Source organism: Ictalurus punctatus, chromosome 17 (genome assembly GCF_001660625.3).
Source record: "Ictalurus punctatus breed USDA103 chromosome 17, Coco_2.0, whole genome shotgun sequence".
Taxonomy (NCBI): Eukaryota; Metazoa; Chordata; class Actinopteri; order Siluriformes; family Ictaluridae; genus Ictalurus; species Ictalurus punctatus.
Window position 1 is genome coordinate 19,187,725 of NC_030432.2, and position 72,089 is coordinate 19,259,813.

Here is a 72,089-nt window from a genome sequence, read left to right on the forward strand (position 1 = left end):
GTCTGATTCTTATATATTTATTCATTTACATTTATTCATTTAACAGAGGCTTTCAAAAGCAACTAACCAATGAGGAGCAAAATGTCTGATTATGTCTGATTTTAATCCTTCAGCTGGTTATGCCTGATACTTATCCCTTTGCCAGTTCTGTCTGATTCTATCCCCTTAGACAGTTCAGTCTGATCCTAACCCCTTTGTTAGTTCTGTCTAATTCTTACTCCTCAGCCAATTATGTCTAATTCTTACCCCTGGTTACGTCTGTTTCGTGCCCCATAGTCAGTTATGTCTGATTCTTCCCTTCAGCAGGTTATGTCTGAGTCTTACCCATCAGCTGATTATGTCTGATTCTTACCTTTCAGCTGATTATGTCTGATTCTTACTGCTTTATCAGTTCTGTTTGATTTTTACCCCATACCTAGTTTGGTCTGATTCGTACACCTCAGCTAGATTATATCTGATTCTTAACTGTCATCCAGTTCGGTTTGATTTTTAATCCTCAGTTGCTTTCTCCAATTCTTTGCCAGCTATGTCTGATTCTTACCAATTATCTGGTTCTGTCTATTTCTTTCACCTTATCTGGTCAAATCAGATTAGTAATTCTGAACGCTTCATTTTATCAAAGTGATATAAAAGGGAGGCAGACTCCAGTGCAAGCTCATAGCTGTTAAAGAGCTGACAGCAATATAAAAAGTGCTGAGCAGAAATGTGCGGGAGCATTGTAGGAAGAACAAACACGGCAAAAGCTAGACACACACTCAGATTCACTCTGCTGGACAGAGAAATGAAATTCCTGCTGTCGCTCAGTGCACACAAGCTACTGTGACAACTGGACCCAACAGAGAGCTCCTGTCAGAAATGATCTCAGGCAGTGAACCTCAAAAAGACCAACATCATGATCTGCCACGGGCTCTTCTTGATACTGGACAAAGACTATGACGGGTTTTTTTTTTCTTTTTAAAGGTTTACTGCCTTCTACAGTAATTTATTCATTCTTTAAGAGATCCAGTGCAATTTGTTTGCCCATTAAACTTCTTCAGGACGTGCCAGTTATCCAGAATGTGTCCGAATGAGAAAGAAAAAATCAGCAATGCTCTATTTAAACGTTTCTCTGACGCGGTTTGTAATGCACAGACTGTCATTTTGATGTCTAGCGCACCTGCTCATTTGATTGCCATGTTTCATTTATCACAGACTCACCAGTTAAAAAAATAACAATGCCATCTGTTTACCGAGCATTCTCCGCTGTGTGAATTCCTCTCTAGTATTAACTTGTCAACGTCTTTGGTTCATTACATTCTTTCATTCAATGTTACGACAGACTTGCTTTTTGTACACATGTATACATGGTCTTGGTCAGCCATTATCTCAGAGGAACAAACAACAAATATGATATATATACTATAATTTTTTTTTTAAAAAGGATCCTCTGCATACAACACTGCTTACAATAGTCACATGTTTTAGATGTCATTATCATTTTGCTGTTTGTGTAAAATGTGTATAATTACGTGTAATTATATAAACATTAGGTTGAATAAACACCGTTTTGCATAAGAGCTGAAACTGCTGAGTGGCATTAGATTTTCCTACTGGTGCTCAGTTTATTACTTCTAAATTCATTGTTAATATGATTCGTTTTTAAACTTGACCTACATGTGTCGATGTAAGGAAATGAGCCAGTTGACATTGTTGGGTTGTTTTTTTTGTTTTGTTTTTTTTACTTCCAGAGTAAAAACACAGCCAAGAATCTCAGGAGTAAAATATCCATCATTTAGCATCGTCGGTTGCTGTTTAGAAGAGCCTTTTGAAATGAATGTTTCAACATGTTTCGTTTGGAACGACCCTGGAATGACTGCAAATGACTGCCACAAGATTTCTCTCTGCAAACTCCCCCGTGTAGGCTTCGGTTATTTGGTTTGGACTGCAGTGTGCATCAGGGAGTTTCAGCATGGCACTGAGTGCACTAAATGAAAAAGCCTGCAGACACTATATGCAATAAAGTGGACAGTTCTACAATATCGATATATAACCATCTCAGTTTGGTGCAAATTATTTGACAGTGTAATCTAACTCACTGTATGGGGTCTGGAGTCACTAGAGCTACACTAGATTGGACAAACAGAAAACAGACCAACAAAAAAACTGCTGTAGAAAACACTGAGGAAGACGCCGAACAACACCGACTGTCCATGTTAAAAGAGGAGAAAGATTGTGTGTGGATGCTTCTTGGTTGGAATGAAAGCCTGCACCCACACCAATCTTACCTTTGCGGATAAGATTGGACACCCCTGATAAAGAGTGTGTTCATTTCCGTTTGATTTCTGGATGCACTTAAAGACAAATTACAACAGATTTCCTGAAAGACTGCCCTTACAATCATACGCTTATCCTGTATGACTTTTTCCCCCCAAATTTGCTGCATTAAAACATTCTTTGGTTGTGAGTTGCATTCTTAGAACAGATAATACGACAGGTTCACTGCTGAGCTGATTAGCGGCATCGCCACCAAAAACACCCAACAACAAAATTCAACAACAAAACTACAGTAAAGCTAGTTTTACATACTGCAGTCTTTTAAGATTATTACTATTACTCGGCCAAATTCTATAACAGGCTTAGATAACATGTTCGTCTTGTCAGATTACATGATGAAGATCCTCTGACGATAGATCTACGATTAATTAATTACTATGTTCTGCTGACATCATCAATCAGCATGACTCATTCAAAGCCAGTGGGGTTGTGTGATAAGATATTTTTTTTGTCCATTAGTATGTGTGGTAGCTTTGCAACTCATGATTCAAGGGGGCAGCCATGTAGGCTGGTAATGTGATATTAATTCATGTGAAGATTTTATATTAATTCATTAAATTTACCCTTCAACACTGCCACTACTGTATTTGTAGCTGTCCCTTGAGTTTGGTTCTGTCATATCACAGCAAACCAGTGACTACATTTCCCATCCTGGACTGCGGCCTACAAATATGGCCACCACGGACCGCAATTCCCAGAACGCTCATTCATTCTAATCACGTACACCTGCATCCAATCTCACACAATCTCACCGCAGTTTAGAAAGGACTTCCGAGACATTCACTCTTTTTGCGAAGTATCGTGTGTTATCACCATACCAAGCGTTTGTACCCTGTTCCTCGTTTTGATTCGTGTTCTTTGATCCTGTTTCTCGTTCTCGATTCTTGCCTTGCCTCGCCTCGTTTGTGCCTGTTTGCAGATCGCCTGACCCATTGCCTGTTTTTGACCACGCTCTTGTCTCATGATATGGATTTGTCTGCCAGCCTCTCTTTATTAAAAGCTCTTATCTGCACTAGCATCTGTCCTAACCTCCATTACGTCCAATATGTGACAGGTGTCATACATCCTACATCGTCCTCCTACTCCTGGTTTTTAGACAAGCGTCAAAGAAGCAGCTACACGGCGTACGTAAAATTTAGCGCACTGCAGGAAATTCGCCGGCTGTCGTCGGCTGTCTTCGGTCATAATCGTGCTAAATTGGCTGCTGATAAGCATGTCACATTATGCGTTCTAAGACAGAAATCTCAAATCGTGAATTTGGTGGAGAAAGCAAAATGGAGGTCTGCCAGGACACTAGTCTAAAAGTAGCAATAGGAGGATGGCATACGCAAAACTCACAAGTAGAAATGATGAATCAAATACATGAATTCATGTGAAATATTCACATTAATTAATATAACATTACCAGCCTACATGCATTGCCCCTTGCAAAAAAATACCCTTATTTCCTGAAGCTCACTTTAAATAACAGGCATTCCATGTTGTCCTCTTTTACCCAGCAACAAATGCCTCCAGATTCCTCTTCTTAACCTTTTTGATGAGCCGAATGCAGTAATCTTTTCAATCACAGGTCTATCATTAGAGGAACTTCATCATATAATCCGACACGGAGAATACAAGTTATGGCACCGTCTGTTATAGACTTTGGATAATATTTTATTGGGATCATCTCCTACAGTGTGTCGTGTAATAATCATAAACTACTGCTGTAATCGCACGGTGTCGACCCAGTTACTGTATAGTCAGTTAACTCTGAGGTTCACTATTCTGTAACAGACATTAACACAGCACTGATTTATACACAGCACTCGGCTCTGCTCATCACACCGAGGCAGAACTCCTGGTGCTCTGAGACTATACGGCAGAGTAGATTAGAGGCTATCAGGTCCTAAATAGAGAAGACAGACTGACAGAGTCCCCTTACTGAGTCCATTTACATGTACAAATTAATCTGATTATGGCTAAATCAGATTCTGGCTGTAATTTGATCTGCAAGAGTGTATGCACTTTTGTAACATGATAATGGGAAAACTCCAGATCTGCAAGAGTCACTCAATAATCGTATTTATAATTTAGTAATGTCGTTATTAAATGAATTACCTTTTCCAGAAGGTAGGCGGTAGCATTGTGAAAATTGCATTTTCAAAGCAAATAGCTTGTAAGCAGTTCAACTATTTTATCGACCAAGAAGAAGCACAGTGTTAATAAGTGCTATGTTGTTTCATTTCCTTAACATACACCATGTGTCTCCAGTGGATAGGACCCAAAGCTCCGCCTCCCCTTATTACTGACACCTGTATCCTGTCAGCATTTAGATTACTGTATGGACTGGTTAACCCTTTATCTGTTTATTGACTTTATCACTACATTTTCTACATGAAATATCTTGTATTAAACACAGCCTAATCTACAGATGTTGTGTTTGTTCTTATTTCATATGTACTGTACTGTCTCTCAAAGTGCAGTGTTGCATGAAGGAGAATGATACTGTGCTGAAATAAAAGCAGATAGATAGATAGACCGATAGATAGATAGACAGACAGATAGATAGACAGACAGAGACATAGATCTAGTCTACACAGATGTTATTTGATATGCAGATATGACCTTTTATATATATATATATATATATATATATATATATATATATATATATATATATATATATATATATATATATATATATTGAAATCTGTAGACAATAAAAAAAGGGCAAGAGCTGATGTCCTGTAATAAACTAAAAAAGAAATCAGATACAACCTATTCAGCAATCCCAGGATTTCTAAAAATATACTTTTTAAAAAAAAAAAAAAAACATGTTACTAAAATGTATTATTATTATTAATACTACCACTACTACTATTACTACTACTACTACTAATAATAATAATAATAATGATAATAATGTTATTTAAGTGTTATTTACATTTATGTATTTTGTATATTAGGTATTTATTAATTACAATATTAAAACATTTTTTTCTGACTATTTAAAAATATTTAGCAATGTATTTATTGACATTTTCATTAATATATTAGAATATACAGAACATTACAGTTTTACTCTCTCATCCCAGTCTACACAAATGTTACTATTTGATGTGAAAGTACTATTCAAAAAACAACTATTCTCAAAAAATATGTACCTTGTGTCTCTTTGTGCATTTTGCATATACCCTTGATCAGCCATAGCATTAAAACCACTGACAGGTGACGTGAATAACATTGATTATGTCATTCGTAAGGAACATGGCATCATGGACTCTGTCAAATATCAACAGATATTAAATGAAAACCTGACTGCCTCTGCCAGAAAGCTTCAAATGGGCCGTGGTTGGATCTTCTAGCAGGACAATGATCCAAAACATACATCAAAATCAACACAAAATGGTTTACTGACAACAAAATCAAGGTCCTGCCATGGCCATCCCAGTCCCCTGACCTGAAACCCATAAAAAACCTGTGGAGTGAACTGAAGAGGAGAGTCACCAGTGTGGACCTCAAAAAGTGAAGGATCTGGAGAGATTCTGTATGGAGGAACGGTCCTAGATCCCTTACCATGTATTCTCCAACCTCATCAGGCATTATAGGAGAAGACTCAGAGCTATTTTTTACGTAATATTGCCTTCTTGAGCACCTTACATGTCTCTCCTGTAGGTGACAAACTGAAGTCTCCTGCATCCACGCGCACTATAAAGCCAGCAGAGATTGTGCACATGCATCATCCTCGCACTGCGTTCTCATTTTGCAGATTCTAGAATTTTTTTCTTCTTCTAGAAAACAGTGGGAAAATAAAATAGCTAGCAAAAATAAAGTGCATTTCATACACTTTTTGGTCAGGTAAATGAACATTTTGACAAGTTTGTTACATCAATCAAAGGTCCAGACCATGGCTGTGAAAACCACTTCAGTTTCTCTCTATTGTGAATAAAAACTGAGAGGTTCTACATGATCCAGTGTAACCAGGCTGTTTTCATCACAATGTGGAACGTTTCTGTATTTTCGAAACCAGATTACTTGCTAACACACACACAACCAGCACAACGTCTGTAAGAGGTCTGTAAATCCGTCTCTTTTTGATGATGCGTGTTTTATTTCTGAGTGATAAATGCTTCCTGAGTTATAAAACAGAGAATAATGAGTGCACAAATGCCTGTAAATTGTGCTTCCCAGGTTCATCGGGGTCTAACTGACAACAGCGAGAGACTCTAATGATGATGCCTTGAACCAAGAGAGGTTTCGTGCGTTCAGAGTCAAGCCTCAAGTCAAATCACTGTGCAAAATCAAGACACAAGACTTAATCCCAGCTTATTCTAACCTGACCTGACTTTGTGAGGAAATCAGCTGCTTTAAATGATATACACACACTCACACATTACCCGACACACACACACTCTGTTGAATAAATACGGTGCGCTCGCTAACTCAGCGATTAAGCTAGAAATGGAATAAAGGTCATGAGTAAAGGTCGAAGAGAGACGTGAATAAAAATGACTCACAGCTAATAACAGTGAGTTTGTTTGGTTCTCCAACAGGGCAGAGAAAACTCTTTATAACAATGCTATCAGAAATCACCACCATGTGTGTGCCACATCACTGCCGATGAGTGAGAACGGAGCCGTCAGAGGAGGAGAGCGTGAGGAGCGTCACAGCATGAGTGTGAGAGACAGACTGACGTTCTGTAATATATGTGGCAGATAGCAGAAACGCATCACATCCAGCAATCCTGAGATTTATTCCAAAATAATCAATAATACAATTTTTTTTAATTATATATTAAAATATATATATGTATTATTATTATTATTATTATTATTGTTGTTGTTGTTGTTGTTGTTGTTATTATTATTATTATTATTATTTTATATTATTATAATATATATTAAATATATATTATTTTTTTTAAATAATGAATTTAAATAATCATTTTAAAAGATATCCTGTAATAAACTTTTCTTTTTTTTTTTTTTTTTTTTTTAAACCGCAACCCAGCAACAGGATCAAAATAAAATCGTTTACCAATTATGATTCAAATGAATTTATTTATTAATCATTGAAAAACATATATTGGATTTTGTATACTGTATTATTCGTTTTTAAGCTCTTGTCCTTAAAGGAACGCTAGTTATCTTTTTAGTCAGAGTTGCTCCAGCTGAAATTAGGTCTGATTGCATTCTGTTGATCTTTAACCAGACTTTGAGAATAAGTGATAATTTGCAGGTTGGAATGACATCATTTTCCACCGTGTCACACTCGACTTGCGAAGTGGAAATAAACATGGGCACCTCCTTGTTCGTCTTTTGTTAACAGCAAGTATGTAGTCAGTGTTAATGATTTAACAGGTGGACATGTCTTTATGTAGGTTGATTGAAAGCAAATACTTAGTCCTAAGCAAGGTCTTAATGGTTAGTGGTTTGCATCGAACCTCCAGGGTTGTGGGTTCAAATCCTACCTCCGCCCTGTGTGTGTGTGCGCGGAGCTTGCATATGCTCCGGGTACTCCGGATTCCTCCCACAGTCCAAAGACATATGTTGTAGCATGATTGGCATTTCCAACTTGTCCATAGTATGTGAATGTGATTGTGCCCTATGATGGGTTGGCACCTTCATCTTCAGCCTTGTGCCCCAAGTCCCCTGGGATAGGCTCCAGGCTCCCCCACGACCCTGTATACGATAAGCAGTATGGAAAATGGATGGATGTATGACGGTTTGTGCAGCCATGCTGATTTAACATCACTCAATAAACTTGTTGGGGAGGGACTTGTTGAGAAGTTGAGAAGACAGCCTCAAGTTCACGAGTTGAAATTTCAAGTTAAGGGGCGTTTTCTTTGCGTTGTATTTATACTGGTTGAAGGTGGGGAATTCCAATCTGCAACCTTGAGTTGGTGTTAGCATTAAAAGCACAGACACTTGTACACCGTAACAGCATGAAGTGATCACAGATCAAAAGCTTCACGTTTCACAAGTGATGATCGGTAACATGACCTGACATCGACATGAAACGCAACATAATCTCAGTTCGGAGCTCTGTGATCTGTATTTCCACTGGAGGAACCGGAAGGGTGAGTATAAGTGTAGAAATCTTCCTGATAAAAAGTGTGCACAAGTACATAAGCTCAGGTTCACCTGGATGTACTGGATGTACAGTAGATCAAACCTATATACAGTCGTTATTTATCTACAAAACAGAATTGAATGTATGTTTCTTGAAAACCCATTACAATATAACCTAAATATTACGGCAGTTCACTATTACTGTTCTTAAAAGTTTGCGTCCCCATCCCCCCCAACATGCTCTACTAAATTTATTAGAATGTGCTGCATTAGAGTGTCTAACAACCTAAAACACACAACAGTTTTACTTTGTTAAGTCATATTTTTTATAGATAATGAGCCATAAACAGTCGAACAGTTGAGAAAAGCATCTATCATAAGACTTTACACAGTGATGGAGAAAAGTATCAAATGATATCAGATTGCTTAGGATTACTATTAACCATCTCGAAGCATTCTGTAAAACCATTACCAACCAAGGAAAGAGGAAAACAGAACCAAAGACACTGAGCGGAATAAATGTAGGGAGGAAGAAGAAATGTATTAAAACAGAATATATAATGTGCTTAAACGGCTAAGTGACATCTGCTATTTGGGTTATTAATATTATTATGATTTGGTTAATGTTCAAAAACATGGCAGATAGCACTGCATCACATGTGGAAAACCTGGGATTAAATATACATACATATATATATATATATTTAATACCAGGTTTTCCGGATGTAATGCAGTGCTATCTGCCATGTTTTTGAACATTAATAAAATAAAATAAAAAGAATTTAGGTTAAAAAATTGAACAAAAATAAGAATTGACGTTACAATGTCACAATATCACATCTACACAATAAATAGATGAATAAGATTATATTTATATTTATCTATTTGTTGTGTGGATGTGATATTGTGACAATTGTAACTTCAATTCTTATTTCTTATTAATTTTCTTCAAGACTCAAGAAGTGCAATAAGTAACTGCGTGAAGAAAAGAAAAACTGCCAGAGAGACCATGTTTACTTTTGATTAGGAAAGACGGTCTTTAAAACATTTTGAGTTTCATCACCCTGTGAAGTAAGACTGTGCAAAACCTTTGCACTTTATTTAAGTGGCACATACATGTCTTCTATCGTAGTATTTCAGTCACTTGATTTCAGGCAGAATTTGTGACTTTGCTGCACAAATGCAGACATAACTAGAGGTGAAGGATAGCTAGAATTACTCCCTGCGCTTCAGAAGAGAATAACTGCTACTGTACTTCGACAAAACGGTTTAAATGGACTGTGATCATTATCTAATTCCCTCTGAACTGGTGATGCTGCTTAAACTGGTAGAGCATTTATCAAATGCATGTTTTTTTGTGAATATGGGTAAAAGATTGTACAGTATTTCATCCAGAGGGAAAAAAAAAACCTTTCCTAACCTAACCTATAAAGAAAAAATCTTTCTTTATAAGGAGGATACAGGAATATCAGCTAACTGACTTTTGCTAATGTTAGCAATGCATGCTGCTAAAATAAGTTTCCCATAATGTAGCTAGCTAGCTAATGAAGCAGCATGACAATGAGGATCCACTACTCTGCCGTTTTTGGATGTATTGTATGACGTGAACTATATTAGCGAGATCAATTATCAATATGAATGAAAAAGAATCTTCATAGGCTGTTTGTTCAGGCCCTCTAGTGGTGCAGACGCCAACGTCTACGGTCTGACTATTGCGCGAAAATAGCTTTTGTATATCTAAATAGCCACGATATTAACTAAAGCTGCATGTCAACATTCAAAGCAATAAACTATATACTGTATTCACATATCAAATTTGAGCTTTTTCTGTTTCATTGTTATGGAGCACTAATAGCTGAACCGACGTGTTGCGTTGCGACTTGTTTACAGCTGACCGAAGTAACATGGCTAAGTATTAGCTAGATCACAATTCAAGTGCTTTTAACATAAATGTTTTAACAAGCCGACAATAAAATACATCAGACGGGTAAAAACAGCAGTTATTATATATCATAGTTTATTTCGTTTAATTAGTAAACCAAAACATTTTAAAAACATGATCTATTTTGTCGGTCGGACAACACCGGCAGTTGAGTCTGAAAAAAAAAGCACGGTTTGCATGAAAACTTGCTGAAAGCTGTGAGTGAATGATGCGAATGAATGAATGAATAATGTGAAAGCTTCCCTGAGGTACCGAACCCGAGACTGTGCTGCGATTCCTGCGAACGTGAACGCAACTCGTACTTGGGTCTGCACTCGTTCAGGATATAAAGTAACCTGCGCGTGTGTTCTAGGTGTTGACGATCATTCGTTTACACAACACGTGTCCCATGAGTAACAGGGGAACGTTGTCGGACACAGAAGTCCTCCACTGCTGTGCAGAATAGCATCAAAATAATACTAATAATAATAATAAAAAAAAACTAAATGTCCCGAGTCGCGTTGTGTTTTCCACGCGCGCTTGTGATGATGTAAGATGAACACAGACGCACAGGGGTTCAAGTGAATCAAGTGAGTTCGAAACCAGACCAGGGCGCGGGGAACAATCGCGCTCGGATTCGGACAGCAGAAAACATGCCCAGTGTGAAAAGCCGCCGAAATTTCAGTTAGTAATAAATAAATAAATAAACAAATAAACAAACAAACAAACAAACAAACAAACAGAAAATCACCATCAATGTTTATCACGCACAAACATAGCACAGTAATATCGATGCAGTTCGGTCCTCAAAATGTCAGCGATTATACAGTCCCACACAGCATGACGTCACCTGACATCACAAGGATAGTGTTTCTGTAGTTCTCACAAAAGGTACAGTCATCTTAAAGCTTCAACTCTGCCGTTAAACTGATCGTCTAATCTGAGACTGAATGAAAGCAGATGATTGCTGTATTAAGAGAGTTCTATTAATCGGCTTAACTAAAACCCTTTTTTCGTCAGAACAATCTGACCATTTTAGCTAATGAGTAACACTCAGGGTGGTAATGAACTAAAGCAGTGTTCACCTAAAAGCACAATCAGTCAATATGTAACATTCAGTGTGCCATTATAGAAGGTCACCCTATTGTTCATTATAGCGCATGAGGCAGAGGAAAGAAAAAAAAACGGATAGGAAAGCAACATATTTCACACAGAATAAGCCCTGATGATTGATGATATAATCCAGCATCGAACGTGTATGAGGGAAGCTGGATAGAGAGAGGAGCACACCCAGAGCTACGGCACAAACCACAACTGCACACAACGGTGTGTCTGATCTCAACACATCAAGCACTACTCCAAACCATTCATCACATTCTGCCAATCTGCATGTACGGCAAGCAAAAATGAAACGTTGCCTCCAATACAATGAACAGCATGAAAATACCGCGCACATTTATCACAGCAACAAAGCACAACAATAAGAGAGTGGTCCGTAGATCATATCTGTGTGGTGTAAAAGCATTTAAACGTGAAAGGACATTTTATTAGGGTGGGAAAAAAAAACACTGACGCAAGCATAAGTGATAGCGGGTCAGTTTTTACTGTTCGCTCCTAAAAACAAAACCGCAAGAGCTTTCTAGCAATGTTCAAACTCGCATTAATGAGAAATCCAGTGTAGACATAGTGGAAAAAGTCCAAGAATGCAAAACAATACAGTCGGGCAGAGTTACAGATAGCTAGCGATCTACAAGGTGACAAGTACGATAGTAGTAATAGCGCTATTAGCATGAAAGTTGAAGCTTTAGAAGCTGATCTGTTTGAGCAGAGTGTACAGATGAGGAGGTAAGAGACCTGGAAAGCCCTGTGACATCACTCTCTTTAGGTAGATATGAACCAAGGACTAATTGCACTGCAGCAATATTAGCAGGCAGTTGAATGGCATTGTGGTAATGTAGGAAACTGTTAAGCAAAGTGAAAATACGTCCATTCAAAATAAATCTTGGATGCCATTGAAGATGGGATGTTCATTCTAAAGCTTCAGGGTGGATTTTGCCATTAAGCAGGCATATGGATAATCCATCCATCAATCTGGTCATTTTCCATAGCGCCTGGAGCCTATCCCGGGGGATACCCTGGACGGGGTGCCAACCCATCACAGGGCATAATGGCACACACGTTCATACACTACTACTACAATTTGGGTAGGGCCAGTCGGCCTAAAGCGCATGTCTTTGGACTGGTGGAGGAAACCGGAGTACCCAGAGGAAACCCCTGAAGCATGGGGAGAACATGAAAACTCCGCACACACAGGGCGGAGACAGGATTCGAACACCTAACCCCGGAGGTGCGAGACAAATGAGACAAACATCCAAAAACGACAATAATATCATAATCCACATCCCGAATCACATCACACCAGAAGTGGCCACAATGCTCTGTTTTTGTTGTGGGTTTTTTGTTTTTTTGTTTGTTTTTTTGCCCTGTCTTGGCGAAGTAACTAGCTCAGCAGAGCTCTGGTGTACCTGCTGCTTCATAAATGATTAATTTCTACTTTTCTGGTCTAAAACTGGGGGAAACTGTAAGTGTAACAATCTGTAAGTGGCCATACATTTTTGACCACACTTTCATCGGAAAGACGAAACGACATATTAACGTAAATAAACAGTTGAAGCAGTGGACAACAATGTATAATTAACACAAAGGTACCTAAAGGCACCAATATATCACCGCATGCCAATATCAATTTATCAACAATGCGAAAGACGTATCATTCAAATCAACAAGACTTAATTGCAGTTTAGTTGAAGATGAACTGCCCTTATGAGTGAGATTAGCTGCTCAAAATGGCATACACACACTCACACATCCCACACACACACACACACACATTCTGTTGAATAAATACGGTGCGCTCGCTAACTCAGAGATTAGGCTAGAAATGGAACAAAGGTCATCAGTAAAGGTCGAAGAGAGACGTGAATAAAAATGACTCACAGCTAATAACAGTGAGTTTGTTTGGTTATCCGACACCTGCCTTCCGGCGGGGCAGAGAAAACGCTTTATAACAATGCTATCAGAAATCACCACCATGCGCATGTCACATCACTGCTGATAAGTGAGAAGGGAGCAGTCAGAGGAGGAGAGTGTGTGAGGAACAGCATGGCATCTGGAATAAACTGAAAAATAAATTTGGCAGATAGCAGAAATGCATCATGTCCAAATCCTGGGATTTGTGTCGATATATATATATATATATATATATATATATATATATATATATATATATATAGTGCCCTCCTCTAATATTGGCACCCTTGGTAAATATGAGCAAAGAAGGCTATGAAAAATTGTCCTTATTGGTAAACTTTTTGATCTTTTGTTTAAAAAAAAAAAAAAAAAAGATTTATATGCATAAATACATGGATAAATAATATATATATGGACTCATATATTTATTTATTTATTTATTTATTTTTCTCATGGGCATGGGTGGATAGTGGCTGGTGGATGATATTTGGTAGGTAACAGACTTTAGGGGGGGAAATGATCATAATTGTTTATTAATCAATTTATTACAGCATTATTTATCACTTTTTCAAATAAATGTATTCATTTTTTTTTTCCTTTAATTTATGTACAGTACTATAAATGTATATAGCGTATGTTGCAGCTACTGGCCTGTAATAATGCTGTATGCTGCCCTGGGATTTCTAAATAAATTATTTTTAAAAAAATATTAAACCATTAGTTTATTAAATGTGTATTGTTATATTTACTAATTATATATCATTATTGCAGGATTATTTTTTATGTCATTTAAAAATATATTTTCTTATTATTTATTAACTTTCTAATAAATTTAGCAATTTTTAAGTTTCTGTTTAAAATGTCATTGAGAGGCAACTGAAGTACATGTGTATAGTCATAAAATTAGATGCAATTATCTGTATTTAATAAATATATCACAAACAAAAATTTAGGCATACAAATATCGCTGTGATTGGTTCATGTGTTGGTCTTTTGGTTTGATTTGGTTCTTTAGTCAGGTGAGAACACAGCAATCATATTCAGGGTGTGGACTGGAACAACCAGTCTAAGGCCGTGGTTTTCAAAGTGGGGGCCGTGGCCCCCTTGGATGCCGCCAGGGGGCGCCCGGGGGGCCTCAACAATTTGGTGTGAAAAATAAATTCTCACTCTCGACAAGCACACACACACACACACACACACACACACACACACACGCACACACACACACAAACACACAATCAATTCCTAATGAAATTTAATGTAAAGATGTAAGATGGAATTATTATTAATAAAAAAAAAGGGGATATATTTAGAAGTCTGTATTTTTAATGTGTTTTAAAGACATCTTGACAAAGGGGGGCCTCAGTCAAATGTTAATGCCATTTGGGGGGCCTTGCCCTGGAAAAGTTTGGGAACCCCTGGTCTAAGGGACGTGATCTCTGTCCGTTTCTAAGTGAACTCTAGCAAGTTCAATGTCAGTGACTCGAATTGAGCATGCCGTGTATTCTGTGTTGCAAGCAGAGTTTTGTTTAGATGTAAGCTGCTAAACTGAGCCACGGGGCACAAATTGAGCCACAACGCAGAGCTGTCACGCCTTTGAGTTTAGTAAACTAGTAATATTTAGTGGTGGCTCTGTGCTCTCCATGCTTGGGTGATTTTTATTTATTTATTTATTTATTTTACTGATTTTTTCTTTTAATTTAATCGATTGAGTGTAAAAGCATACGAAGACAAATAGCAAGCGAACCAAAAGTATACATTTCACTCGAATTCAGACTCGGAAAACAGGCTAAAGCGCCCTACGGAAGTTTACTTCTCAAAAGTGTGGAGCATACTCAGCTCGCGGCAGGTCAGCCCAACCTGGACACACTATAATAAGGGGGCAATCAGGGCTCCTTAAAGAAGGAGGAATTTCAGAGATTACTGGACTGAGATGGGGTGGGATACAGTGTCCAATGCAAGCTTTTCTCATGAAGCACAACATTTCCACTCATAACAGTCTTCTTCTAACACACTGATTGTGTTCTATACTTTTAAACCAGTTCTTATCATCTCCAGCCACTCTTAGAACGAGCGTATGCTCTATTCATTTGAACGTATTCTCCAAAACAAAAAGAAACGTGAAACAAAGAGGCAGGAAGAAGAGGGAGAGGCAGAAATTGAAACAGAATGACAGATAGAGAGAGAGAAGCTGGGTAATCCATTATAATGCATCCCTGATAATGAAACACAGTGATGCATGTTATGAAGGACGAACGTGCGCTGATGTAACGCCACCTCCTTATTATCGCAACTCCTACAACACACTCAATAATAATAACTTATAAAAGGCTTTGGATGGGCTTATGAGCTTCTGCATTCAGCCGTTCAATCATGAACAGCCATTACGCCTCCTGAATTGTTCATTACTACACTGGCAGGCAGGCGGAGAATACCAACATAGGAGGAAGCACAGGAGGCTGGAGGTTTGTGATAACTTTGTTATCACCGGCTAAAATGATGAACATAATGGCGAGTGGTAATTAAGAGCTCAAGTACATGCATGTATTTTCGTTGTTGTTGTTGTTGTTGTTGTGGTTTTGTAATAAGGTAATTAAGAAGAAAACATTTTTTAAAAATTATGGACAAAAAAAATTCCTTATATTTAAATAGTTTTTCTGTTTTTTCTTAACTACATGTACATACTCAGTAGAGTAGAGTATTCACTAGCCTGCTCTGTTTATTTAGCCTTTCTAAAAGAAGTGCCCAGAGTAAATGCTTTGTAACAGTCAGAGCTAAAACTGTAACTTTAAGTTTTTCAACATGGAAACAAAAATGGCTTTAATTCGAAACGTTTTTTTTTTTTTTTTTCTTAAACCCCTCGAATTAAAGTAGAAAGTCTACACTTTATTTCAAATCCACTGTGGTGGTGTACAGATGCAAAATAACAAAAATTGTTACCCACACACTGTATATGTTTACTGTATACATTGCTGTGTTATAGGAGGAATAAAACATGCCAGGACGTGCCGTTATTGGAAAATAATCAATCGCATCACTTTCGGCTCCATCACCAGACCCCCTCGCTGATATAACAGCACTCCAAGTAGCTTGATCCCTTACTAGTGTAAGCTTGAATCACAAATGGCTTCCTATTTACTAAATATTCATCACATAGTGTCACTGTACACCCTATATAGCGCACTATCCACCCAGCAGAACACCCTTTTGGAACTGAGCCAAAGAAAACAGGTGAGAAGCGAAGCCCAAATGCAGTACAAGTTCATGTTCGTCTTTAGGCAGCTGTTAACCAAGCGAGCCAGGTAAATCAGAGAGTTTGTAGAACAACTACATTTACATATATGGTAATCATACATATGGTGCAGTGGATTGAGATTAGATTTTTTAAAATGCTGGCGTAATCCTTTAAAGCATACATATATATATATATATATATATATATATATATATATATATATATATATATATAAAATATATATATATATATATATATATATATATATATATATATATATAGCATACATATATATATATATATATATATATATATATATATATATATATATATATATATATATATATCTTTGTAAAGTTTGTCTACTTCTTTAAAACAAATATACAGCTCAACCGGATAAGGAATTGCTCAGGCTGCATGTCCAGATGTGACACTGTGACAAACTTATAAAGCAGAAATTCTCCCTCTCTGTGCGAAAGCTGTTTGCTTTTATTCTCGTTTATGTTTTTGACAATCGCTTTTGTTTTCGTCCTGTCTCCCACCCCTGTCCTGTCACTGGTTTACTATCTCATTGTGTTCACCTGTTCTGTGTTCAGCCCGTAATTCCTAGTTTGCCAATTTATTTATTCTCTGTTGTTTCTACGTCTTGTTGCGATGTCTTGCCCGTTGTATTGTTCATTTATGAGCACTGTCTCTTGTATGGTTTTCCAGTTTTCCGTCTATCGCCTGTGTTACAGTTTTCCGAGTACAGATCATCCACCCACGATATCGTCCGCAACGTGTATTGATGCTGCATTAAACTATGACTACAACTCTTGCACTGAACAGATGCTCTCGAAAACCTAATTTAGCTGTACATCCCACCTGTAGTGTTTAGTTCTAAATTAGCCAATTCCCGCTTTTGCACAACACATATCGCACCAACCTGTAAGCAGAGTATGTACTAACGCCCCGAGACATGCAGAGAATCACTGCATATTTTAAAGACCCCTCCCCCCACACTGCATCAACAGTAAGACATGAACAAAGCCATATACCTACAATAGAGAAGTGAACTAACTGTATGTTTTATCTTCATGCTTTGTACCAAGGTCCCAGCTGTCCTCCTGATCTATAAACCAATCCTCTCCCTTATCCCACTTAAAAGCTTTCATAGATAAGTGATGTCCATTGACATACCAATGTACAGAATCACATCTTTCCTACAGCTGTAGTCCTAGTTTAGTCAGGGCCAAGAAGAGACGCATAGCTTGAATAGATTTTTCACCGTGTGTTGCGTTTGCATTCCTTTACCCATTTGTGCAATTTATTTGGGTTTTGTTCAGAGATGAGTTTATGGTGAGGAGTTAAGACAGACATTTTCTTTTCATTTTTTTCCCAGTACGACTGTAGGTGACTTGATAAAAGTTACATTTCACAGTCAATAATTAGTAAGCTCCTCGTGTTATATCGTTACAATGTTTCCAATACTGCGTTACAACGTTGTCATAAGTCTTAAGATTTTTTTTTACTCACCCTTCATTACAATTTCATGACCTCGATTTGGTATCTCAACGATCACATTAACTCGTGTGCACAGTTTACTAGCTGTGTGATATATGAAATCGAATCATTTTTTCATGGCCTCTCCAGTGACAGCTGCGACTCTGGCCCGACGGTGTTTTTGTACAACAATGTTCTACACTTCTGCCATTGTTGTTGCGAATTAATCGACCACAAAAAGATATTGCTACTTAATTAATAGGCTGTCAGCCCGTTAATGTGTGTGAAAATCATATTATGAAATGAACATAAATGTGCAATGGTTGCAAATTAGCATGATGATCTTAGCTATGTCGATTCACGCAGCCTGATCATCTTAGTGATTTAGTACATAAGTATTTTGAAATGTACTTCATGCAACATAATTTTGACAGCAAAGGAACATAGCTGAGTCTGAATACAGAAAATGTGAATTCCCCTGCATATTGCTGTATCTTTTGAACTAAATGAGCTGCCATGCTGTAAGTCACCAACAGCTCATTGTGAAATCGTAATAGTAAGGGTGTAACACAACGATCCCATCCATATCTGTGTCTGTTTAATGCTCCAAATATCCGTATCTGCATCAGTGTCCGAATTTAAACCCAACGTGTGTGTGAGCTAAAGCAGAATGTTGAACTGCTGTTCATCCCAGGTGTTTCTTCCCCACGTCACGATGTCGTGATTTTCCGGGAAAACTCGCAGATCTCACCTACAGCCACTTCGTATAACTTTGCTGTAACCTTGGGCAATCAACTCTCCTTTTCCTCTGACATTGCTAACATGACACGCTCGTGCCGATTTCCTATTCACAACATCAAAAGGATCCGTCCGTGTCTATACACGCAGTCCACTCAGGCGCTTGTTCAGTCCCTTGTCATTTTGAGACTGGACTACAGCAACTCGCCCCTCTCAGGTCTCCCTCTGCGCACCATTCGACCTCTGCAACTTGTTTTCAACCTCCTCAAGTTCTCTCACGCCACCCCATTGCTACGCTCCCGCCACTGGAGTCCTGTAGCTGCACACATCAGATTTAAAACACTGATGCTCGCCTACAAAGCCTACAAAATGCACCAGCACCCACTTACCTCAAAGCACTTATCACACTGTGCACTGCAGCACACTCCCTCTGATCCTCTAGCACTGCTTGACTGGTGCCATCATCTCTCAGGGTACAAGGAAGGCATGCATCAAGAGTCTTCTCTGTTCTAGCACGTAGGCAGTGGAATGAACTTCCTCTAGCCTAAATATCCGATCAGCTGAGTCACTAGCAGTCTTCAAACAACGACTAAAGAACAAACTCTTCCTGAAGTGCTTAATTAAGTACTTTAATTTAATTTTTTTTTTAAATAAACAAAAAAAAACTGTATTGTCTGTGTGCTTTTCTTACTACACCTCCTAACAGAGTTTTTTAGACTGATCGTATTCTTAATCTGTGACCTAGTGAACCATGATGCATTTTTTGATAGAGACTTCAAAGCACTTCTGTAAGCCGCTCTGGATAAGGCTGTCTGCCAAATGTCATCAATGTAAATGTAAATGGAAGGACCCGCATCCTAGCTCACAAGTTCACATCCTATCTTCATATGTGACTGCTCACCCACACAACAGTAAAAACTTCCCCACTTTTTTGTTACATGCTGCAGGAATCTAGACCCAATGCACACCTCTAGTCTGAACTCTGAACCTGTGATCCTTTCTGGCAAGCTTTATTTTTAAAAAAAAAGAAAGAAAGAAATAATAGAAAAATTTGTATTTGTTTTATTTGTTTACGGCACATTATCTGTTCATTCAAGTAAAGTATTTGCATTTGGTTACTATATATCCCTACCCAGTAATAGTCTGTATACTTTCTGTCACGTACCAGAACTTAAGGGAGTTGAGGACGGATGCAAGTGCAGTAAAAGACTATATTAGAGAGATAGGCAGACCAATCCAAAACAGTAATCCAAAGCGTGGCCAAATAACATGCGAAAGGTCAGGCGATCAGCAAACAGGCATAAACAGGGCTAGGCTGGAATCAAAACGAGAAGCAAGGTCAATAACATGAAGCCAGGAACGAGTAACAAGGTCAATAGCATGAAACGAGAAACAACCGCTTAGTAAAGAGGTAAACTCAATACTGCACAAACTGCACAGAGACACGAGGGGTTTAAATGACAAATGTAATCATGGGTAAATACGGACAGCTGAAAACAATATTGACACACCTTCGGAAAACAACCAATGACTAAATTTGGGCGGAGACAGAACATAATCATAACAAAAGCATGTGTCCAAAGTAAACACAGTCACTGTCATTGAAAACCGAAAACCTGGCTCGTGCACACGCATGCACCTCGGTTTTCCGAGCTCACTGAGATACTGCAGCGCTGTCACAATGGGAAACCGTGACACTTTCTTTCAAGTCTGTACACTGTATACTTCATCCATCTGCTCTTATGTGAATGTTGAAGTTATACACCAGGTTCCTCAGTGGACTAATGGCTAGCATGCAGTGTTCTCATCGCCGTGGTCTGGGTTTGATTCCCGGTCAGGGACTCGACGCCAGCCGCTGGAGGGTTGCACAAGCAAGTGCACTCTCAGTACTGAAACTAATCCTGGAAAATGGGGAAGGTTGAGTCAGGAAGGGAATGAAACTTGTGTCAGAATCAAAATATGTGGAGCCGCTGTGGCGATCCTTAACGGGAGCAGCCAAATTAAGATCATAAAAAAGTTGGATTTGTACACCAGAGTTAAAACCTGAATGGCAAAAAAATCACTACATATCTCCAAAATGGGTCAATGACAAAAACAGCTTTCTTTTGTTATGTCATATAAACATTATGTACAAGAGAAAAAAAAACATTGGGATTCTGACTGTCGTTTTAGAAAAGGCACAACAACTGTTCTTCAAGATTTGAGAGAACAGATCTACTTGAAATGGAAAAGAATTTCCCAACAGGGACATGCTGAGGAAAAAAAAAATCCCTAGAGCATTTTCTTTGAAGAGTGAACTCTGCCTCTGAGCTAAACTCAGTGGCTAGAGAGGTGAAACTCATCAAAACTACAAATGAAGGGCCCATTCCAGCTCTGAACACGGTTACTGATGGACTGGGTGACTTTAATCTGAGCCCAGGTCTTTCTGGCGCTGTCTAATCTTTATTTTAGCCTCAGCTTAAAGGCCAGGCTGCACAGTCACTGCCACCGACTGATGGATATAAGAGATGAAAGTCTTCAGCTAAGAGTTTGGTGGGCTTCCTGACTGAATGGGGCCAACACACACACACACACACACACACACACACACACACAAAAGTACACAAGCACACACTGAGATGGATTAGATGAGCAGCAACAGAGAATTGAATAAATTCAATGAAAGCATGTGAGGAAAGCTTAGTGCTTTTTCAGGACTGAAAATATGAGAAAGCGATAGAGAGCGAGGAAGAGGGAGAAAGACAGCATCTGCAGGAATAATAGAGAGGAAAAGATGAAAAGAGCAAGCATGTGAGAGCATGTTTTGTGCGAGATGCGTGTTGTGCTTGTGCGTGCACGTGTGCCCAGCTGTGATCAGTATTCAAGGTGAGCGTGTGCGAGTCCATAAATATTTCAGCATACTGGAACCTTCACCCACAGAGGGGGAGGGAAGATAGCAACATTCATTCCAATACTGCATCGCATCAGAGAGAGAGAGAGCGAGAGAGAGTGAGAGTGAGAGAGAGAGAGAGAGAGAGAGATGAGTAATGTCTCAGACAAAACACTGCCTCCAGAAACATACAACGTAGGAAGCCTTGAATCTGCAGAGACACACATAGACACAAGGGTGAAAAGAACAAATGCGAGAGGAGACAGACGAACAAGATCCATGACATCTGCCGAGCCTGGAACAGGAGTTGTAATTCAGCAACACGGGCAGAGAGAGAAGAAGTCAAGGGGAGAGAAGCATGAGAAAGATGCATGGAAGTGCAGTAGGACACAAATACAGCTCACTGCACACAACTGTGTTCCATGAAAATGATGAAGCTATAAATACACAACAGGAAAATAGAAACAAGCTGCATTTGTATCACTTAAACCATGCATCCCTTGAATCATTTAAGGCATATATGTGAGGGCCTGGGTAAACCCTTCATATGGTCACATTTGGACTATATATATGGTCTTCATATGGTCACATCTACTAGTTCTGAAAACTACAGGCTTTTATGAACTGAATATGTTTCTCTTTTGCACACACAGTATCTCAGCCACAAGTACAGTTCCCGTATTTTAATATCTGATTACTCCCAAAAGTGAAAACCGAGAACATTTCAATTTAAAGATTGCATTCCATTTCCTCCATCCCTCAATCCCTCTATCCATCCCTCCCTCCATCCATCCCTGCATCCATCCATTCCTCCACCCATCCCTCCATCCATCCCTCCATCCATCCCTCCATCCATCCCTCCCTCCATCCATCCCTCCCTCCATCCATTCTTCCATCCATCCCTCCATCCCTCCATCCATCCCTCCATTCCTCCATCCATTCCTCCATCCATCCCTCCATCCATCCCTCCATCCATCCCTCCCTCCATCCATCCCTCCCTCCATCCATCCCTCCCTCCATCCATTCCTCCATCCATCCCTCCATCCCTCCATCCATCCCTCCATTCCTCCATCCATCCCTCCATCCATCCCTCCATCCATCCCTCCATCCATCCCTCCCTCCATCCATTCCTCCACCCATCCCTCCCTCCATCCATCCATCCCTCCATTCCTCCATCCATCCCTCCATCCATCCCTCCATCCATCCATTCCTCCATCCATCCCTCCATCCCTCCATCCATCCCTCCCTCCATCCATCCCTCCCTCCATCCATCCATCCTTCCATCCATCCCTCCATTCCTCCATCCATTCCTCCATCCATCCCTCCATCCATCCCTTCCTCCATCCATTTCTCCATCCATCCCTCCCTCCATCCCTCCCTCCATCCATCCCTCCATCCATCCATTCCTCCATACATCCCTCCATCTATCCATTCCTCCATCCATTCCTCCATTCATCCCTCCATCCATCCATTCCTCCATTCATCCCTCCATCCATCCATTCCTCCATCCATCCCTTCATCCATCCCTCCAACCATTTCTCCATCCATCCATCCATTCCTCCATCCAACCCTCCATCCATCCATACTGCTTATCCTACACAGGGTCCCGGGGAGCCATCTTGGATGGGGTGCTTACCCATCGCAGGGCACAATCGTACACACACTCACTCACTACAGACAATTTGGAAATGCCAGTCAGCCTACAGCGCATGTCTTTGGCATAGGGAAAGAAACCGGAGTACCGGAGGAAACCCCTAAAGCACAGGGAGAACATGCAAACGCCACACTAACAGGGTGGAGGCGGGACTCTATACCCCAACCCTAGAGCTGAGAGGCAAACCTGCTAACAACTAAGCCACCATACCCCCATTCCCTGCCACATTTTCTCTAAATATCTCCATGGGTTTCTTCTGGGTTCTCTGGTTTTCTCCTATATTTTTTTATGTATTGATGACTCCAAATTGTGTGTGTGTCTTTGTGGTGTCCTCAATGGACCAGTGCCCAGAGTATATTTCTATCCTGATTGTATTCCTAGTTTCTGCCCAGTATTCCCTGAATAGCTCAGTAGTTTGCTCTCTAAATAAACAACAATTTTCTCCCTGCAAAATCTTGTCACTTTGTAGTGTCACTTTTTTTAAATATAGCTTGTGTTTTGTGGTTTGGGCTCTTTCTATGTTTCTCTTTGCAGATTGCCCATTGCTCATTGTTTGCTTGTGATATCTGCTACCAACCACAGAACAAATCTTAGACAATACTCTAGAATTGCTTTGGACCCCAATGCTTCTATCACATTACAGAAGACTTCACCACATATTGTGGATCCAGAAGAACTGCAAGGTAGAACTCTTCACACATAACAATTAAGTTACTTTCAAAATCAGTCAAATGAGGCTCATTTGTGACATATATTTGAAATCATAATTGAAATATTGGCACCTGGATTACTAAAGAAAAAGAAAAAGAAAAATAGGCGACCTCCAGTTTCATCCTAGTATACTTTATTAAGAATGATATCAAACCAAACAGAAAGACAGATAGACTAAGTGATCATTTTATTAATTTATAAGATTCTATAAGAAATGTGCATAAATCTGTCCCTCTTTGCAATCAAATAATCCATAAATAACTTGATGTCACCATGGCAACTATATCATTTTCCAACAGCACGGAAAAAGACAGAGAAGGCCAGGAAGAAAAAAAGCACAACTGAAAATAGTAAAGAATGATACAGTACTAACAGTAATAATAAATGTGTGGTAGATAGAAGATGGTGTAAAGTTCAAGAAAATAAATACAGTCAGGAAGTATTTTTGGAAAAGAGACAGCTGTGTTATCTCTGGACAACATCTGGAGATGGAAAACAGGCCTGTATTACTAACACTGATGGGAAAAGTATATATAAATTTATATAAAGGAGAAATGACCCTCAGCTTATGTTTTCAATATGCCACAATATAGATAACACTTCAATCTGTAAAAGTGCTTCAGCGGGCCTAGCCGGCAACTGAAAGTCTCTATTTTTGACTAACACACAGAAGAAGGGTGAAATGTAGATGAGGGAAAATGAAAAATTTGCAAGCTGCTATGAAATATAATATCTTGCCAAATTCACAAAGAGATCTAGTGAAGATACAAATATTGAAGTGAGAGGTAAAAACAAAGATAACTGGGATGGTTCTGCAGACGAGTCCAAAAATGAGTCAATCATCAATGCTATTCCCATCAGTGCTGATCAGCCATCCATATCAAGTGCTTCAATATTAAGACAGAGACAGCTAGCTGGTAAAGCCTGAAGCCTGAGTGAATCACAATAATGGAAGTTTGATGAACGGTGCATAAATATGGTTACACATTTTCCCCTCTCTTTCAAGGGAAAAAATATATATAAAAATAAGGCTCAATGTTTGCCATCCACACTGTCTTCTTTGCTGTTAGCAAATGCTTGAAGTGATTTATATATATATATATATATATATATATATATATATATATATATATATATATATATATATATATATATATATATATTGTGGAGCCAAGGAATATATCAATATGATCAGGCAAAACAGAACATGCATTTTATTTGGGTGAATCCAAGAATTATAGCCCATGGCATGGGTCCAAAACCAGAATGACCCACAATCATAAGCTGTGGAAAACGAGCGAGAATCACAACCAGGAGCTAATACACATAGATTTAGAAGGCAAGGCTAGGAATTAATGCTAGAAAAGCATGATAATACTTACGATAGGATTTAAATAGACAAACTAATCAGTGCCAAGACATAGAACAGGTGAACACAATCAGGTAACATGCGAGTGATAAGGATGGAGACAAGACTAGAGCATAAACAAAAGCTTGTGGCAATGTAAACAAAAGCAAATGATGTGAAGCCAAAATGAAATGACATAAAAGCAGCACTCCATGTGCATGGAGAGGGGATGGGGATGGGGGTGGGGGTGGGGGGGCTGACACTGTAGAACAATACAACTATAATGGATGAAACTAATAACTAATTTTAATTAGTACAATTGATTTCATGTCCCATTGGGGCTATCTGATTTAAGTCCACATCACTGACACATCCTTAACACCTCATCGGCAGTGACCGAAAAGGCGCATGTGAAACACAATAGTGAATGAATAAACATGAAAGAGATGGATTACTTTTTCAAAGCATTGATTGTTTTTCTAAATGCATTTAGAGGAGAAATTAGAAGTAAATAGACTGCGCACACATCATCCTATCAAAGTACAAATTACCCAAAGGGACAAATGGCAGAACCATTTGAGAGAACCAATTTTTTGTGTGGTTTGAATAAAAGAACTGGATAACGGCAAGCGCGTGGCATGATTACAGACCTGAAATACTTGCCTGATTGAAAAATTAGGACACATGAATGGTGTTGCTTGTCTTTCTGCGAATGGAATGTGTCCATGTGTGTAAGTGAACCAGTTGTATGCCTATGATGAGTCCCTGTGCTATAAAGCACAACCTTGATGCTTTCATACTGTAACAGTAATAGCAAAATACAGGCAGATATATCATTTAATATGTCTCTGTTCATCATAAATGACAAATTATGTTCATAGTGTTACTTGTTCCTAGGCAATTGCAGGTGACAATTTGAAACTGAATCTGAGATTAATACGAATTTTACACATACAGTGACCAACACTGAAAATAATCCAAAATTCCCTTCATGATGAGTCTCTATAACCAAAAACGTATCATAACCCAGGGGTTTCCAAACTTTCCAAACTTTTCCATGGCAAGGCCCCCCAAATGGCATTAAAATCTGACCGAGGCCCCCCTTTTGCAAGATGTCTTTAAAACACATTAAAAATACAGACTTTTCAATATATACCCTTTCTTAAATTAATAATTACCTCTTTCATCTTTACATTAAATTACATTAGGAATTGATTGTGTGTGTGGTTGTCTGAGAGTGAGAATCATGTGTTTATTTATTTTTCACACCAAATTGTTGAGGCCCCCTGGGCGCCCCCCCGGCGGCCACCAAGGGGGCCGCGGCCCCCACTTTGAAAACCACTGTCATAACCAATTGTCAAATCTTGACTGCTTTATTTGAGGTGGCATATTTGATTACAAAAGGCTCATAGGATTTCTGAGACTTTCATTCCTGCAACACTGGGCTATTAGTTGAACTATGCCTTAAGATCTATGCACAGTTTGCCAGCGATACTGTGTAAATTCCACAGTACAGTATAACAACACTATCAGCTATCATATTGCTGAAAAGGCAAACAATGTTAAATGTCAACTAATAGCGAGAATTAGGGGTGCGAAAACATTTTCATTCTCAAATGCCTCCCGACTATTTGCATTTACTCACAACTGCCACGATGAAAAATTGCTTGAGGGTTTGTTGTTTTGCTGTGGAAAGTGCACAGGGCGAGATATTTTTCATAAACTTCAAAGCAAACTGGGTTAAAGCGGTCCATGGGACAGTTGGGTTTATGTTAGTAGTTTGAATGTAGTTTTATATGTTTACTTTACCCATTATAAACACGTACATGTTTAAGAAGACGCATAATCTAAAGATCTATCGATGATCTGAGGCAAACCTCTCCCAACAGAGTTGAGCATTGCACTACAGACAGCAACAACTCCAGTTAATCTCATAAGGACTCATCCAGTAAAATCACGACTGCCTGCTCTGTTGTGCAATAAATAGGCTCAGAATATCAACTATTAATCATGCACACAGATGTGAGATGGTTTTACAGATGAAATAGTTCATTGAATGATGAATTACAGTTTTTTGTCTTTGATTATACAGCTTCCTGTTTGGAACACGTCGCACATAGTTCAAAGTGACGCACATATCTTGTATACCCATCTGACAGACGTAATAACCTTACTTTATCATGTCTGTGATGAAATTCAATTATGCTCACGGCGCGCCTCGTTTATGAGTGGATTTATGAGTAGATTGTTCTATGAGCGTTTGGTATTCATGAAAATCCTGTAAATTTGGAAAATTGTTCATATCCTACTCAGGAGTGAGTTGTATTTTGTATGCATTTGTGTGTATATATATATATATATATATATATATATATATATATATATATATATATAGATATATATATATATAGATAGATAGATAGATAGATATACAGTAGATTATACACTGACATCACGCCTCACACCTCCAGGGTTGGAGGTTCGATTCGCACCGTAAAAGTAAGTCTTGTGTATTATGCAAATTAGCTGAAAAGTGGGTGGGGCTAAATTGTTATTGAGGCTGATTTGTATGGGAGAACCTAAGGAATCAGTGGAAAATTTATTTTGTTTACAGGACTGTTTGTAGGGGTTTGCCTCACACCTCCAGGGTCGGGAGTTGGATTCTCACCGTGGCCCTGTGTGTGTGGAGCTTGCATGTTCTCCCCGTGCTGCGGGGGTTTCCTCCGGGTACTCTGGTTTCCTCCCCCAGTCCAAAGACATACATGGTAGGCTGATTGGCATGTCTAAAGTGTCCGTAGTGTACGAATGGGTGTGTGAACGTGAATGTGTATGTGATTGTGCTCTGCGATGGATTAGCACCCTGTCCAGGGTGTAATCCGCCTTGTGCCTCATACTCCCTGGGATAGGCTCCAGGGACCCTGTAGGATAAGCGGTATAGAAAATGGATGGATGGATGGATGGATGATGTGGATATACCGTCTGTGCAAAAGTTTGAGGCACCCTATTTTTTTAGTACAAACTTTGTTACAGATTTTTCTTTTATGACTTCTATATTATCAAGCCAGTACAAAAACATTTTAGATTCCCAAACATTAGTTTTCCAGCACCAAATCAAATGTTACCCAAAAATGTTTATGTCAGTAAAGAAAGCAGCATATTACACAAGAGACCACTTTTCAGACAAAAAACACAATGAAGTCTGCTGGGTTTTGCTGCAAAAATAAGAAGCAAGTGCGACAGTCAAAGTCTCCAGAAGAACCGTGTCTGGTTCTGCAAGATGCTCAATAAAACTTACAGCTCACTTCCTTATAAAACTGCACAAACTCTACCTGAGACTACTGTTTATTTTTTTTTGTCAGACCAAATACTGACTTTGTTTCATTTAGTACCATTTACTGCTCTTTAAGGTATTTTTAAATGTTAAAGTCATCTTTGCTCTACAGCATTTCTTTGCATATGCCTAAAGCTTTTGCACAGTACTGTATGTCAAGTTCAAATTGCTTAATTGTTTCAAATACACACACACGCAAATAATAATTTAAAAAATGACCCATCGTTTCATACTGTAAATGCCTAAATGGCATTAATGAAATATTACATATTCTGTACATAACTCAACCCAGCAAGTTGTTCAATTCAGATGAAATGCCTGCATATAAAAGGAGGATGGGCTGTTCTGTGGACATGGTAAGCTGTAAGCTGAGGCAGAATTTATATTACTGAAAGAGTTAGCACACGATTCCCTTAGGAAGAAACAGATAGGAGGATGAAAGCTTGCTTATAAGTTGGTTCTATTTGCCACAGCATCTGGTCAATTTAAAAAAGCTTTGTCATGGTTTGGCCTCCCTGGTAGCAGAGAAATTCTGGCAATTAGCAGTGGGGGGTTTTTTCACTCAGTTTTTGTGTCGATATAATTTTCTTTTTTCATAATTCTCCTACGTATTTTCTCTCAATACCTTGGCCTTTTCAGGGGCTGTGACTCTGCTGGAAATGCTGCCAAATAATATTTTTTTATTCTCATAGACACGAGTCAAAAGTACTTCAGCGTCAATTACCACAGAGAAATTCGTTTTTAGTAGCCATTTTGTGCTTTCTGCTCTGTGAACTTGGGCTTTTTATGGAGTTTTGTGAGCATCACCAAACGCAAATCAGTTGTGCTGGGCACATGGCTGGAGATTCACGGATGATTGCTATCAATCAAGGTACACACAGAAATATGAAGAAGAACAGTGTTTCTGAAACTTGTGAAAATGCGGCGTAAGCATAAACATTACACATACATTTACACACAACTTTACTCGAAGACTGGTGAATGAGGCCCACTGTCTGACAAATTCAAGGAGTTCATGAGAAAATTGGGAAAAGAGCAGCGAGCAGGTTGGGAAAACTGGACATGGGGGAATGTGGACATGTTCCTGAGGAATGTCTAACTGAAAATGATGTTTCTGCTCCATCTCCAAGCCTTTGCTGAATTCAGAATCTCTTTCCCTGAGCAGCAGATTTGGGACTAGCATGACTTTGATAATCATTTGCAGTCAGACCAACCGCATGCTCTTCTGGAACTTTAACTCATTGAAAGACATTTTTGACTGAAACCCAAAGTCAAGAGTTTTAAACGTGAACTGAGGAAGAACATCTTGAATCATCAAGATATGCAAACTGACCTTACATTGTTCCTTTCGCTGTGACTTTACTCCTCCATCAAAAGCATTGCGCTTATAGATAGTGGAGGAAGGTGTATGACATACTGTGCCTGGTATTGAGCCAAATTTATTTGATGTGTTCACAAAAACAAATGTAACATTAAGTAGTACCATGCATTAAGAGGTAGGGTACTTGGTGGTAGAGCGGGTTGTCCACTCATCGTAGGGTTGGCAGTTCGATTCCCAGGCCACATGACTCCACATGACTCCACATGACTCCACATGACTCCACATGACTCCACATGACTCCACATGACTCCACATGACTCCACATGACTCCACATGACTCCACATGACTCCACATGACTCCACATGACTCCACATGACTCCACATGACTCCACATGACTCCACATGACTCCACATGACTCCACATGACTCCACATGACTCCACATGACTCCACATGACTCCACATGACTCCACATGACTCCACATGACTCCACATGACTCCACATGACTCCACATGACTCCACATGACTCCACATGACTCCACATGACTCCACATGACTCCACATGACTCCGTGTCCTTGGGCAAGACACTGAACCCCAAGTTGCTCCTAATAGCAAGTTAGCGCCTTGCATGGCAGCTCTGCTACCATTGGTGTGTGAATGAGACATAGTGTAAAGTGTTATATAAGTGCACCATTTATTTATTTTTATTTATTTAACTTCTGAGATTACATGTATAATGCATTTCCAGGGAACAGTGCAGCTTGGTTTGACAAATTAAGGATCCCTATGTTGTTTCTGTTTCCACCACCAAGCAAGCCACACTTTATTTAAATAGGCATGCTGAAACGGTTATCCTTCTTGCCCAGGGAGCATGTGAGCCTATCTGGGACACCTTGGTGGAGATATTAGTGTAAGACAGTGCCAAAGTTTTACATTCTTTTCAAAAGTCATTTTTTCTACTGGGTTTAAGAAGCCAGCGCTTTAAATTCCTTAAGAAGTTGTAAACAGCATTTTAATGTTTCATATTCAATTAATTTATTTGCCCACAGTAATATTTTCTGATTGCTATTTACAATATAAAGCCATTATGCCCATATGTCTCGAGACATTTTCTCTCTTTTTTGTACTGACTTGGACTTGTCTAAGACTTACTGGCAATTTGTACTTGGACTTTGGTTTCACTAAATAAGTCCCGACAGAAAGCATGTTAAAATAATGTTTTTGTTTTCTTTTCAAATGCAGAAAGTTTGGCAAGAAGTGTTTTCTTCTTCTTCTAGCAAACAGCCTAGACATTGGTGCTAGTCAACTAGTTGAAGTAAACCCTTGGCCTCTACAAGGATTTTCATTTGGAGTCGAACTTGACTGGGCTTTTGACCGTTTAAAGACTTGGTCTGTCACTTTCATTTGAACTCAATATGCATTTGGATTTGATCTGGACTTGGCCTCTACCCCATTAAACACTTGGTCTCGACTCAGTCTCGCTTTCATTTGAACTCGATATGCATTTGGATTTGATCTGGACTTGGCCTCTACCCCATTAAACACTTGGTCTCGACTCAGTCTCGCTTTCATTTGAACTCAATATTCATTTGGATTTGATCTGGACTTGGCCTCATCCCCCTGAAGACTCAACTCAGTTTCACTATCAATTTGAACTTGATCTTGACTTGGTCTTGACCCACTTAAGACTTTGTCTTGAATTGATCTTGCTTTCATTTGGAGTCAGTCCGGACTTGGCCTCAACCCCCTGAAGACCAGACGTCAACTCAGTCTCACTTTCAATTGTACTTGATCTTGATTTAGCCTTAACCCACTTGAGACTCATTCTTGACTCAATCTAGGCTAGTCCTGGTCTTGGACTTGACAGTGGTGGTCTTGACTATAGCCCTCACTATTCAGCTTGATCTCACATTTCTCCCTTGTAATCCCCCAGCTTTCAGTCAGGGAAAATCGCTCCTTATTCACTCTGTTTGCATCCTACATAAGACCTTCAAATAAGAGTACGCCCTAGCTAGTATCCTCAGGAATAGTGGAGAAAGAATTTGCGTAACTGTGTGTGTGTGTGTGTGTGTGTGTGTTAATGTCATTCGCAGTCAAACTAGTCTGTATTTTCACTAAAGTACTGTCACATTTGGTGTTAGCTGTCATTAGGCAAAAGTTTGCTCCTTTTTATTTTCACTAAACATTAAAGTATTGTCAGACTTGTGTTTTGACACATACGCATGAAAAATGGCGTAAGGATCTGTTGTTCTACCGTGCTCTCTCTTCTCAGTCGTTTGTTGCCGAGCCATGGCGAGACACACTGTTCTGTAGAGAATTGTTAATAGTTTAACAATACAGCACATGAAATTATCCCGATGCATAACCCGGTTGAAACCTTTAAATCACAGCCTTAGTCTCTTTCTCCACACTGATTCAGGTTAGCTGAAATAGAAATGGAGGTTCAGACACTCACTGTGGAATGCTAACTATATTCAAACTCTGGCCTTGCAGCAAGAAGTCTCCTAAGTTACCATTTTTTTTCCACTTTCGGAAACCAACCGAAACTCACTGTGTCCAGACCTGCAAAGAGTTTCTCTGAGTTGTATATAGGTTTCCACTGGATTAAATGCTTTGATGATACCTAAGGATTGTTAATACTTCCTGACAGATGGATCATTCCTCAGATCATACTTTAAAGCTTTGCTCCTACAGTATGTGTTATATTTGACTATTTCTCTACTCTTCCCAGTGAGATTTATGATTCCTGTTGTTTATAAATGACTTTGTAAGTGTGAATAGATGTAGTCTTTGCTTAAGTGAATCTGACTAGACCAAAGAATTCAGGCGTGCTTGTTTGACCTTTGTGCCCAAAAACCGTCTTTAAATTCTAACCAGTCCATGCATCACTTGTTCACTTTAACAGAAATCTTTTCTAAATCAATAAAGTTAAAATGCAGTTAATGACAATGGGCTGTATTGAGAGTCAGCAACTTAACTTCAACAGTTCTGTTAGCATTAACATTCGGAAAACTCGTGTGTATTCAGAGTTAGGTTATGCGGCTTGTCATGTATCAAGGAAGGAACTCTGGACTTCATTTCCCAGCAGCCACTGCACCGTACTACATCAATGTCACATGACCACCTGAACCTGTATCACGTTTCTGTTTAACGAGCACTCCTATATATAGCCACTGTTTGCACTGCTTTCTTGTCTTACGTTAGTCGTTATATGCCTTGTCTCTATAGCTGTGTTTTTGTTCCGTTGTTTATGTTTAATCCTTGCCACAGTGTTTTGCCTCATCTTATAGTGTCTTTGTATTTTGTTTGTTTGTTTGTTTATTAAATCCTTAAAATTCTGCACCTGCATCAACTTCGATTCGTGACACGGATGCTTAAGTTGATTTAATCTAAGTGCCCCAATCAGATTATTGAAATGACCTTTAATTTTCCTTTAAAGTTCATTTTATTTGCCTAAAAAGTAGTGTCCAAATCAATAAAATCTGAGTAGAGCGTACGTCTATGAATGTCTGAATACCAATGCACATAATTCCTCAGTTATACCTGGATAATTGATTCAGATCATATTTTTTTTTCATGTTATTTTTCCATATATCAATAGTCTGTATTGAGTGATTAAATCTCTTTCCACATTTTCTACCTGTTTTGTTTGGAAAGTAATTTCCCGAAACACATTTGTACATGTAACATTAAACTTACAAACTATTTACTCCATGGATTTTGTGCTCTCGCGGTAGTGGAGGCATCATTAACAACTGTATGGAAGTTTTCTGCTTGCTATGGCTTCGATCTTGTCTTGCTTGAAACGTTAAAAACTTCCCGCAGCAAGCTGAGACAATCGAGGCAGAACAACAGCAGGGACTGTGGAAAGCAGGAGGCTAACAGAAGGCTTTCATGACATGGCTGTTTCCTTCACTTCAAAGGTGACAACTAGAAGTCTACAGGAGGACTGGGATGAAAAGTTGCGTCTCTTGCTGAGTCTGGCCATAAACTCATCCATTTCTGCCATCTTATTTCTCAGCACGGCAACAATTTATCTAAGTGGAGACCGTGGGATTCACTGCTTGTTACTGTCGACACAATTATCCGTAAAAGCGATAGGTATTTGAGGCCGTCGAGGAGATTTGCTGTGAGCGTTTGCACATCTTAAGATAAAACCCATCAGCTTTAAATGGGTTCCTGTGTTCTAAGTGCAGATAGAAGCCTCCATGTGCTTCACTACTGTTAATTGGTGCCATAGTTTAACTACTTCTGTTGTGGGTTTCATATCCAGGTACAATAAGTGAGTATAGCATGAGAGTGATAATTTAACCTCATACCTTGTCAGCTTGATTCAAATGCTAAGATGTACAACGTCTCATTACTGTGTTACTCATTTGAATGAATTCACATGAATTTTGATTGGTTTGAAACAGTGGCAGTAAGCTCCATGTGCTTGTGTTCGTTTTGGTTTCTGTATGTCTCCGCCCCGTTAGCATGTTCGCCTCACACCTCCAGGGTCCGGGGTTCGAGTCCCGCCGGGGCCACGTGTGTGCGGAGTTTGCATGTTCTTCCCGTGCTTCGGGGGTTTCCTCAGGGTACTCTTGTTTCCTCCCCCAGTCCAAAGACACGCATGGTAGGCTGATTGGGGTGTCTAAAGTGTCAGTAGTGCATGAATGGGTGTGTGAGTGTGTGTGATTGTGCCCTGCGATGGATTGGCACCCTGTCCAGGGTGTACCCCGCCTTGTGCCTGATGCTCCCTGGGATATACTCCAGGTTCCCCGTGACCCTGAAAAGGATAAAGCGATAGAAGATGGATGGATGGATGGATGTCTCCACCCCTGTCTCCACCCCTGTGTGTGAGTGCCTTGTTTCCCTGATTATGTTCACCTGTCTCTTGTTTTAACCTAACTAATTTCTCTCTTTAAACAATGCTATTCCTTGTTTGTCTTATCATGGCTGTTTTGTTATATCCCAGCCTTGTTTCCCAGTGTCTTCTTATATGCTGTGCAGTTGTGTCAACTCTACACAATTAACCGTTAGCATAGATTTCAGAGTCTATGCATGCATCTTCTGAATGCTCAATTGTGAGAAAGCATGGGCGTGACCTGTGTCACAAACACCTGTAACATCTGTATCTTAATTCAAAGGTGTCTTAGACTGCTTAGAGTGGTGAAATGTTCTATCACTGAGATAGAAAAGACAGTAATCATGGTTATTATGGCTACATTCGATGGCTATAAGCTCTGTACTGTATCGTCAATCAATCACAATATATCGTTATGAGTGCAGAAATTAGTGGGTGCATGTTTTTTCAATCTTAGTGCTACCACTTTTTTCACACTCGACCATCTGCTCTGCAACAACCCTTGCTGTGTTTCCACTGTTTATTACATCAGCACTGAAATGCATAATTGTTCTGCGGGGCTTCTCCACATGTGCATAATGGACGCTGAGTGATCTGTTATAACTTCATAATATTTTCCAAGCTTCCCTGAAAGATCTGCCACGCAGAATAATGTACAGTGCGTTTATCTTTTGATTTATTAGCGATAATGTACCACTCACGGATGATATGCGTAAACGTGCACTTTGTACAAGTTGAGTAACTTAAACCAAAAATGTTATGATTATTCAGAATGTTCCAGAAGATGTTGCTGGGCACAGTGACTCGGAGAGAAAGGTGTGAGACACCGCATGCTAATGACAGGAAGAGGCAGTATAAGAGAACCATGTCTCTTGCTGCTGCAAGTCTCCTCACCATCAACAAAACACCGCACGGAGACCTCACACCTCTGAATTAAACTCTGCTAAGCCACCGCCTTTTCTCTCAATACTGCAATTTGAGGCAATTAATTTCATGTGAGATCCGGTTTAGCGAAGGCAGTGGGGCTTAATACAGGAACGTATTTTCTTTAAACTTCTGCACACAGGAGGATTGACATGAAGCCATCACAACATTGAGAAACAGAAGGTGTTAATGGGATCACTACTCCATAACCACTTGTCACTGACACACTGGCTTCACTATGTAAATCATGGAAAATATAGACACATTCAGAAAACGGAAAATGCTGATAATAACTGAAAAAAAAAAAAAAAAAAACGAAAGAGGAACGAAAATACCCCTTAGGCATTCTTACTACTCAACTTTATTCATACAGGACCGGTTTTATCTTAATAACATCGCACAACAGCTTCACATAATTTAAAAAAAGCAAATAATAAGGTTATGAATAATGCAATTCATAACAGCCAAGATAGAAAAGAAGGTCAAATGAAATAAATCAAGTGTCTATAAAGCACCGTTCTGTAAAATCATTTTAATTACTTTAGCCTGGATGTTTCAAATTGATTCGAAAATATTCAGGCAGTCTTTCTCTAACACAATTTATGTCTTGAATTTTTGCAATTTGTTTTTTTCCAAGTGTGATTGCTGTACAGAAGCGGCAATGCAGAGGTAAACAATCCACAAACTGTCCCCAGACTCCCTTTTTCTTTTGCCCTTGCTTGGTGTGAGCTGAACCAAAGCATCTAAAGCTTTGCAGAATCTCTGCTAATACCACATTCTGCCGCATGCTCTCTCTCTCTCTCACACACACACATACTCTGCTCGCTGTGGATGTTAGTGGATGTTACTGTGACGTTTACATGACTTTAGTTATAGGGTTATGGTGCACACACAGTCTCTCTCTCTGCCGGACACTTTGAACACGCCAATCAGCCTACCATACGTCTTTGGACTGGGGGAGGAAACCAGAGTACCCACAGGAAACCACACAGCATGAGGAGAACATTCAAACTCCGCACACACAGGGCCATGGTGGGAATCGAACCCCCGACCCTGGAAGCGTGAGGCGAACCCCTACAAACAGTCCTGCAAACCAAATAAATTTTCCACTGATTCCTTAAGTTCTCCCATACAAAAAACGCCTCAAGAACAATATAGCTCCACCCACTTTGAAGGTAATATGCATAATACACGAGACTTACTTTTATTTAGTCCTAGGATTTTTGTCTTATTGTCACAGAATTGGTCTCAAACTACTCAGCTGAGTGTGAATCTTAAGAATTATCAGGAACACGCTGAGATGTAAACAGTATGCCTACCACATGCTAAACAATTCTTCCAAGACTGAGCCTAATTTGCAGCTCTGTCTTGGAAGAAATGCTGTAACAGCTGTAAGTTATGATCGGTGGCATAGATGTGCATAAACCTTAAAATCCATATTCAGGACAAGGTCCTGAAGGTGTCTGCAAAGGTTGGGGTGTTGTCATTGATAAGGGGCAGAGTTCAGTTCAAATAGCTGCTTCTCAGGAACTAGAAGTCCAATCGAGCTCAAATCTGGTGCTAACCTGTACGTGGATGTCTAATGATCACTGGGATACTTCCGAAACATGGCCACTGTCAGCCAATCAATTTTCAGCAGACATTTCACATGGTTAGCACTGAGTTACAATTACAAAACCTGATAAGTATCTTCAACTATGAATGAATTATTGTTCTGTGCAAGAACTGGCCAGTGGGGGCACTATTTGTAAAGGGTGCTTGGACCCCGCAGATTGCAGCTTACGGATATATTTATTACTTAGCCTGTTCTCTGAAACTAACTGTTCTCAGATTTTATTACTATTATTATTATTATTATTATTAGTAGTAGTAGTAGTAGTAGTAGTAGTAGTAATTGTAGTAGTAGTAGTCTCAATTAGATTTCTAAAAGTTCAGTTTTGGCAGCTGTCAGTCCACATCTGGACAGTCTTTCTTCTATAGCACACATTCCTGCTGGCTAGTGCTCTCTCTCTCTCTCTCTCTCTCTCACACACACACACACACACACACACACACACACACACACTGGGTCTCCTGTTTTATTTATAGCCAAAAGGTTCCACCTTGAATGTAATTAATCATCACAGGGCAAATGTAAGATTTTAGTAGCTAAGCTTTAATTACTGCTATTAGGTGTGTGTGTGTGTGTGTGTGTGTGTGTGTGTGTGTGTGTGTGTGTGTGTGTGTGTGTGTGTGTGTGAGTATATGCTATAACGGGAATAAATATTGTATTTTCCTGCATGTCGACTGGACTGGGATGAAGAGTTGTGTTCCTAGCTGAGTCTGGCTATAAGCTCATCCATTTCCACCATCTTATTTCTCAGCATGCCAACAATTGATCTTAGCAGAGACGGTGGGATTCGCTGCTTGTTACTGTCGACACAATTACGCGTAAAAGCTATGGGTATACGGGAGAGGCTGTAGAAGAGATTTGCTGCGAGCATTTGCACAGCGTAGGATGAAAGCCATCAAATTTAAATGGGTTCTGCATTCTAAGATCAGGTTGAAGTCTCTACTGCTGTTAAGTAAAGTGAGACAGCTCAGCCAGCTCACTGGCTCTCATATCCAGGTGATGTCTTTATGTAAGACAATGATGCCATGACCGTAACGTAATAACAAGTTGACTGAGTTAAAGTTAGCATGACAGCAAAATGCACTCATACACGAATGCTTGATGCAACAGGCAAGATGTACAAAGAGACCTTCAAAACAAAGCTACAGGCTCATGACTGCAAATTTCAACCTTCTCTATGTTATGTGCCTGAAGAGATCACATTAGGTAAATAAAGAGCCAGTTGCAAACAGCTAGCTTAAAGGTTTATTAATTGCCAGCTTGCTAGTTAAGTATGATTATTCTCATGCAGTGCATGTCATGATTTGGTCAAGTCCTTATCTGACTTAGCGAAAGAGATGGATATTTAACAGATTGAATAAATGGTCTAAACACCAGCTGTGAAATGATCTGTGATGCATACAGTACACATAATCAATTCGAGTGTAGAGACGGAGGCAGACACATTTGTAATGTAATGTTTGGACAATTTTGTATACGTTTAAATGCTAATAAGGGGAGAAAAAGAAGACATTTATTCAAATTAAGAAACTTCACTGAATTCATCAGCATTATTTTATTACAGATGTGTTTTTCAAATGCTGTGACTGATAAGTAATAAGACTAGAGATACTGGAGCTTTTATATGTTTTACATGTGCGTGTGTTTTGACTTTAGTCCTGTCTCCGTCCCTGTTCTGCCATTGGTTGTTTGCTATATTGTGTTCAACTCAGGATTTCGCAGAGGGGTTTTTATTGTGATTTTTACGGCCAAAAATGCTTGATTTTGCTGCTGCTTTTTTTTTTTTTTTTTTTTAAATGCGATGCAATCTGCTGAGTTTTTTTTTTTCTGCTTTTTCGAGGAAAACTAGTTGAAGTGGTGAAATTGCAATTACAGGAAATTGTTTTCCACTGTCTCTTGCAGTTTGTTGGTAAATGAGACCTTTTAGCTGTACTCGTGTTCGACGCATGTGAATCAAAGAGGGCTTTGACTGAATGCACGTTGGGATGACGTCACATGACGCGTCTTGGCCAAAATGTGTGGAAAATCGGCGGTAACTTTGAAAAAACTGTTCCGGAGTTTGCTAGAGTTTACGTTCATTTCTGTGACCGCAAAATCACTAAATCCTGGAGGGACTGGATTGTCTGTTCTGTGTTACGTCCTTGTTTATTTATTTCATGTTGTGCTTTAGTATATATGCAAAGTCTTGTGCAGCGCATGAGCCTAATTTCCTGTTCCGCATTTATTCCGGTTTTACAACTCGTTCCCGTGTTATCGTTTTTGATTGTGGTTTCCCGTTGTTTGATGTTGCTAACATGTGTATTTACCTCCGCTCTGGAAAAGAATATGATCTTTGGATTTCCCCCAAATGAGTATACACACTTGCGTCCTGCTTCTTTTGCCAGCATGTTACAGTGTTGATGTCTTTTGAATGGAATCTTTAATTACGACCCCCCCCCCCCCTTCCTTTTTGGGAGTATTTTATATATATATATATATATATATATATATATATATATATATATATATATATATATATATATACTAAACCTTTATTTGAGTTTGAGGTACATGCAAAAGAAAGACATATTTCACATATTTCATGCAACATTCAGAATGTCAAATTTTCCCTGTGTGAAGGGTTTCCACAGAATATATTTATTTTAAAAAATTAAGCAAAGTTCCTTGCACACTTGTTAAATTCCCATTCATTTCTTGTGATATTTTGGTCGAACGAAGACGACAGACGTGATACTGAATTATTTGTTAACTTCCACCTAGAACGACTGGGATGAATATATCACAACAACAAACAAACAAAAAAACAAAAACCACAGAAGGTGTGAATGAGATCACAGCTCCAGAAACAGTTCTCCCTGACACATGGTCTTCTTCACTGTATGAATTATTCAAAACATACTGTAGAAACACTCTGACAGGCAAAAATTCACAAATGCTTAAATGATGAAAATGGAATAACACTGAGATGTGTGAAAAACAATGAGGAAAGGAAGGGCGAAAAGAAGAACTAAAGAAATGATTGAGGAACACACGTCTGCGTCTGAGATATTGTCTTATCTCTGCTGGAAATTTGTTCCATCTCTCTCACTCTCTTCACTGTTTCTCTTCACTTCTCTACCTCTCTCGCCCACTGTCTTCTGTTTTATTTATAGCTGAAAGAGTTCACCTCCAGATTAATGAATCATCAGAGGGGCAAATGTAAGGGCTTAGTAGCTAAGCTTTAATTACCGACAGTAAGTGTGTGTGTGTGTGTGAGAGAGAGAGAGAGAGAGAGAGAGAGAGAGAGAGAGAGAGAGAGTGAGAGAGAGAGAGAGAGAGAGAGAGAATTAAAATAAACATGTTGGATTACAGTGTAAATACATCCGCTCATAGAAAACCAGTTCTCATTGTTTTAAATGAAGGTCTGTGAAATCTGATTTGTGACTATTGCTGGAATTTCAATGTAAGATTATTAAATTAACGATTAATCCACTCCATTTGCAAAACCTTTATTTTCATTCCATATTCATTATTAAACAATCTGAAAAATGAGGGAGAAAAAAATACACTGAAACAGTTTAATTTGTAGGGGGTTTTTTTGTTTGCCCCCACCCCCGCCCCCACCCCCAGATTTTCTCCCTAATTTACTCATGGCTAATTCCCACCTGGAGGGCATGGGGGGTTAATGGTTAGCACATATACCTCACACCACTGGGTATGGGGGTTCGAATCACGGCCTGTGTGCATAGAGTTTGCCTGTTGTCCCCGTTTGGAGTTTGGGGGTTTCCTCCAGTTTCCTCCCACAGTCCAAAGACCTGTGTTGTAGGCTGATTGGCACTTCCAAAATGTCCGTAGTGTGTGAATGTGTGTATGATTGTCCCTTGATTGTCCTTGTCCTTGTTCCCTAGGATGGGCTCCAGCCTGCCCCGTGACCCTATGTAGGATAAGTAGTTTGGAAAATGGATGGAATTCGCACCTTCCAGTGAGGGCAAAAGCTATCACAAGCTTCCACACATGAATCCAGCCAAACACACCTTTACAATCTGCTCCTCTTGCAACATCATGGGGCAGTGTAACACACTCGGAGAAAAGCTCTAGAGAGTATGCAAGCCCTTACTCACTGAAAGCACAATCGATTTTGCTCTCTAGGACTCCCATGGATGGAAAAACACTGGAAACTATTCCCCTGTATATTTACAGTAAGTTACTGGCAGCACAGTTGCTGTGTTTTAATTTACAGTAATTGCACTGTAATGCAGTTTACCGTATACAGAACAATACAGTATAACCGTAAAACCGTATTTTACCGTAGTTTGTAATTCGGTCTGTATTTTATTGTACTATATTGTACTGTAATACCTGTAGTGCTAAATTACTGCTAATTATTACTATTTACAGTACTTACTGATTAAGATATGACATAAGTTTATAATATATATGTAGTATAGTATATAAAGTTAGCAATATTGTAATACTGCTTCAGAACAGCATTACAAATCAAAAAGCAATCGAAACACTTATTTTCAAAAATATCTGTATTCAATAGATTCATTTAAACGATTGGAAACATTTAAAAACTTTAGTACTGTGTTTGTTACCCAGAGTGCAGCAATTTACAGTCCAATCAGGCACAAAAACCTTTTAGTTCTGCAAGAATATAGCCGAAACAAAAACATGCAAGAGAGTGGGCATTTTTGTTTTAAACACGGCCGTTTATCGATCTCCTCAAACCCATCGTCAATTGACAAATTTAGTATTTTTACCTCGGAGACCATCATAAAACACTCTTCTGTCAAACTGGCTATAACTTTGCAGTCTCATTCTACGCTACACATGATGTAGTGGTACACAATAGTGTAAAATCAGAAAAAAAAAATCATGAATAATCTGAAAAAAATCAAGAACACCACACCACTGTTGAAATGTTGTATTGTACTGTAGGATTTTACAGTACTGTGAGGCTAAATCCACAGTGACATCTAACAGTATATGTCTATATGTGTGGTATATACATGAACATGTATATACATGATCAAACTCACAATCTCCAGACTATAGGGTAAAAAAAAGTTCAAGTTCAAGTGGTTTTATTGTCATTTCAGCCATATACCGTTGGTAGAGTACATAGTGAAACGAAACAGCGTTCCTCTAGGACCATGGTGCTACACAAAACAGCACACTAACCACATGAGACGACAACAGAACTAAATAAGATCTACGAACATTCTACATAAAGTGCACGTGCAGACGTGTGCTAACAACGCAGGACAGTACAATGCTACTAAAACAGGACAATAGTACAGCACAGTAAGTGACAGTGTAGCGCCGAACAGTACACAGTTTTAGTGTGGAAGTGTCTGACATAGCAGGTAGTGCAAAAGATAGTTGCCAAGGAGTAACAATATAATTTAAAAATGGTATAAAAGTAAACATAACATGCTAGGACTTAGTATTCAGCAGATTAGCTTATGCCAAATATGGACATAGCAGTTATTGTGGTAGCAGCCAGGTATTCTATTGCGCCGCTCACGAGCTGCACGGTTTCATTTGTAAGAATATTTACCGTATATTAAGCCTTCTTGTATATACAGTATGTGTGTGTACTGTATAAGGAAAGAAAAAAAAAGCAAATGCAGACAACATAGGTTGAGTAGTGGAGTAGTGACATCTTTCGTTCGAGGATGTCGCATGTTTCCACAGCTGTGGTAAATCAAATTTCCTACAGTCAATCTCACTGTGAAATTACACCAGATTCACACGCCCCCTTAACAATGGATAAGTATACACATGTATGTGTGTGTGTGTGTGTGTGTGTGTGTGTGTGTGTGTGTGTGTGTGTTTGGAGAAGTGTAATCCAGAATCCACACACTGCAGAACTGAGCAGGTTTGAAGTGTGTATGGCTGGTGGGTTTGTAATGATTAGTGATCACAGAAAGCTCCTGAGGGAGCAGCAAGGTCAAGCTAATAGTGCTGATCTGCGATAGACTTATACATACACACTCTACATCAGGCCCACGCACAGACATTTTACATGGCAGGGGCTGAGGAGACCTTTTTTTTTTTTCTTCATTTTTTAATTTCACCATTAAAGACTGGAATAGTGATCAAATGTACTTTAGTGTATTCATAGTTCTTGGGTCTTTTATCATCAACCTTTATACAACCTTTCATTTTGTGAAGTAATGTTAATAAAATTTATGTCAGTTCATTAGTGACTGTGCTATATAACATTCCTGGAGAGAAAATGGCTGACTATAATGTATACCACATAACTACATGCTTCAGCGATTGCTTACAGATGTACATTTGCCTGTTTTGCTGTATGTTGTAATGCTAACCAACCTATTGTTAATTGTAATAATAGCTTTTGAATTCTTAAATCTGATTGGTCAAACTGTGCTGCAATCAATTCATAGGCTGTAATCTTGCAGTGGTTGGCTGGATACATGTGAGCAAAGTCAGTAGTGCAAATCCAGAACAATCATAACCATAATGTCTGCAGTAGGAGTCAAAACAAAACACGGGCAGACAACATCAAACAAGGATATGTCAAAACATGAAAAGGTCAAAACCTGGAAATTCAACAAAATAGATTTAATGATACAAAAAAAAAAATGCTAAGAATCTGTGACAATCCACTAACACGACAACAGGGAACTGTACATAGACAAAGTATTCAAGGATTTAACATAGAACCGGTGAACACAGTTGGGTAATAATCCAATGACAAGACATGGGCAGAGACAGGACTAAGACACAAACTAAAGCAAGCACGAGGACCTGGCAATCGATGCCATGAGAATGATGATGTGAAAGGGAAACTATAACATTAACTATAATGCTTGTTCTAAAATAAACAGAGGCTTTATGTGAGGACACATTTATTTATCATTTTGAAAGGAGTCTCCAATGTCAGCATTTTATAACCGTCAGATACAAGAACGTCTCCAGGACGGCTTTACATTTCCATGGTAATAAGACAAGCTGCATTTTTTTTTGTTGAGAGAGTGTAGAGCAAATGTTTCTAGTTCTTATAATGTGAGTAAAACTTCTTACCTGACCGTTCACAACATTAAACATAACGATAAATGGATAAAAAGTATGACGTGATTCTTTAATGAATAAAGATCTGTTAGTCGTAAGGCCACATGCAGAGACCAAGTCATCCCACCATCAGAATACTGACTCCAGTCTGACCCAAGACGTTACTAACTTTGTCAAGTCCTGCTCTGTTTGTGCACAGACCCCCAGAGAACTCCCCGCTGGTCTCCTTGAACCACTCCCCATTCCGCAGAGACCCTGGTCCCATCTATCTGTGGATTTTGTCACAGAACTCCCAAGCTCGAATAGGTTCACCACCATCTTGGTGATCATCGACCGATTCTCCAAGTCATGTCATTTGGTTCACCTTACGGGTCTGTACACAGCCATGGAAACCACCAAAGCCTCGATTCCAAATCTGCAGAATCCCAGAGGACATTGTGTCTGACCGAGATCCCCAGTTCACTTCCCAAGTATGGCAGGCATTTTGCAAACAGCTAGATATCAACGTCAGCCTCACCTCAGACTATCACCCACAAGCCAATGGACAAGTTGAAAGACTCAATCAGGAGATCGGGCGCTACCTGAGGTCTACCTATTGTGTTTTATTCCTTACATAGCTACATATACAGCATAGTTTGCTTATGAGTAGGACTATTGACTAGCTGTGTCCTTTAAATATGGAAATCTATGCACAAACTGATGATAAATGTAGTTATTTCATCATGAAAGTCTCAGTGATGTACAGTTATCTAATGAACACTCTGGTGCTGGTGGTGCTAGTGAAATATTCATAAGCGGCTGGTACTGACTACAAGTTTCCCTCAAGAGTGATGAAGCACTTGAAATCCAGCGAGTCTGAGCCAATTGCACATTGCCATTGCAACTGTGGAGCAACCAGGGGCAAGACCCCATTCAGCGCGTTCAAAACTGTAATTCAGGTATGCCCATTTTCTCTGCAAATCCTCCAGATGTCTTAATATATAATCATGGTACATACTGAGCGAGAGAGCACTTGAGAGCACAGTCAGAGGGCAAAAGGGTAGGAGTCGAAGTCCAGTCTGCAGTGCATGTGCCTGCTTGAAGATGGAATGGCAGAATAGCAGGATTTTTTTTAAGCCAACATGGAAACCTTTTGATGTTACTGATTTGGCTCTTGCCTGATTCAGATCCTATATGTTTGCCACGGGCAAACACAGAGCTGTGATTGCTGCTCCTGCTCAAGGTGTTCTCCAGGGATCTGTCCTTGGCCCTCTCCTATCCATTATTTACGTGCTACCCTTGAGTCATATTATATGATACCATAATTCTCAGTATTCACTGCTATACTGACAATACCAAGATTTATGTTAATACTACCTCCTCACCAGCACTTCCCTTTAGCATGTATTTGTAATATAAAGCTACAGATGGACAATTTCTAAACTTATCACTGCTAAAAGCATATGGTTTCGTTATTGGCCGCAGGTCCTCAGCTGGAAGATTTCCAGACCTTTCCATTAACATTGATGAGGTGATAATTAAACCCTCCACTCTAGTACAGAAAGTTATTATTATTGCACAAGACCTGGTTCAGAGTTAAGTACTAGGATCTAAAAAAAGAAATACATTTACTGCATTCCTACATACAAGTAAAGATATGTGAAATAGGTGAGTATGTGAGAATAGAGCGGAAGTGAGTGAGTGAGTGCGTGAGTTAGAAGAGATGGATAGAGAGGGTGAGTGGGTGAATGAGTGAGTGAGTACATAAGTAAGAAGAGAGGGATGGGGCAATGAATGATTGGGTGAGTGATAAGAGAAGGTGGAGGAATGAATGGGTGAGTGAGTGAGTGAGTGAGTGAGTGAGTGAGAAGAAAGGAAGTGAATGAGTGAGAAGAGAGAGGGTAGGATGATTGAACGATTGAGGGAGAAGAGAATATGTAAGTAGTGAGTAGAAAGGAAGTGAGTGAGTGGGTGAGTGAGTGAGAAGAAAGGAAGTGAGTGAGTGAGTGAGTGAAAAGAAAGGAAGTGAGTGAGTGAGTGAGTGAGTGAGAAGAAAGTAAGTGAGTGAGTGAGAAGAAAGGAAGTGAGTGAGTGAGAAGAAAGGAAGTGAGTGAGTGAGAAGAAAGGAAGTGAGTGAGTGAGTGAGTGAGTGAGTGAGTGGGTGAGTGAGTGAGAAGAAAGGAAGTGAGTGAGTGAGTGAGTGAAAAGAAAGGAAGTGAGTGAGTGAGTGAGTGAGTGAGAAGAAAGTAAGTGAGTGAGTGAGAAGAAAGGAAGTGAGTGAGTGAGTGAGTGAGAAGAAAGGAAGTGAGTGAGTGAGTGAGTGAGTGAGTGAGTGAGTGAGAAGAAAGGAAGTGAGTGAGTGAGTGAGTGAGAAGAAAGGAAGTGAGTGAGTGAGTGAGTGAGTGAGTGAGAAGAAAGGAAGTGAGTGAGTGAGTGAGTGAGAAGAAAGGAAGTGAGTGAGTGAGTGAGTGAGAAGAAAGGAAGTGAGTGAGTGAGTGAGAAGAAAGGAAGTGAGTGAGTGAGTGAGTGAGTGAGTGAGTGAGTGAGTGAGTGAGTGAGTGAGAAGAAAGGAAGTGAGTGAGTGAGTGAGTGAGTGAGTGAGTGAGTGAGTGAGTGAGAAGAAAGGAAGTGAGTGAGTGAGTGAGTGAGAAGAAAGGAAGTGAGTGAGTGAGTGAGAAGAAAGGAAGTGAGTGAGTGAGTGAGTGAGTGAGTGAGAAGAAAGGAAGTGAGTGAGTGAGTGAGTGAGTGAGAAGAAAGGAAGTGAGTGAGTGAGTGAGAAGAAAGGAAGTGAGTGAGTGAGTGAGTGAGTGAGTGAGAAGAAAGGAAGTGAGTGAGTGAGTGAGTGAGAAGAAAGGAAGTGAGTGAGTGAGAAGAAAATGAGTGAGTGAAAAGAGAGTATGTAAATAGTGAGTGAGTGAGTGTATGAATGTGTGAGTAGAGCGCAGGATGAGTGAGGTGAGTGAGAAGAGAGTGAGTGAGAAGAAAATGAGTGCGTGAATGAGAAGAGAGAGAAGAATGGGTGTATGAAAGAGTAAGAAGAGAGTATTTAAATAAAGAGAGGGTAGGATGAGTAAGTGAGTGACTGAGTGAACAGAGAGGTGAGGATAAGTGAGTGACTGGGTGAATAGAGAGGTGAGGATAAGTGAGTGAGTGACTGAGTGAACAGAGAGGTGAGGATAAGTGACTGAGTGAATAGAGAGGTGAGGATAAGTGACTGAGTGAACAGAGAGGTGAGGATAAGTGAGTGAGTGACTGAGTGAACAGAGAGGTGAGGATAAGTGAGTGACTGAGTGAACAGAGAGGTGAGGATAAGTGAGTGACTGGGTGAATAGAGAGGTGAGGATAAGTGAGTGAGTGACTGAGTGAACAGAGAGGTGAGGATAAGTGACTGAGTGAACAGAGAGGTGAGGATAAGTGAGTGAGTGACTGAGTGAACAGAGAGGTGAGGATAAGTGACTGAGTGAATAGAGAGGTGAGGATAAGTGACTGAGTGAACAGAGAGGTGAGGATAAGTGAGTGAGTGACTGAGTGAACAGAGAGGTGAGGATAAGTGACTGAGTGAACAGAGAGGTGAGGATAAGTGACTGAGTGAACAGAGAGGTGAGGATAAGTGAGTGAGTGACTGAGTGAACAGAGAGGTGAGGATAAGTGAGTGAGTGAACAGAGAGGTGAGGATAAGTGAGTGAGTGACTGAGTGAATAAGAAGAGATGTACGGAGAAGTAAAGAAGAGAAAAGTAGGACTGAGTTATAAGTAATGTTCACAAGGGGTCTGCATATCTAAAAATAAGACACCACATTAATGGTGGTGGAAATGTGAATGTCATTTAGAATAACAAGCCCATAATTTACAGATACACTCTCTAGCTCTCTCACTCTCCCACTGTCAGTGATATATGGAGGCTTTAAAGCAGCCAAATAGCTCATTATATGTCATCACTACAGGAATATACTGTCATCTGCTCAAAGTACCTTTGATACTGATAGTCTCTTACTGCCTCTGAGGAAAGGGAAACAAGGTGCTTTGAGCACGCACACTGAAACACACCGCAAAACATGCTAAAAAGCTTTCAAACGCTCCATGGCATTTAATACAGTTTCAACTAAACCTATTCTATAGTGCCGCACTATTCTCTGGATTTATTCACAATCCGAATTGTGGCTTGTTCGCCCAATTAAACGTAACAGACTGTGACACTGGTGAGCTTAGTTAAAGTCTTTATAAAACCTTTATACATTAGTTTTAACACATCAGATTTAACTGTCTGATGAAACAGCGCACGCAACAATATATCGCATTGTACTTCCTGATGCTTAGACTATAGGCAGTCAAGAATGCATCCTTTGGCCGCTTATATATTTATGTATTTTAGTTATTTGATGTATACTTCTTTGACTAATTGCCTCTTTACCCGGTTCTGACTTTTGGTGGACGACTTCCTCTAGGCAGAATTGTGGTTCTTTCTATTTTTAAGAATGGATTTAATGATGCGCTGTGGGATGTTCAGAGTTGAGTTTGAGATTTTCTTTTTTATGACCAAACCCTGATTTTCAGAAGATTGTTCTGGAAACTCTTACGCCTGCCAGAAACAGACGTATTTACATGGAGATAATGTGAAACTAATCATAAGTCCATCCCAGGAACACTAGGCTTGAAGCGGGAATACACCCTGGATGCGATACCAGTAAATTGCACGCATAAACACAGAGACGTTCACACACTCATTCAGGGCAATTTGGAGTCCAAGCCATGTTTTGGGGATTTGGTAGGAAACCAGAGAACACTGAGACGGGGAGAACAAGTGAAACTCCACACAGTCAGTAACCCAAGCTGTAAGGCAAATCACAAATCCCTGTTCTCGGCGCACAGTGTGGTTCCATATGCAACAGGTGCTGTTCTTATGTGGTTTTGTTTTTGGTTTATATCATGTGCTTTTTACATCGCCATGTGCTTTTATTACCATAGCTTGTCTCCGCCCTTGTCCTGTCATTGCTCGATTACCCTAACGTGTTCACCTGTTCTATGTCCCCTACTATAGCCTTTTTGGATTCACTCATATAAAACAGACATTGGGCCTCATTTATCAAGCTGGATATGGATTTAGTCTTAAATCATTTGTACAAGCGTGTACACAAGAAACGTTCGTAACCTACTCGTGCTTCATTTTTGCATAAGAAGACTGACTAATTTCTACTAAACCTCAACTTGATCAACTTCAGATCATATCAGTTTCATGGATTACTGCACTTTTATATCTGGAATATACTGTCAAGATTCAGTTGCTTATTTTGTATTACGTTTTACAGCATTTAGCAGACACGCTTATCCAGAGCGACTTACACAAGTGCTTTGGAGTCTTTATCAAACACACATCCTCATGCTAGGTCAGAAGGTCTGGAACTGATTGAGAACATTTTGTGAAAATTGTTCATTTTAGATTAATTAAAGAATACAAAAAAATAAAGAAGCTAAGCCAACACAAACCCATAAATTAAGATAGAATGTATCATTCAATTATATGACAAAAGAATGATGAGTACGGGCGTAGCCGCAAGTCGCAAACAAATGACTTCGCTGATGGAGGATTTAGGATGAATTATCTTTATTTAATAATGAAATGATTAAAATAATACCAATTCTGTTTTTCAGGCTTTAACCTGATCATTCATTTTGAGTCTTCCACTTCTAGTATTTGTTTTGTTTTTTAAGGTTTTACCCACACAAATTTCCAATCACCTTTACAAAAAGATTGATAACTGAGGCCCATTGAGTCTTTGTACTTGTCTCCTTCATCATCTTCCCACATGTTACAGCTACAGTACCTGCTGTACCTGCCCATGCTGTTTTCCATTTGATCAGGTACAACAAAACTAATTGGCTGATACACAACTTGAATTTTACTAATGAGCAAATAAATCATTAGCTATCACTTTCAGGCAGTCCTAATTTCCTATGATATGTACACGATACTGTAGTTTACTTTGCCTTTGTGGTTTATTATTAGAGTGTAATACCCGATCAGGAGGTTTTCTGGATTGTATAGAGATATGAGGTTTGCTCACTGATCGATGAAAGAGGTTTCAGACAGTGATGGTTCTTTTAATGAGCTCTTAAGCCTAGTTCACTCTGCATCGACAGACGCCCACAGTCACCAACCTTTAAAAGTTGTCCACTGGAGTTTGAATGTTGGGAAACACAAATGTCATGTTCACCCCAACCCCCCCAGACCCCCCCCACCAGACATCAACAAACATTTTTACAGGCATTCAGATTGGTTTAAAAATGGATCATTTCTTTTACCACAATCAAAATGTTGCTATTAGTGTCTTTAAGAGTCGTTCTTCATGTGAAAAGACTAAGAGTGAAAGGAAAGAGGCTGTGGGTGAAGTGACGTGAGAGACAGGGCGCTTACTTAAATTTATGTAGAGAACTGCAGACAGAGGATGTGCAAAGCTTTCATTTTCCTCGGGTTTGCCCCCAAGCAGTTTCAACAACTCGGAGAAAGATATCTTTTAAGGCACGCTACGTAGTAAGCTAAGACCATTATTAGATCAAACATTTTGAACACTATTTTTACACAAATGTAAGTTATAAACACTTCATGAAACAGAAATGGCGTACGGTTAGAAGGAAAATCCCAATTAAAACCAAAACACAAGAGTAGACGATCCTTATCAGGGGTCAAAATAAACAATTTTATTTAAATAAGACATTGAGTAGATTATTTATCGTCTTCTTTCTGATTCGTCCTGAAATCTGCCATTTTACCCACAGCAACGATTTAGCGCACCTAGCACACAGGCCTTTGTTTATATAGAGCTTTCAGGAACACTTGCCTGATCGTCATGGCAACAGATCGTACCAACGATTTTCCAACCAGTTTGGTGGAAAAATCATACCACACTGCTCAGACATTCCACGCCCGACAAACGCCGACCGAACATGTTTTGTCAGTGTAAACACACGCTGACCAACTCGACAAGTGCCAACAGGGTTAACACACTGATCTGACAAAACCCGACAAACGTGTGTGTTGGTGCTGGTCCGTGTCTGTCGGTTCAGACTGAACCAGGCTTATTACTGAGGCTGGATGCAGGTTGCAGTAGTGTTTAACAGGCTTAGCTGTAGAGAGGTGAGGACCTGACAGGAGTACACCACTGAAAATCATTCATTCAACCAGTCAATACCTTACAGTCACCATTACTGTTTCAGCTTTCAACTGGATTCTGCTTCAGTACATCTGGTGCTCTACATGCGGAAAAAGATTACATGTCGTGTGAAAATTCTTTTCAATATATACATAAAATGAAAACGCTGAAGTACACCCACATTCAAAATAAAAGTAATAAGGCCTTACTTTACACACACACACACACACACACACACACACACACACACACACACACACACTGATGTTCTTATCTTTGAAGTACACTCAAGGCCAAATATTTGGAAGCATCCAAGTGATTTTTACATGTATGTTTGTCAGCACATCATGCATGTCACATCTATTATATCCAAAGGTGTTTTTTTTTCCTTTTCTGCAGAAATGTTCCACTTTTGATTGGCACCCTGTCCAGGGTGTACACCACCTCGTGCCCGATGCTTCCTGGGATAGGCTAGAGGTTCCCTGTGACCCTGAAAAGGATTAAGCGGTAGAAGATGGATGGATGGATGGATGGATGGATGGATGGATGGATGGATGGATGTTCCACTTTTGTATAATAATACATAATTGAAAGTAAATGTTGCCATCAAACATGTCATCCATCTTTGTGCTGTAAAATGAATGGATGTCTATGCAAAATACGTAAGCATAGTATAACCAATGCAACAGAAATGCAGAGGTGTGAGATGTTGTCTTCCCTTGAATCCATGTGTTGTTTTCTCAAGGCTTTCATTTTTGTTGTGTAATAATAAACAAAAGTGGATAAAACAAAGCAATTAAGTGCAAAATAAGAAAATCTGAGTCTTATTAGACTATTTAAGAACGTACCGATTCCAGAAATGTACGTGAGTGGACGACATGGCTTAGCTGTACTAGTAGGTTATGAAATTGAAAGCGCGCAGCATGGAAGTTCATGCCCATGATCAGAAACCCTCCTTATAACTCATGGGCCAGCCTTGCTTGGATGGAGATTGTGAGGTCCACAGCAGCCTCGTGGAGGTTTTCACATCATGTCAGTAGCATCTGGAAAACAGAGGCTTTATGAGCCCCTTTGAGCTGTTGCAACTGTGAGAAGCAAAGTTACAGTTGCGGGAAAATAACTAGCAAGAATGATACAAGATTCAAAAGTCGTAACTGAGTGATATTAACTCGTGATATTAACATGCTAGGAAAAGCATGTTAATCACTAAGCCACTGTGTAACCCCCCCCCCCCCCCCCCCCCCATTACATGCTTAAAAAAAAAACATTCTATGACAAAAGTCCTAATGGGCAGTTTATCTGAAAGATTCCCTAAACGTTCCTGCTTTGTGCTGCATTATTAATTATACAAGCTAATTGTCTTTTGAGTGAATGTTTAATCAGGTGTGTGTCTTTCCTCTCCTGTGAGGTTGAGGACACACCTTGACAAACTTGGCAACATGATTCAGAACAGCATCATTATTAGGATCTTCTTTCTGCTGAAACTGTCATGGTAAGCATGTGTGTGTGTGTGTGTGTGTGTGTGTGTGTGTGTGTGTGTGTGTGTGTGTGTGTGTGTGTACGCCTGCGACAGTACAAAGTGAAGATGAAAGGAGACTGCACAGAACTGCAGAACTGTGGCTTGAATTTCAATCACAGACATGAACAGAGGCATCAGAGAACTCCCATTTACCCCCCATCTGCCCTCTCTTCCTACACACACACACACACACACACACACACACACACACACATGCATACACACGCGCAGTGCTCTTGCAAGCTTTCCTATTAAGCATAGCCCCATACCCTGATAGGAATAAACTGATAGGAGATAGAGGAGGATGCTAGCCCTCATTTCCTGTCTATGCTAATGGAACCGTTTACTGCACACTAACACATTAGTGCAGCGCAATTACTGTGGGCAAAACACACTCTTAAATGAAAATCGATGCACTTGGATCCCATTGGGGTTCTTCCTATTACAGAAAATGCCACAACACTGCTCGACAGTACTATTCCACCAGCCATTTTACATTTTAAATAGCCTGCAGGAGGCTGTCAATCTCCCCGACTCACTATTGTTTCCGGTGACGTCTACTCCCTACATCTAAGTGCACTGCATAGAGTATAATATAATGGTTTGTGCACTCTGGCCCTTATCAAATGATCATTTCTGTTATAACACACACACACACACAAAAGTGCAAGCTGGTTCACTAACATTATTATTCACTATACATATACTATTGGTGTTGGGTCAGTTAATTCAAAAAAGTAATAATTACTGATAACATTGTCAACTTTGTATTTACATTACTGACTAATTACTCTGTCTGAAAAGTCACTGCATTCCTCATTACTAATTACTTCTTAAAATCCGGATCAACCTTGGTCAGATGCTTCTTGTCTACATGTGTCAAAAAAATTAAGCAATGGGAATATTTCCATTTATCAAAACAGCCACTCGTTTCTGCTGACATCCTTGAACTTGATCGACTCCACAGCCAGTTAAATCAGAAAACAAATTTAGACGGTACACTTAGATTTTAAATTCAGTAATGTTTTCCGCAGACTCGTTGAAAGTCTACACGTTTCGTAATGCAAGTACATCCTAAGTAAGTGTAATTAAATTACCTAAAAATGAAGAGCAATCCCTTATTTGACTTTTTTTCAGTGGAAAACAAATTTAATTCGAGTGATGTTACTTAGTAACGAGTTACACCCAACATTGTACACTATACTGCATCATTAACTTACAATTAAAAGCTTGTCTTTCACCATCTTCACTCTTAATCCAGATAGAACCTTAGAATACTAAAGGTCATGATGTTGAGGATTCTGTTTTAATTAATATGAGCAAAATAATGTCTTGCCGGTTGGCCTTAATGAATATGCAATTTGCTGTGTTTTTTAATCAAGGTGCAGTAATGAATAATAAATACATAAACAATGTTCGTGTGTACAAATGATGCTGAATTCGACTTAGGGCGTTTGCAGACCTGTAGATCTGTGCTTTGTTCTGAAACGGGGACTTAAATTGTTACAATGTTGTATTTTCTTGGTGCGACTCGGTCCGCTTTCACAAGGCAAACACTTCAGAATGCACCAGAATGTGTTTATGCAAATGACATGTGAGTAAACTGTCCTCTCATTGGTCAGAGCGCACCTGTTTATGTTCTGGGGTTCTGCCCATAGCGGTCATCCATGCAGATGGATATACAGCAGCTCCGTGAGCTTATTGTGGCTTTCTTTTTAGCTGTAGTTATTATAATTGATCTAATTTATATGTTCCACGGAGCAATTAAATTCCATCTCCTTGAGACGCTCACTAAATACTTTATAAACCTCAGTGTTTTTATGTGTTTTTGAAAGAAATATTTTCGCCAGACCAAATTTCAGTGAGACATTTTACCTTGTCTTTGGTCCAAGTTAAACCGTGATTCATGTTGCGAGAAATTAGCAAAACAAACACGCGTTTTACGTAACGCGGTTCCCATCATGCATTGCTGTACAGGTTTGTTCTGAAACAAACGTTCCAATCGAGCCAGGTGTGAAAACGCCTTTAGAGTGGGAAGTCGGTGCTCGGAATTACAACATTTTCTACTTTTGTGCTTTCAAGCTACAAAGTGGGGGGAAAACATGGATGCTTCTATGTTTGTTTTTTGTTAGTGAACTGTGATGAGTAATGTATCATTTCTTCCTCAAAACAGTAAACTCTAAGGTCAGCGTTCTAACAAGATAATATGTCTGTGTTGATTGATCTAAAGCAAATACTTGTAAATACATAGCACAACTCGTTTAAAGGTCAGAAGTGCTGCTTTGTTTATTGTTGATGCTGTGAGCAGCCATGTTGATTTCACGTCACTTGCTGAACTCAGAGTTGAGGAGACCGTCCTGAGTTCCTGAGTAGAAATTCCGAGTTTATGGGGTGTATTCTTTCTAGTCGAAGGTCGGGAAATTACAAGAAAGTTACGCCCTTTATTCGAATGCAGCACTAACACCACCAAAAGGTATTTTATTTGTCGAAACATCTTCCAGCCTGGTGAAGACAAGTTTACACCATTCACCAAGTCTTCATTTTAATAAAGGTTATCTGATTCATGCTTTAGTACCTAACTCCAAAAAAAGAGAATATAAATGTAGTGCAGGAAATAGTGATTTGCTATACATTGGGCAACGGTCAAGGCTCTGGGTCACTGATCAGAAGGTTGGATGTTCAAGCACCTTAGCACCGCCAAGCTTCCAGTGTGGTGCCCTGGAGCAAGGCCCTATGTGTTCCAGGAGCGCCGCATCTTGTCTGACCCTGCTCTCTGACCCTATGCGAAATTTTTATCTGAATTTCCCACACAGGGGATCAATAAAGATACATCTTATCTTATCATCTTCTGTGGCAATAGCATTTAAACAGATCCCGTGAAATACTTTTCATTTAAATTAACCCCATGAAGAGTACACACCCTCATGACTATATTCTATATATTATTGAACAACTTTTCAATGTGTCTCGTTACTTCTATGCAGCATTATACAGTGGCATGGCATGCAGTTATACACATGTGTGGCAGTGTTACTGATCCTTCTCTCTACCTACTGATCTGAACTCACTGCAGCTATTAAGGATAGTCAGAGCACACAGAAGTGTCACTTACGTACTGGTCCCTCTCCGTACTTTGCAAATTACCCCCAACAACACTAACCACAAACGTAATTTTATCCAATTTCACACTTATGAAGCTTAGTAAACCAGAACCCATAATTAGTACCACAAATTGCAACCAGACAATTTTCCAGCAAAATAATTGTTCTCTACCAAGCAATAAAAAATTGTCCTGACACAAAACCGTCATCTAATTACTACTGTGAGAAATAGATTCCTTCAATCTTCTTCATTATCATCAAGCTAGCATTAAGTATAAAATACACACATGAGTGCAAACAAATTTAATGCAAAAAAAACAAAACAAAAAAACAGGTGTAAACAATTTATATCCACCAGTGTTGCCAGATCTGTTGTGTTCCTGCAGAATTGGATTACCTTGCATTGGCATTTAGCATGCATCATATTTATTTATACTCATATTTCATATTAGTTAGTATTCTATGGTACACATTCACTCTTAAACCAGACAGAACCTTATAATACTGAGGTCATGATACCGTATATTAAAATGCTCTAACAGAGAGACGAGATATAGAATATAGGATATGTTGTGCATTATTAAAATTAGTTCATAATTCTCACAGCTATTATTTACTCAGGACAATATTTGTGTGTCAGCCTAAGAAACTCTGCCACATGATGACATTTCAACATGTTGTACTATACAGTATCTAGTTCTGAAAGCTATAGAATGTCCTGAACTGAGATCACTATATGGCCAAAAGTTTGTGGACACCTGCTCATCACACCTTTTTCATCCTTTTCCAGATTTATTCTCTCTTTGAGGTTATAATAACCTCCAGCCTTCTGGGAAGGCTTTCCACTAGATTTTGTGGGGATTTGTGCTCATTTAGCTAGAAGTGCATTAGTGAGGCTAGGCAGCGGTGCTGCATGTGGAGGTCTGTTGTGCAGTCAGGGTTCCAGTTCATCCCAAAGGTGTTCAGTGGGGTTGAGGTCAGGGCTCTGTGCAGGACACAGAGCCAAGCTCTTCCACTAATTTGTGCACAGTGGCATTATCATGCTGGAACAGGTTTGGGCCTCTTAGTTCCAGTGAAGGGAAATTGTAAATCTACAGTGCACAAAAACATCTTTACTACTTCAAATGTTGTGACAACAGTTTGGGGAAGACCCAGTTTGGGGGGGGTGGGATGGTCAGGTGTCCACAAAATTTTGGCCGTATAGTGTATGTTTCTCTTTTTCACATATCTCAACCACAATGAAGTCCCTTTGCATGTTAACGTCAGTTTATCTCCAAAAGAGAAAACAGAAGAAAAAAAACTGCATTTAAAGATTTAATAATGACTGCAGTAAAAGAGCATCATGGGCATTTTGACAGCCGTGATCTGATTACAATCTGAATTGATTAAGCTTCACTATTGAGAATATCTGTCAAACAACTTGATCACTTTTTAGCGTGGTTTTTAACCACTGTGCTTGTTAACCCTTCCCCCACAAGATCTTTGCAGGAAGATAGCCAAGACAAAATGAAAAAGTAAATAAAACATTCGTACAACATTTTGGTGAAATATATTTAAAGTTTCTTAACTTTAAACCGTCTCTCCAGGATTTTGCGATAACAGATATGAATTCAAAATCAAGGTAACTCTACAGGGCACACGGTAGCCTAGTGGTTAGCATGTTCGCCTCACACATCCGGGGTTCGGGTCCCGCCGAGGTCATTTCCTCCGCCAGTACAAAGACATGCATGGTAGGCTGATTGGCATGTCTAAAGTATGAATGGGGGTGTGAGTGTGTGTGTGATTGTGCCCTGTGATGGGCTGGTACCCTGTCCAGGGTGTATCCCGCCTTGTGCCTGATGTTCCCTGGGATAGGCTCCAGGTTCCCCGTGACCCTGAAGAAGGAGTAAGCGGTAGAAGATGGATGGATGGATAACTCTACAATATTCGAAGGAGCTTGCAGTTTTTCAAAATGAACACCGATTTTCTGCAGATTTGGGTCAAGATGCGTCATGTGGCATCATGTGACGTCATCACAATGTGCATTCCGCCACATCCCCCTTTGATTCATGTGCGTTGAACATGAGTACAGCTAAAAGGTCTCATTTACCAACAAACATCACTGAGAAAGACAATTTCAGAACAATTTTATGCAATTCTAGTAGATTTCTGCAAAAAAAAAAAAAAAGCACAAAAAACTTCCACAAATTGCATGGCACATTTTGAAAAAAGCCGCAGCGAAATCAAGCATTTTTGGCCGCAACCATCGCAAAAAAAATTGCAAATACTGTATGGACTGTTTAAGGTGTCAAAGTATGTTATATGAGAGAAAAAATTTTTTTTTCAGACTTTCAAGCCTCCCAGAATTCAGGCACAGCAACATGTTAGACGTTTTCCCAGACTGCAGAACATACATATATATATATATGTATATATATATATATATATAATATAAAATCTGTTTTAATAGAATCCGTTATTGTGAAATAAATATTCTAAAGAAAAGCTTTTATACCATTTTGTTACAATTCCGCGTATTTAAACATTGCATTATGTTGCATTTAAAAGTGTATCGGATTTGGGAGTGGATATTATCTTTTTTCTTCTTTTTTTTTGCACTGGTTTCCTACAGACCTGGCAATTTAACTTACTCTTTAAATTAGTGCAAGTTAAATCCAAAGGGCAGGCGTGTAAATGTGTTTACATCCAGCAGCTTCGCGTCATGAAATAATATTAACAGTGGTAAAACAAACGAGCTTTAAAAGGAACACGACGCTCACTTTCCCATTTGTAAGACACCCTTTAAAGAGACCCTTTAAAGGTCGTTTTGAAAAGCAATTCTACAATTTATTATCTTTTTTTCTCATGATGATATCACATAATACTCACTTTGAGAGCACTTGAGTACTTGAGAATGTTTATCTCAATGCAGCATGACATTTTTTTTATTATTTATTTTTTTACAAGTATTTCCAACATTATAGTACTTCATTTTAGGTTAATTAATCTTATTGTTTGCCAATAAGCTACTATTCTAAAAGGGGAAGAAAAAAAAAACCTTGGGTAAGTAGGATCTGTCCAGTATTTTATTTTATCCCCACAGCAACCAATTAAATTCCATTTTAATCAACCTCCTATTGTAGCTTCAACCTTCAGTTTGACGGACTAATCACTAGAAAGCTGAGACTATATCTTAGTCGGTGCTGATAAAGAATTAGCTTAGCTGTGTGTCCACTTCAGGTTTTTAGTAAGATAATATGGTAAAACCAAACTACCAAACTTAATAGATTAGTCCAGATTAGCCTTTCATTTCAGCTGCCTTCATCATTCGCTTATTTATGGTAATTTAAGTCTGTTTGTAGAGGTATGCTCACTGCTTGAGGAGACTAACATGAGATTTCAACTCTGTCCCAAATGCCCAAATCCATGTATAATTTGAATTATAATGAAAATGCTAGATATAAAAGAAAAAAAAGAAAAAAAAATCATAAAGCTTTATAATTGGTGGCTGATTGGACTGTGCGCTACTGAAAAATTCATCAAAATGTAACAGTTATACGATTGTGTGATGAAATTAGCTGTATTATTTTAAATATTGCAGGATGTTACACTGCTTTTGCATCGCTGTTGTCTCAGAGAGGTGTAACTGAATTTGACAGTTTTGCTTTATGTAAAGGGCAACTTCATAATTAGGCTGCTAATGAGTCAATTGGTTAGGGAGCAAGTGAGTCAATTAGCTAGCTTTTTCTACTGAGACAATATCTATCTGTGCTATTCCGAAGCACGTCCCTTTAACGTTTGCTGACAATAACATCTGGAAAATACTTGCAGAAAAATGAATGATACGGACAACAATGGCAAACCCATGGGAACGTTTCACCATGGGAATACACACATAAAGTATGCTCATACTTTCAGTGGTATTTTTTTTCGTTTTTAAATCCCGAAAAAGATTTACCAGTGTAAAATAGCTAATAACTGGGGCTGATGATTAGCTAGCTAGCAATGTAGCCTGTGAGTAATTTGAAAACAAAAGACAGAATGAAAATGGAAACTGTAAAACAAATGTCCTGAATGTTTGTAAAGGACAATGAAAACACCGTATACGACTACAACACATTGTAATTACACTTAGCGTGGACCACAAGCTGAACTTCCATGGGTTCCATTATTTTGAAAAACATCAAAATAATCAGAAATCTGATCTGAATTGATCTGACATTTGATCTGAAGAGATTTGAATGTTATATGGAATGGCGAACATGACCCCTTTTGAATGTAACATTTGATATTTCAGATATCAAATGAATATTAGCAGATTAATAGAAGCCAAATGGTAGAACATCGCCGAACTGAAGGTTGTTCCGGATGAACGTAAATGGAATCCTAATCAGGATGTAAAGTCAGTCTTAAACCATACTAGAGGGTGACAGTAAATAATTTAAAACTAGCGCAGTGTGGAATTTTGGTTGTACTACAGAGAGGTAAGGTATCAGGTGTCATAAATAGTAGTGTTTAAAGTGATCATACAGCAAAATCATTCATATTTCACCATTACCAGTCGATCAGAAACACAATCTGACATAAACAGGATATACTATATCCATGACTGAGATACTGGGAAGTGGAACATTTACATCAAGCAAGCTCTGTCTCTTAATTTAAGTACGTACACCCCTACATTTATCACACCTTCAAATCCATATAATTAGAATCAGGTGTTGAAGATTGGGTGCCAGTGATTAGAACCTGCTCAGGGAGTGCAGGTGGAACCGGTCTTATTTATACCCCTCTCATATCTAGTGTCCGGTGTTCCCTTTGCTATTGAGGTGTGTGGGGTCATCATGCCAAGATCTAAAGAGTTCAGTAAGGCCTTCAAAAAAAAGGTCCTGGATGCGTATGAGTCTGGCAAGGGATTTAAAAAGATATATATTATTCCACTGTAAGGAAAATCATCTACAGGTGGTGCAGATTTCAAAGAACCAGGACTGGCCGTCCCAGCAAATTCAGCCCAAGAGCAGACCATCTGAAAAAGAATTCTTCAAGAACCCCAAAATTTCATCACAGGATCTGCTTGTAAGTCTTGAAACTGTTGGTGTCAACGTGTATACTTCTACAATCAGAAAATGATTGCACAAAGGAAAAAGCTTTTGGTGTCTAAAAAGAACATTAGAGCAAGACAACATTTACAAATGAGCATATAGGCAAAGACGAGGCCTTTTGGAATAATGTCCTCTGGAATGACGAATCAAATATAGAGTTGTTTGATCACAGTAACAGCAGACATGTTTGGCGCAGACCAAAGACAGCTTTTCAGGAGAATCACCTTATACCAACTGTGAAGCGCAGTGCTGGAAATGTTGTGGTTCGGGGTTGTTTCGCTGCCTCAGGGACTGGACAGCTTGCATTCATTGATTCAATTATGAATTCTGCATCATATCACAGAGTGTTTGAAGATAATGTGGAGGCCATCTGTCTGAAAGTTGAAAACCGTTAAACTGAAAGTGGGCCTTTCAACAGGATAATGATCCTAAGCACACTAGCAAATCCACCAAGGAATGGCTCAAAAAGAAGAAAGCGTATGGCCTATTCAGAGCCCGGATTTGAATCCCATTGAAATTCAATTAAATTTTATTTGTAAAAAGCGTTTTTTCAACAGTCATTGTATCAAAGCAGCTTTACAGAAATATATAAACACAGGATACAGATTTTAAATGTGTGGATTAATCCCAATTGAGCGAGCCGGTGGCGACGGTGGCAAAGAAAAACTCCCTAAGATGTTATGTCCTCATTAATAGGCAGTTTCACAGATGATCAAATGTCAAAAAAGCCAACCGTTTCCATGGGGTGTACTTATTTTTTCACGAGCATATATTTATCACATTTACTTTATCTACTATATTTATCCGCCATTAGAAAAAGTGCATTTCAGTGAGCTTGCCATGTCTGGTGATCAGAGAAATAAAAATATGAAATATTATGTTTGCCAGTCATTTGGTAAGCATTCACTTTTTATACTCTTGTTTATGGAGTAGTTTTGTTTATGGCAGGAGTTTCCCCTATGGCAGGGTTGGATGTACATTTTAATTTATTACTTAAGGCTACATTAAAACAATTCCACTTAGTCCAACATTTAAACTTTTAGTAGTCCTTAAATGAAAATGTAGTGGTGATTTACATTCAAACAAGGCCATAACAGAGTTCTATTTGTGTAATTACTTTAGAAACCATTGGGGAAAATAAGAAGAATGTCTTTAATGTCACGTAAGTTAGGGTCAGAACACAGGGTCTGTTAGGATACCGCACCCCAGGAACAGAAAGGGTTTAGGGCATTGTCTTATAGAGGCGTCTTGACAGTACTGAGGCTTCAACTCACAACCTTCTGCTCAGTATCCCATAGCCTTAACCACTACTGCCACATCAATGTGGAGAGATCATAGAACATAGAAATACTGCAGTAATAAAGGTACTAGGAGATTGATGCTCATGAGTGTGGTTAATCCTAATTAAAAATAGATTCTCATTCATATCGACTCTCTGAGCAGTGCTGACAGCAGTCATAACCACTTTCAAATTCAAATTCATTACTTAATAAGGTGTACAGTTCACAGACGAGGGAAGAGAAAGAAGGTCAGATTCTGTTTTCAGTCAAGTATGACCACAATAAGTCGATAGACAAGGCTCATCTTTCAAAAACCACTGTCCCATCCAACTAGGTAACGGATTGCATGTGCTAGCTTGCATGTGTAAATAATGGTTCACGTTTCTGAGTTAATGAACACGACTGGTGAGAAATGCCATGCTATGGTACATGCATGGTCACCCCAAGTACACGTCTTTAAAGGTTAGGCATTATGTTATACATCACTTCGCATTTAGCTAATATCTCTATATAAACGATAGCTATAACTACCGCCTTGCATGAAATATTTCGCTTCACGTATAATGACCGAGGGTTCTGGCAGCAGATCTGCCACAAATTATATCACCATTACCACCTGAATTAACTGATTGCTAAGTTCCAGAGTATTCACATTTTCCTGCAGGCATGGCAGTATGCCTGCATTTCAGTGCCAAATTATTCTTCCTCTCACACAAGGACTGCGAACGGGTGAAATGGATTTCACTCATTAGCTCAGACTGCATAATTTAGACATGCTCACTAACTCCTGCTTCACTTTCTCCTGTCTTTATATGCACACCATGATAAGTAGTCGCATATATTTGTTTGCTAATTCTTGCCTCACTGGGTCTCCTGACTTTGCTATGACATTTCCACAGATGCCTTTAACTTTAACCTTGATTATACTGCAGCTCAGAGATGATATTCACCAGAAGTGAAAACCACACACCGAGCGCACTCTGGCTCATCTCTGTGTATGTATAATAAAACATGTTCTTATGTACTATTCAGCCTGTTTCTGCACCATGCTCCCAGCCACTAACAGGAACAAACTCTTCAAGGTTACAGTCATTGCTTCGAAAATGATAAGTCTCACCATTCTCAACAAGAGAAGCGTCATACAAGGGGAGCTTGTAATTTCTCAAGACGGTCAACATCCATTAAATCCATGCTTTATTCAACTCCTGCCTGATTGTTGATACAAGACATTAACTTGGAAGACAGATTTGTTTTCAGGATACGCTTCGTTCCTTTTTTAATATTTGCTCAACAAATTGCCTCACTCAATCATATGACAGGACATAATCTTTTAAGTTTTTAAGAATGGGGTATTGTATTAAATTTTATTTGCATAGTACTTGTAGAAAAAAAAAAAAAAAAAAAAAAAAAAAAAATTGTCACAAAGTAAAGAAAGTAGATTTAAATGTCTAAGGAGTAAGCCAGAGGTGACAGTGGCAAGGAAAAACTCCCTGAGACAACATGAGGAGGAAAACTTGAGAAGAACCAGGAGAATCAAAGGTCCAAGGAGTGGAGCTAAACCTCCTCCTATAAGCCTAACCCTAACCCCTAAAGCACAAGCCCATACCCCCACCCAGGTATGAGAATCTTGACTAGGTCCGACACCACCTCATGGACTTTTTGTTCTGCAGCGAGAGGTACTTGGGAACCAGACTCAAAAGGAAATCCATCTTCTTGTGGCTGACACCAGATAGTGGGGTTATCATTACAATATTCAGGTTAGAAGAGTAAATACAAACAATACTAAGTGTGTCGAAATGGTGTACACAGTATGAGCAGACTGTGAATTGACTGTGTCTTGCTTGACTCATCCCAAGACTGTGTCTTTATGATTACAGCAGCAGCTCTTAATCCTGAATAAAGGGTGAGACTATGGTGGTATATAGTTATTAGGGGGGAGTAATACAACACCACTATCTTTATCTGTATCTGTTTAGTGCTTCAAATATATGCATTTGTACCTGTAGACATATCCTACACAGGGTCGCAGGGAGCCTGGACCCGAGCCCAGGCGAGCTCAAGGCGGGCGACGCCCTGGATAGGGTGCTAACCAATAACAGGGCACAATCGCCCATACACTCACACACTTACAGTGCCTTTGGACTGGGGGAGGAAACCAGAGTATACAGTGGAAACCCCCAAGAACATGCAAGCTCTGCGCACGATACTTGTGAGTGTGTTTGAGTTGAAACGAAGGTTGAGTTAACTCGTGTTTTTAAGGCAAGGCAAGTGAACTAGCATTTCTAAGTTTAAGCAAATTGAAATGTCTTACAGTGTAATTATATGGATAAGTGTGAATAGATTTTTGGACAGACTACAAATTTGGCTATAAGGACAATAAAAATAATTTCGATCAGGACATTTTTTGCTCTGGATTTCAAAAAGCCGTGAAAACTTTAAATTCCTTAACGTTTGCCATTGCCATAACTAACCCGTATGTGCATAAACTCAGCTCCATAGCTTGCAGTCATCTGCTGTCTGAGAAGACATGTTCATTGCAGTATAATAAGGTTACAGTGTTATTCACACTTAATTAGTCATGCCTGATGATGTGCAGCTCTCCATCTGACAGGACTTGATCTGAACGTAATTGATGTGGATTTACACCGTCCTTATTTCGTTCCCAAGTGTACTGAGGATCAAGTCAAATAACTCAACATGCACATAAAACCAAGACAGATACATTATGTGCATCTACCAATCACTTGAAACATGTTCTATTAGATAAGTTAATCAAATAACAATGCTTTACTTGACTGATTATTGTGCACGCCCTTTTTCTGTGTTACACATTGGATCTATTTTGTCCATGATCATTTATATGGAGCTCATAATACCTACAACTATTCATCAAAATCTCATTTTCGCAGAAATGTCAACATTGTTTCATAATTCTATATCACTAATGAGCACAAATCTGACCATTTGTTTACTGCTGTCCTGATGAACTCTTCTGTATCTTACAGTGTATTACTGTGGCTCAATAGTTAAGGTGCTGGGATACTGATCAGAAGGTTGGGGGTTCAAGCCCTAGCACTGTTGGGCCCTTGAGCAAGGCCCTCAACCCTCTCTGTTCCAGGGGTAGACCTGGCACTCTAACACCAACTTCCTAACAAGCTGGGATATGCGAAGAAAGGAATTTCACTGTACTGTAATGTATATGTGACAAATAAAAGCTTCTTCTTCTACAGGTGGGTGGGCATAATTATAAACACACCACATCAAATTCTGGCCTACTTGGAAGCAGATTTCTGCATAGGTCGGATTTTGTACACCCACATCAAACCAACGATATCTGTAAACAGATTCCATATCCTGAACACAACTCACAATCATAATCAAAACATATTTGTCTAATGATGTGCTTTTATCTCATTTTAGTCACATTCATCTGTGTTCTTCTAAATATATCTTTAGACAAATACTGTATTTTTTGTTGGTATTAATGTGCTTGCTCAAAAACAAAATATGCACCAGGTTTGAGATGATAAAAACTAGAATAGCAATTTAAAAGTTAATCATTTGGTTATACTTGACATCTGCACCATAAGTCTGCAATATGTCTGATTTAACTCATGGCATTATGTTGCCACTTATTTCCAATTAGTTTTTTGCTTTTTTCCTTTATGTATATATATATATATATATATATATATATATATATATATATATATATATATATATATATATATATATATATGTATGAAAAAAATGTTCATTTTAGATGTGCAGCACATATATATATATATATATATATATATATATATATATATATATATATAAAAATATATATATATATATATAAATATGTATGTGTATATATATATATATATATATATATATATATATATATATATATATATATATATATATATATATATATATATATATATGTATGTATAAGTGAATAACATTGATTATCTCATTACAGTGGCACCTGTCAAGAGGTGGGATATATTATACAGCAAGTGAACAGTCAGTTCTCAAAGCTGATGTGTTGGAAACAGGAAAAATGTGCAAGGGTAAGGATCTGGGCAACTATGACAAGGGCCAAATTGTGATGGCTAGAAGACTGGGTCAGAGCAGCTCCATAACAGCAGGTCATGTGGGGTTTCCCCAGTATGCAGTGGTTTGTACCTACTAAAAGTTGTCCAAGGAAGGACATTCGGTAAACTGGTGACAGGGTCATGGTCACCCAAGGCTCACTGAGGCACATGGGGAGTGAACGTTAGCCCGTGTGGTCTGATGGGGGTGGTTTTAATGTTATGGCTGATCAGTGTAGATTAAGTATCAAAAACTTACTCAATTCAAAGGAAATATCCAGCCAAAAATGTATTCCACTGAAAATAAAAAAAAAAGTTTTAAATGCAGTCAAGTAATAAAAAGTAAACATGTTTAATTGCCATGTTTTCTTGTATAAATGATTATAGCTTATTATTGTATGCTATTTTGCCTGAAAACATCATTCAATCTCTGTAAGCTCACATGACTATTGCTATCTAGTTTGTTAATGAATTAAGCATATCGTCTAAATAACCAATATTTACCATTAGAAGAAAAAAAAAAAAAGTGGACCTCCACTAGTTTGGTTTCTCCTTAGGAGCAATTTCCTCACAACTGAAGGTACCACAAGCATCTGTACAAACAACTGTATGTGAATAGAAAACGCTTGGGGCCACACAGACACTGCACTGTTCAGGCACAAATTAACTCCCAGTGATGAACGAACTTTGTGAAAAAGTTCATAATCTAAGACCAGCATAAAAAAAAAGCCAGACTGAAGTTTGCAGGTGATCATCAGCTTTTTTGAGGAGTGTTCTGAGGGCACTTGAAACAAAACTGTTTGGATATAAAGATCAGCACTATGTATGGATGAAAAACAAAGAGGCTTTTAATCTGAAGAACACCATCCCAACTGTGAAGCATGGGGGTGGTAGCATCATGTTGTGGGGGGTGTTTTGGAGAATTATCTAGAAATACTGAAGCAAAACCTCAAGACATCGACCAGAAAGTTCAAGCGGGACTATGTTCTTAAGCACACCTCCAAAGCTGTAATAAAATGGTTTAAAGATAACAAAGTGAAAGTATTGGAGTAGGCATCACAAAGCCCTAACCTAAATCCTATAGAAAAGCTGTAGAACTAGCATGTCCCAAAAACCAGACTGAGCTGGACCAGTTCTGCAAGGAGCAATGGGTAAAAATTCCGGCAGAGTATTGTGAGCTGCTTGTGGAAGGCTAAACCAAAATTTCCAAATTACCAAATACTAACAAAGTGTATGTAAACCTGTAAACCTTTTGATCCACTGAAACTCTGACATCGTAAATAAAATCTGAACAAATGTGTTTATATGTTTCTGTAAAGCTGCTTTGAGAGCACTATACAAATAAAACTGAACTGCATTGAATTGAATAAATCTGTCTCTTTGGCTTTATTTTAAAATGACCTCTTATAGAAATGAACTAGATTGACTTAACGCATGTTGTGAAACATGTCGCTTGAATGTCTTTAGCCTAGGTGTCTTTGTGTTTTAAACATTTGACCTCAACTGCAACATGAGTAAACTGAATATATTTCCAATAAAATGTTATAATATCCACGTTTTTTTGTTTGTTTGTTTGTTTGTTTGTTTGTTTGTTTTAATTACATCTAGTTTGTTACTTGCAAAAAATAATAGTAAAAAAAAGAAAGTGTGATATTTACATCTCTGCAATGCCACTAGAAAGCCCTGAAGCAAGCTGGAAACCTTGGTGTAAATCATTCATTCGTCTTCAGTAAAAGCTTTATCCTGGTCAGGGTCACGTAGACGCAGAACCTAGCACAGGAACACTTGACTCTAAACTAACTCTGTTCAACATCAGTGGTCATTTTTTCCGCTTTCATTTTAAAAAGCAGTTATCACCAAAGCCAGTGTTAAAAGACTTAACCTAAACTTAAAGAACCCCACCCCCTCCCCCAGAAGGATTTGTTCAACCACACTTTTCATTATTCCAATAAAAAGCTGCCGAACTAAAGGCCTTCGTTCTGACAGGTCTATATAGTGATTAATGTTTGCATAATTTTGACTGCCCTGTAAAAAAATAAATAAATAAATAAAATCTAATTTTATTATATGTAACTCAGAGTGCTTTTGTCGGAGGAATATAATATGCACTGTGTTCATTTTTAAAGAAAAAAAAAAAAACGACGCTTAGAGCAGACTATAATGGTCTATGCCATCAAATCATGTCAGAATGGCTGTAATTATAGGCTTCCAACTGGGACAAGCCCTGTCGTTCCTGAATCATAATTAAAAGCTCCGTACAAGAGAATGCCTTCCGACATGCTGAAGTGATGACTGCCTTTCATCTTTTCTTCACGATTTTTACTTTTCAATAACTTTATCAACAACCTAAATGTCATGGCATGTTCGTGTGTAGAGCAGTAGGCAGTTGTGCATCCAACCATGTGACTATAATTCTGAAAGCTTTACGTCAAATGATCACACTCTCCCTCCCTCACTCTCTCTCTCTCTCTCTCTCGCTCTCGTTCTCCCGCACACTCTATACACGGCTCAGTGTGAGTAGTGCATTCACACTGGGAAATCTGTGCTCTGCACGTTTAATACCTGGATGATGTATTAGTAGTGCAGTAATAGTAGAACAGTTTCACACATGGCAGTTGCAGCCTCATCTACATAACAGATGACACATGCAAATTTTGTTGAAGGCATTCTTGGGCAGTGTTACATTAAAAAAAAATTATAATAATAATAATGAATATGACATCATATCAAAAGTTAAGGCCAGCAGGATTTTAGGATTTTAGAATGAGAGATCTGGACAGATTTAAACAGTCTATGTATATGTTCAACTTAGCAAACTTTAGACAAGTATCTAATTAACGTTAGTTTCTTATATTTATTATGGATGCCACCGGTCAAAATGGTGCAAAATGGCTTGTTCAGGTTTTCAACCGAGCGAGAAACTAAAATCTAAAATAGGCCTATAACAACGTGTCAAATAATACATAGAAAGAGATTAAATATGCTGCTTTTGATTATTCTGAGTGAAGTTATCTTGCTGAGCGGTTTCAACAGAGAAAAACGTCAACTATGTGAACATTGGACAACCAATTCCTATAAGGATGTGATGTTGTGGGGTTTTGTTTTGTTTTTGTTTTGTTTTATTTGTTTGTTTGTTTGTTTGTTTTTTTTGGGGGGGGTTGTTTTTTTACTTTTGGCTATGTATTACTGCAGAATCACTTAAAAATCCATCATTTTCAGAGTTTTCCAGCGCTATCATCCAGAGTTTCTGCCTGCACGATATTATTACGTAATATTATGGTAATATTATTACGCCCTTCTGCATTCTCTCTAAAAATGAAATGGTGGAAATGTCTGGACGATTAAAATATTCATCCTGATGGTTTAAAATTGAAAATGACAATCAATGAAAAATCAACTCTAGCTGTGCTTTTCAGTTTTGCATAATTAAAGCCAGTATTCAATGCTAAGTGCTTTACCTACAGTCACCAAACTCAGTAGATATATTGTTCTCATCGAGCCGGACAACTTTGAAAATGACAGTCCTCAGCTCCGCCCAACAGGAAGTAGGTCATTTTGAATTTATTGGGGATTTTTTTTTTTTTAATAACAGGCGCTGAACTTTGGAATACTCCTCCTAGGGAATTCATGTGATTGTCACCAAACTTGGTGAACATTATGCCAAGACATTGAAGATCCCAAATTGCGAATGGATTTTTGACCTCTTGAACGGTTTTGCCATGGCGAGGCAATACATTTATGGAGAAAAAAGGGAAACAGGAAGTATCTCATAACTTCTGCATGCATCGAGTGATTTAGATTAAACTCGAGCTGTATGTTTGGTACTGGTGGCTGAGCACATGGACGTGATTATTGTGAGTCACAGACATAGTGCCACCAACTGGCGGCAGAAAGTGTGTGACTTACAACAGACTTTGCAATAATCCGCTTATATTTATTCGAATCGCTTCAAACTTGGTCAGAATAATGTTGAAACACAGCTGATGTAAATACTTTTGCCACGGCACCGCATCAAACTGAAATACTCTTTGTATATTCAGGTGTTTTGAGGCTTTTAACATGCTTAAAATTACATGAAAGCGGGCACACACACCAGAATTGTATAATTGGGGGGGGCTCTGTAGCACTTCATTTTGACTAAAGTAGTGGGGTCAGTTTTACCTAAAGTCACCAAACTCTGTAAATATATTGTCCTCATCAGGCCATATGACTTTTAAAATGACAGTCCGGTTTGATGAGAACAATATATGCTCAACAGGAAGTCGGCCATTTTGGATTTAATGTGGATTTTTTTTTTCAATTGCAAGCTCTGAATTTTGTTTGGACACGAAAGCTGTTGTAAAGGCTTAACCTAACACATCAGCACAAAACAAGTTGCTCTACAGCACTCGCTTCACTATGCATTGTTTTCATACACCCACAGGGTGGCGATGGCACTGTAGTGCTTGGGCCCGTCATCGCTGTTTGCAGCTATTATTAATGTTATCATTCTAATATCTTGAGTGGAAATAATATTCCATTTACAGGGACTTGAATGCTGGACAAGCTACATAATTTACTGCGAGTCTGATAATAAATGGATAAAATTGTATAATCATTCATACGGTGCAGAAAGGATATGTTTATTTCATATTTATGGAAGGAGTCTCAAGGTGCATGGTGGCTTGGTGGTTAGCGTCACACCGGCAGTGTTGGGGGTTCGTTTCCCACCGCTGCCCTGTGTGTGTGTTGTTTGCATGTTCTCCCTGTGCTGTAGTTTTCTCTTCCAGTCCAAAGACATGCATGGTAGGCTGATTGGCATGTCCAAAGCATCCGTAGTGCATAAATTTGTGTGTGATTGTGGCATTGGCATATTTCTGAGGTATAAGAGCAATAAAACACTTCAGGACATGTTGTTTTGCAAAAAATCATAATCATCATTCCACCCCATCATTCAATGTCTTCCTATAAGAGCATGCTTTGTCCTGTTTTATTCTTACATGTTTGAAATATAATGTAGAGTATAGTTCACTTTGGAAGATATTGACCATAGTTGGGAATATGTTTAATTCTGCCACTCATATTTTCTATTTTCTTTCATATATATTTCCAGAGGCTAAAGATCAGGATCTATCGACAGAAGACAAATACAGGTTTAGCGACCGGCCCATTCGTGATCCCGTAAAAAGCGTTTTCTCTTTTTAGCCACTCTACATACAGGTCACAGTCACCTCTCCATCATCTGTCAATCTCATCTTAATTCTGCCACTCAGAGAGACAGTAACGCGCATGAGAGGCTCTGAACCCGCTGGAATTAAGCTCATCCAGTTACCCTTCTGCTGGAGGACAGAGAGACAGGGGGAGAGAGGGGGGGGGAGGGAGAGACAGGGGGGGGGAGAGAGGGGGAGAGAGAGAGGGGGGGAGAGTGAGGGAGAGATAGAGAGAGAGGGTGGGAGAGAGAGAGAGAGAGGGAGAGAGAGAGAGAGAGAGGGAGCGAGAGAGGGAGAG